The sequence below is a fragment of the Acomys minous genome (genome assembly GCF_964271855.1).
Source record: "Acomys minous genome assembly, chromosome: 11".
In the NCBI taxonomy this organism is placed as follows: domain Eukaryota; kingdom Metazoa; phylum Chordata; class Mammalia; order Rodentia; family Muridae; genus Acomys; species Acomys minous.
The window spans coordinates 43,316,590-43,388,678 of NC_140492.1; positions in this window are offsets into that span (position 1 = coordinate 43,316,590).

Sequence of the window (72,089 nt, forward strand, 5' to 3'; positions counted from 1 at the left end):
TTTTTTTTTATAGTGTACTCTTCAAAATAAGACAAACAAACAAATGAAAACAAAAATCTCCAAACAGCTGGGAGTGGTTAAAGTAGACAGTCCCTGTTAAGATGTTTCCCTGGTGGCTTCTGATTGGCTAAAAGTTTCGCTTTATCATTTACATCACACCAGTCTTCGGGTTACTTATGTTGCCACCCACGGTGTAGAGACAATTTCAACCAAATGGCTTTTTTTGTTTGTTTGTTATAGATATATTTTTTTTCATTAATAGGACAAAAATTAGTGGGTTATAGATATGAAGGTTGTGTTCATGACAGAACCTAGGGTCACCAGGGAGACGGACATCTGAGCATATCAGTTGGCTTATTTTGATTGTGTCAATGGAGGTGGGCAGACCCCCCCCCCCCACACACACACATGGTGGGCAGCTCCATTCTCGCCTGACTCAGTCTGTGTAAATGGAGAAAGAGAGCTAAGCAGAAAACACGCATTCGTGCCCCTCTGCTTCTGGTAATAAAGGCTATGTGAGAAGCTGCTTCCGACGCCTACTGTCTACACGTCTGTGCCATGATGGAACTCCCCATCATGAACCGTGAGCTAAAACAAACCCTCTCGCCCTAAAGATACTTTGTTCAGAGCATTTTATCATGGCAACAGGAAAATAAACTAAGACAACAGACTCATGTATTTTTCAGCTTTCACAGAAGTCACCAATTTCCCAGAAAGCTTGCATTGATTTTAGCTTCTAGCATCTATGTTTTGAGAGTCCAACAAATGTGTTTTGAGTAAATTAATAAATAAAGGAATTCTTCCCCAAGCTTGACTAGTGAGAGGAACAGTTTCCCTTGCTACCACGAAAAGAAAGGGCTGCTACTTCTTTCTTCTTTTTAATTTTCTTTTTGTATCTGTTAATGATAACTTAAACTAGGGCTAAGTGGGGATTTCCACAAATGTTACCTATGAGAACTTCCCAAGTCATTCAACAAAAGCTATATTGTAGATGTTTCTTTTCCTGTCTCTATATCATAACTGACGATTACCATTTTGGGAACAACTAGCTTTGCTGTAATATCATTTGTGCATAATTCGGAGATCATACTTAATTTTTCAAACATGTGCGTGCGTAGCAGACATCCTCCACTGTGGGATTACTCAGAGTCTCTCCATGATGTAAACACACGGCATTCAAAAGTAACTGTGGATTTAAGCACTAGAGACCAGTTAAAGCAGTTACTGTAGGCTGTGGGCGTTCACCTCTGTGAATGTCCCCCTGTGATAGCCTCCAAGCAGGCACATTCCATTATGTGCCCAGGAGCCCTCAACTCTCAGCAGGTGAAAAGAATGGAAGGATGAGAAAACAGAAACTAAAGACCACTATGTATCCTTAGGAGAGCGAGTTAACTTTTTGTCTTCCAGGACCTTGTGCTGCTCTGTGACTGCTGCATAAACTGGCTTTCCTAGTCTGGATAATTGTGTACTTTTCTTGTGGTGGGAGGCGAGTTTGCATTTTAGCATAGGTTTCAAGAAAAGATGGCCCTAAGCCAGGTTAGTGCTTTTTTTTTTCTCCATGTTCCTGAGCTTTCCTCTGTGCAGGAGACTCAAGTGACCAGCCTCCTGTGCTGGACAAGCTCTGTGGTTTACCAAGCAGTGGCTCCTCCTACTCACAGTTGGGTAATGTTTCCTAAGATCACACCTCTTAGATCCACAGCTTTGCCTAAAAACCTGGCAAAAAAAAAAAAAAAAAAAAAAAAAGGAGCCTATGAAGCTTAGTGGCTTAGTCTCAAAGACTAGTGGAAATTTAGGAACACATGCATAGGTGTAAGTCTTTCAGCTTCCTGCCATCCTTCACTGTCTCGAAAGGTAGGCCCATGAAGGGTTGACAAATGCGAGCTTCTGTCTGGTGACATCAGTGTAATAAAATGTTCCATCTCTGGGCTGCAGTTTCATTCTCTAATACATAGTTCCTGTAAATAGTGGGATGCAGGCTGAATTAAACAGGCCGGGGAGTTTCATTGTCTGTAAATTGGATCTTTGTGGACTAAATGAATTCAATTCAGCGGGTGCAGTAAAGGACACGGTGGAAGAGACAAATACATGATTTCTCTGTCTCTCTTAATCTTTTAATCTCATACTATATCAACATAAAGTAAAGTGTCCTTGATGCTGGGTCTTCACATGTCCTCTTTAGAAGTAGACATTCTCTATTTTTATATTCCAAGACAGGGCAAGACAAGAGGACTGTAGATCCCATAGTTGTGGCCCATGATATTAAGACTTTCAGATGCAAGGGCCATCATCAACGACAGGGATATGGGTTAATTTAAGGGCTGTTTCATTTAGGACACAAAGGCATCAGTGAAGTGTCAGTGAGGAAAAAATTTCTCTCCCCTCTTAGATATAGAAACTGAAGACCTGAAAATGAAGCTAATAAAAGAGAATAAGAATGGGGCGGGGAAGACATTCACAGTTTATTTATTTATCCATTTATTGTACTTGTAGTTGTTGATTGGTTGTTTTGTGTACACGCATGCAAATGTATGCATGTGTTCATGAGACATGTGGGTCCAGGAATGGAGTTTAAGGCAGCAAGTGCCTTAACTGGATGGGCCATCTTTAAGGCCCAAAGCACAAATTGTGGGGGGTTTTCTTATTGAATGCATTTATGTATTTGTACATACTTACATATTCCTAAGTGCCACCTGTGGAGTTCATATGTTACTTGTATGTACATTTTTAGGGAGGATAATTTGACCCTGGAAAACCAATTAGTGTGCCCAACTAATTGGGCACTTTTGCCTCTTTCAGATTTGTGTTGTCTGTAATTCAGTGTATAGGGTTGAGGCTTCATGCTCCCCCCCCCCTTCACTTTGGCATGCATGTTGGTGTCATGCTTGTTAGTCTCAGTCACATTGGTAAGACTTTGCAGCTGTAGCTTCTGATGTCACCAAGAGACACACTCCCACAGTGAAGTTCCTGATCCTCTGGCTCTTACAATCTTTCTGTCATCTCTTCTGCCATGCTTTCTGAGCCTTAGGTGCACTGGTGTTTTGTAGGCATATCCATTGGTACTGGAATCCACAATCTGCATATTTGCTGATTGTGTTTTTCTGTAGTGGTCTCTGTCCTTTGTGAAGAGACGTTTCCTTGATGAGTGATGGGATGGTAAGCACACTTACTTGTGAGCATAAAGATAAATGCTTAGAGAGGGTTCTTAGGGATGATGCTGGCTTAGTAAGTTATTGTTTGTAGACTCTACAACAACCATAATTTCACTAGCTCTGGGTAGTTGGATAGGTTTCCAGTACAAGGCAGGCTATTCTTCTTCTTGCGCATGTCCTAAGTCTAATTAGGGAGCCATTAGTCACTGTCAAGATATGTGTGCCACTACCACACCTGCAAGGTTATCATGCCATGTTGATTATTGGTAAAAAGCACACACTTTTGACTAATGTTTTGTATTCATAACAGCTCACAAAAGAAAAATTCAAAGCTTTTAGACCCTAGGAGTCCATATTCCCTTCCTGACCAGAGAAATAAGGTTTGCCTTTAAGACATAATAAACCATGGGAATATAACTGGGAAGCAGAAGAAAGGACTAGCAGATTATGGATCTGTTTTAATAAAATCCACATCTGCAAATTCATCTGGGTGTGAACATCCTGTGTTCCATCGTGAGAGTGACCTTTTACCTTTCTCAGGGGAGCATTTATTTCCTACATTTAGGTCAGGGAGGGAAAATGGGGCTACTGTTGTGTTGATGGAATAGCACAGCTCTCGACTCCAAAGGGATAAGAGATGCCTATTCTGAAGCCAAATACGAGCTATTACCACCTAGGAATGCAGATTTAGGTTATGCCTCCCCAGGCCCATGTTTTGATGTGGTAACAGCCTCGTGAGGTTTTTATACAACAGAGCAAAGAACAGTTATAAATACAGGCACTTTTCAAATACATGGGTGGAGGCGTCAGGTGGGCAGGTTACAGTAAAGTGGAGAGATCTCAGCTATAGGTTTCAAATGCTGAGGGCATTCCTAGCCTTTTGGATGGGAGGAATGAGGGTATGTTTATACATTCCAAAGGATTTGCCTAATTGTCACAATGATGTTAAGTCACATATAGAGGGGGACAATAAATTATTTTATTAAAGGAGGGTAATGATTGGTCCAATGGCAATTTGTCTTTGGACTTGTAAGAATCCAAACTCTCCACTAATGCTGAAGTTATAATCTGCTAATTGTTCTTATAGAAGGTTTGATGGAAGGCGTGCTTCTTGCCAAGAACTCTCAGTCACAGTCCATTTCCCTATCTTCCACTCAAAGTAACGCTTTTGTCACAGTGGTGACATGTTTGGAATTATGGGGCAGCTTCCTGATTAATTTGGCTACTACCTACTGGATCTTAAATCTTTTTTGAAAGCAGTCACATGGCAAACTGAGTAAGGGGAAGTGGAGAAATCCTTCGATGTCTACTGGGGGCATAAGGAGAAACGACTTCGGAAACAGAAAGTATGGGTAGAATGGTGGAGGTTTAAGACTGTTACTGAATGAAGCAAAGGCCATCTTAGACTTAGAGCAACAGCCCTGTGGTGGATTGAATAAGAACGGAACCCATTAGCTCAAGTATTTGAATGCTTGGTCTCCACTTGGTCTCTCTCTCTCCTCTCCTCTCCCTCCCTTCCCCCTCCCTACTCCTCTCTCTCTCTCTCTCTTTCTCTCTCTCTCTCTCTCTCTCTCTCTCTCTCTCTCTCTGCCTCTGCCTCTCTCTCTGCCTCTCCCTCCCTCCCTCCCTCCTCCCTCTCTCTGGAACCATGAGCTCCAATAAGCTCATTATTCCCTTTTGTCATGGTGTCTCATCATAGCAATTGAAATTTTACAAAGACAGGCTGCATTCTTAAAAATTAGGTCAGATTATTGGCAGAAAAGGAGGCATACACTGGGCAAACAGTCTAGGGACAGACACTTCAGTTCTGATTGAGAAACTGAGAATATCTGATTTTATCCTAGTAGGAGGCTAAAAATGCCAGAAAATTGGCTCTGGTTCCTGTTTTGGATTTTTGTTTTTGTTTTTCTCTTTTTATACGACATAGGTGAGCACTACTGCCTGGAAAATATACAAGAGGGTGTATGCATTCTCTCAGACTGAGAGACTCCTGGACACCTTGTGGGTAGGCCAACTGGGCTAAGCAAATCATCCCCCCAAGCTGTACCCTAATTTCTATCATAAGTCCTACAAAAAGCCCCTAGTCTAGCATCTCAACGGTACCTTACTTTTGGGACCCCCTTCGACTATATACAGGCCCTGCCTTTTTTCTCTTAACTTCAAGCTATAATACATTTCCTTTCTAAACTGGCCTTCTTGTCTGAAATTTATTCTTCAGCCTCGAAAGCCAAGGGGGTCCCAAAATCACCCCAAGGTCTGGGGGGCCTTTAGTGGCTGTTGCTTTGTCTGACATTTAAGCTCACTGAACTCTGCATACTTGAGGGGGGGAAAGCCTCCATGGGTTTCAAGGACTTTTGCTTTTCTCCCATTTCTTGTTGAGTCACAGATTAGGAAAAGGGGTTTGAGGCAGGTGAATATATGGATCAGCATTCTGGTTTCTTCCCACTTTAATTTCATCTTCTTGTTGTCCATCTTTCTGTGCACATGCAGGCAGGAGGCATGAACTGTGCTATTTCTTATTTCTCCTTTTCATCTTCTTTTTAAAATTTTTATTTATTTATTATGTATGCAGTACTCCATCTGCATTTATACCTGTGTACCATTTGACAGCACCAGATCTCATTACAGATGGTTGTGAGCTACCATGTGGTTGCTGGGAATTGAACTCAGGACCTCTAGAAGAGCGGCCAGTGCTCTTAACTTCTCTCCAGTCCTCTCATTTTCTCCTTTAAATGCTTGTTTCACTTAGAACTAGGTGGATTTCTGTGGGAGGTTCTGATGCTTATTAGAGGACCCAAGAGTTGAAAGAGTGTACATAGACCCCACCCCTAAATTTATGCCTGTACTATGTCTCCCTAAATTTAGTCCAGAATTGGGGTACCATCAAGCTTGAGTTTAGGGGACTTTTATTAGAATTTATGGCAGAAATTGGACAGAGGTATTATGGTGATATTCCATGACGCAGTTTAATACTTCCCTCCATTGATGTTGGATCTGAAAGTGATGCTCCCTGAAGCCAGAGCAGGGAAGGACCATAATCATACTGTATATGTGACCACACTGCAAGCAACTTCTGATTTAAATTCCTCCTGGTTTTAGACTGAAGATGGTCAAATGTGTGACTGAGTCTCCAGTGGCAAAATATGAAGAAAGAGAATGGTTGTCGTTATTACTGGCCATTATTATGTGCTTCCTTCATTCCTCTAAGACCTAAAGGAATTATCAAACTGATGAAAGCATTTGCATAAAAAAAAAGACTGTGCACCAGGAGTTTGAATTATCAGGCTGGGCTAAAGAATGCTCTGCCTGTGTCATTTAGATCTTAGACAATTTGTTTAATTCTTTTGACTTTTACAGAACATATTATGTGTCTCATACACCCATTGGAAAACATAGTTGATGTGTTCTGCATGCACATTGAAAATGTATACAAATAAAAGTAAGATATTATATGAGCATTTTGAAGCAAAAATGATTGCTACTTCACACCCTGAAGATGGCTATAATCAAAAAGACAAATAAGTGCTAATGAGGATGTATGGAAATGGAAGACATAGACACTGCTTGTGGGAGTGTAATAGGCACCTTGAGAAACAGTCTGGCAGTTCCTGAAAAGGTTAAATATAGATTTACCACATGACCTAGCAGTTCTCCTAGGTAGATGCCTAAGAGAAATAAACACATGCATTCACACAGAATCCTGTACATGAACACTTGAAACAGCATGATGATAATAGCTCAGTGGTAGAAGCAACCCAAATGTTCGTGATCTGAGAAAAAGATAAACAAAATAGGAGGCATCCACACAACAGAATTTTGCTTCAGAGTAAAAAGGAATAAAGTACAAATACATGCTATGCCATGATTAAACTGAAAACATTATGTTAAGTAAAAGAAGCCATTCACAAAAGACTACATATTGCACATGGTCTTCGCCATAAGGCCAGAAAGCACTCGTGGCCACATATTGCAGGATTCCATTTGTATGAAATGTCTGTCATAGGAGAATATATAGAGATAAGAAGTAGGTTAGTGGTTGCCCAGGGCTGGGAATGGGCTGGGGAGAAATGAAAAGTGACTGCTAATGGGTATTGGTTTATTTTGGGTACAATAAAATGCAAGAAAATTGATTGTGGTGATTGTGGCTGCAAAACTCTGTGACTATACTATAAACCATCAGATTGTACACTTAAAGAAACAGTGATTTCCACTTCCATGAGCCGAACCAATGCAACACTAATTTATTAACAAAAAAAAATAATAAGAAAATTAGAAAATGGTGTATTTAAATAAGGGCATTTAAGCATGATTTAGAGTTTATTTTTACAGTATTGGGTCAGTGGTAACTGAGCTGCATTTTCAGCCTTTATGTTTTTCTTCATATTGATAATTTTTAATTTTCTGCATTATATACATTTACAATCTTGTTGGCTAAGACTTCAGTAGCAAATGCCTTAATTTCTATGCATCTTACTTCTTTCTTGTGCAGTTGACGGGGATCCAGAGATAGAAACCTGAAAGATAACTCGAGTCAGGGACCACAAAGGCAGTGATTCCAGAATGTTCTGGTTCTCTGGTCAAAAAAGAGCTCTGGTGAGGACTAGAATGTCACCTTTTGACCCTTTTTGTGAACATCTTTGCAACTGGATTTTCACATTTGCCTCCATTTCGGCTCAACTTATAAGTGATTTTAGGTTTCCCACTTCAGAGCGGGGATGCTGTAATTCAGAATGGAGTCTACCTACCGGGCATTGCTTCCTCTCTAAGAATGAATTCAACTGGGCATTCCTGACTAAAGAACTAGTCTGTAAGAAGGCAGGGCTACCCCTGGGAAGGTAGACTCATCTTAAGCCATGTTAGTGTGGTAGGTAGAATAATTATGCCTTTAATGATCTGAATAATTCTGAATTATTCAGAAAATTGTAACTTTTCTTTTCTTCTCTGTCTTTTTAAGCATGCTTTCGCTAACTTGTTGGACTTAGCCTTTTCTAAAGCCCTACTCTGAGCCATGTGGCTGCTTTGGGTCAGGTGTCCAGTCTCTTTGCCAGTTTCACTAGGTGGCACGGGCTCCTTCCTTCCCTCCTACACTCCCCTCCCGGAAGCTGCTGAGACACAGCTCACCTTCCCTGGGCCTTTTTCTTTTAAACGTAATTAAAATTGTCCTTGAACATCCATTTCCCTCCATCCTTAAACTGTTTATCAACAAGACTAAGAACTCCAAGAGGGAACCGAACCTTCCAGTCTGGACATCACAAAACGACACCCCAAAATCTTCAGGAAGATGATGAGGCAGGGAGCTACTTGCATATAGAAATCTATAGCATACATAGGAAGGTGGAAAGGAGATTCAGCTCCACAGAGTTCCCCCTGACCTCCACATGTATAGCACCCTTCCCATCATGCCCACACACATATATAATAATGAAAAGTTAAGAAAAAAATTAACTCCCTAACAGACAGGGATGTTTACAATGTACTCTTTTCTTTGAGTCACCAAGGTTTTGGGAAAACCTTTCTTTATATTGGCTAGAGTTGAAAAATCTCAGAGATATGTACCCATTTCAGAGAGGTTTATCTAACTTCATATCACATTAATATTCTCATCTGTTCATTCCAAATCTTTATACTTTTTGCTTCCCTTCCCACAAGGCTATGGAGAGGAGCTGTAGGATAGGCCAGCTGTTTGGTATTGATGTCTCCCCAGAGAGGCATTTTACTCAAGTGATGAAAACAGCAGAAAGAAATGAGGTAGCTCGCTAGGGGCAGGGTCTTCAGGACAGTTCTGCCGCTCTGAAATTAGGCATGTCGTTGGTGTTTCTTGGCTGGAGGCCAGAAATACTTAAGGGCACAAGTTGGTGTTCTGGTTTCTTGATTTCATCTTTCTTCCCAGTTTATTTAGCCACTTAATGAGAACAGCTGCCCAGAAGTGGTGTGACCAGACAGTTCCTTGACCCTTGAAGGTGTGTGCTAAAACTCTAGTCCATCCACAGGGGGAGAGAGGGACATGATCACCTCCTGGGGATCTGTGCTTGGACCAGCAAGGCTGTATAGCTCACCCCCCTTATCGCCACCTAGTAAGACTCTATAGACCCCTATACAAGGACCGGCAGTGATGGCTCACTTGGACCTCCCTCCTGTGGGAGCTTTTCTTGCTTTCTTTCCATGGTGAAATTCTCCTTGAAGATAATAAAACTCCTTTCTAGACCTCATCTTCCCAGTGCCCATGAAACTCACTGATGAAAGGACACAGAGACCACTGGCTTGGTGTGGTTGGGTAGCCACTGATGGTCCAGCACCCTAAACTCCTGAGTTATACTCATCTGAGAAGAGAAAGTATGAGTGCACCAAGCATCCATCTCCCCCCACCCCACCATTTCCCTCCCCCTTAGATAGTGATGGCACACCTCTAAGAGGGCCTTTTGTGTTAGGCTGTGTTTTCTCAAACTGATTGCATTGATATTTCCTGGCCCAAGCATTGCGTCAATTCTCTGTCACACTCTTGTCAAGGTGCGGATCATTGTCCCCTTTCCTCTTGAACCTGGGAGGACTGCATGTCTGTCTTGGCAAGTAGAGTATGGTAGAAATGGTGCTATAGGGTATCAGATGCCAGGTTAGAAACAGAGGGTAGATTTTTCTCCTTGCTTCCTCTCACTTTGGACCCCTGAGCTGTCTTTAAGGTGTCCTACTATGCTGTTGTTTCAGTAGTGGAGAGACCAACTAAAGCGACCACACAGGGACAATGAAATGAACTTTGTGGCACCTAGAGTTTTGAGGTCCCAGATATTAGACTCCTTCCAGGCTGTGTGCTAGACACGTGGAGAACAGTCCTCAGAATGCACCACCCACCTGTTCTCTGACTGCAACTATGGAAACACCTGAAATGAAAACTATTTACTGAGCCCAGCCAACTCCCCAAAATCCTGCGAGCTGACGACAGCATGATTGTCTCACTCCATTACATTTTGGTATGGTTTGCCATGGCATAGATAACCAAAATGCTCTTGGCTGGCAAGCCAGCAAAAGGAGTCTTATGCAAGGATGAGGTTAACCGTGCACACAGAGGGTGCAACTGTAAGGGTGTGATGGGGACTCTCGAACCAAATGCAATAAAAGGCGAAAATCTCAGAGATGAAGGAACAGACGTGAGTGCAATCAAGAAAGCTAATTGTGCTAATGGTAGGGTGCCAGATGTGGGGACCAGAATCATGGAGACAGTTGCCAACAGGATTTATCAGTGCTCATCTCTCGGTGTTCATTTTATATTGGTGCATCTGGTGAGTTATGGAAAGAGGAATGATTTGTGAGACTTTTCCTATGGGACCAACTTTTCTCTGCTCTGAGCCACTGAGCAAACTTTTCCCTTTAATTATGTCAATAGAGAGAAAGACCATGATGACCCAACTAATGCTCAACTGTGCCTATCCAAGTGCTCTGTATAATTCTGTTGAGAGAGAAACATCCATAATTGGGGTTCAAGCAGTGGTGCTTGTGATATTAGCAATGTAAACCCAAGTACCCCACAGGGCATCAGTGAAAATCAAGCTCCTGGGTGTGCAATTCTGAGAAGTAGACATAGATCTTGATTACTCCTGGAATGATTTGTAGCCGTGGTCTCCTCCAGCCTTGGCTTTACATAGCCCAGTAAATATCGGACTCTCATCTAAGCAACAGGATTGCTATTTGTGATAGTCAATGCTGCTTAATAACATTTCACCTAAAGCTGATACTTGATTAAGTGTTGGGCTATCAGACAAACTCTTAGCTTAGGTTGAATGATGAGTGGATCTGTATATAATCTGGGAAACAAGGATGGCCATGGGATTGTCTGTCATTAGATGGCTCTAGCAACTGGTTTCATCCTTTTACCACGTGGGCCTCGAGGCTTGAACTCAAGTCATCAGGCTTGGGGACAGAGGCTCTCTTAACCTTCTCAGGCATCTCACTGTTTCTAGTGAGGCTTTTTAAAGTTGATATTTAGTAGCATCAGCACGGGTTTCAGTCAATGGTCGAGATGTAATTTACAGATGATTAGCCCCCTTAAAAAAATCACCTTCATAAATGTTGATGCTCTGACTTTTGATATGTATCCAACTACTTAAGCACCATTCAGTTAAAATATAGGACAGTTTCAGAAGTCCCTTGTGCCCCTTGGGATCAGATTCCAGCCCCGCCCCTAGACTAGCCACAGATCTAGTGATGCTTTGTACAGTTCTGCCCTTGCCAGAGCTCTATGTACACACAACCACGTGATGCAGCACACTTCAACTGTGGTTTCTTTGTGCTGTTTTCCATTATGTTTACTTGCATCTTTACGTTGGTTGTTTATTCCTGTTTAATGCTGAGAATTTTCTCATAATGTAGCACATTTTACTTAGTTCTTCAGCAGTTGATTGAGTTTGAAGAAAGGGGTTGAAAATTGTGTATGGGTTTTGGTGGCAAAAATGTTTTCCTCTTTTTGGGGGGAGGGGTGGGGAGTAAATATGTAGAACTGCCCCTGGCAACTTATCAGATAAAGGAGTGTAAGTGTGTGCTTAACAGCTGGGCGTGGCGGTGTGCTGCCTGTAATCCACGAAATGTGTGCTTAACAGCTGGGCGTGGCGGCGTGCTGCCTGTAATCTCAGCACGCGGGTGGCTGAGGCAGAAGAATCACCAGAATGGGATGTACAATGAAGTTCTGTCTGGACACATACATGGGGGAGGGGGATGGGGGTGGGAGTGGGTAGAAAGAGAGGGAGGGAAGGAAGGAGGGAGGAGAGGGAGGGAGGGAGGGAGGGAGAGAATGCACATTATGCACATTTATGTCTCAACATACATATTAAGTGCCCATATGTACAAACACGTATTCCTCACAAGCACTCATGAGTGGAAATTATTTCTGTTAGTTCCTTTTAGAGATGGAAGCTAAGACATAGAGACATTATGTAATTGTCTGAAATTACAAAGCCGATGGGTACAAACCCAGGTGATTTGCCTGCAGAGCCTGAAGTCTTCTATTTCTTCCTCTCTACCTACATTCGCAGCTGATGTCTGTATTGGAAACAGAAGTAAAGGGCGTGACCCCATCACCTCTGTGAACACGTTTGATAAAGACTTAGTTTCAGATGGAGAAACTGACAGATTAAAGCATAACATGAAAGCCTTCATGGAATCAATTGAGGAGAACATGAGCTCACAAAAATAGGCGATGTGAGTTAATTCAAAATTCAGTTCAGGATGAGTCCTGACCTTTACATTTTTATCCAGTTCAAATACTGTAGGATTGTGCCAAGCTCTGCACGTAAGCAGCCCTGATGGATGTCTCTTCATAAGGCCTGTTTGCTGTTAATGCATACTAAATACTGTGTTTGCACCGGAGCAGGCATAACCAGTCTATCCATTCAAATACACCCATACATTTGTGATTTTTCTAACATTCCTCTGTCACAATAACAATAGTAATAACTTTAGTATATGAATAATTAACATCTTTAACAGTTGCATTTTCTATTCACATATATACTGCCTTGAATTCCAAAATGATAATCGTAATATGAACAAAAGAGAAATTGTAGCAAAGATTAACCTCTAAAAAATGTACTGTGAAGGTTTGGGAGCTCTTCCATAGAATTGGAAATAATGGAAAATTGACAGTGAAATATAAAAGTAGATCATGAATAGTTAATACCTAATTTTTCTTTGATGAAGGAATTAAAATACAAACTAAGTAATCATGCCAGTGACAATCTGAGGCAAATTTGTCATCGTGGTGCCTAGCACCAGGCCTTGCATTTATTATATGCAGAATAAACATTTGCTGGGTTGAATTTAATCTTTTCAAGATAAATGTTTGTAGGAATAGTGAGATAATAGTGGCAGCCACTCTGTATGAAGTCTATGGGCTTAGCATTAATAAAGGCAATGCTTTTTTTTTTCTTACTAGCAGAACCACAAAGGAATGTGAATGTTATTATTAACATGGTAGCCAGCTTTCTCAAAGACATCCAAGATGAGAGGGATATTGGCAGTTGTGACTGATGCTTGGCCCCTGAGTACTAGTGTATTCTGTACTCATAGGATTCAGGTATTAAGAGCTTGAGATACTGGACAGCATTAGCATTATGCAAGGTTCCAGGTTCAGTCTCTAGCACAGTGGTTCTCAACTGTCCTAATGCTGAGACCCCTTACTACAGTGTCTCATGTTGTGATGACCCCCAACTATAAAATTACCTTTGTTGCTTCTTCATAATTGTAATCTTGCTATTGTTGCCAATCACAATGTAAATATCAGATATGAAGAATCTCTGATATGTGACCTTGGTGAAAGGTCCCCTTGGTTCGATCTCCAAAGGCTCATGACTCATAGCCTGAAAAATGCTGCTCTAGCAACTATAAAACATGAGGAAAACACTCATGAAGTTCTTCTGTGAGCTATACACAGAAGACTCTAGGAGAATAAGACCAGATGTAAAGGAATCTAGCAGACGGAATCTTCTACCTTTGAGTAGAGCCCATGGCCCAGCTGAATGCACAGACAGAAAAGTCTCCTGTCCTCTTGAAGCCAGCGCATCAGTTCAGAACACAGATTCCTCATGTTCCATTTGGAAGTTGGCATCTTGAAGAAAAAAAAAGAGCTCTACAGAATCTATTTCATAATTCTGGGGAAGAGGCAACATAGCTTCCAGGTTCTGGAAATTTCAGGGACAAAATCCCAATGATAGCTTCTGGCCTCTGCTGCTCACACTGTTAGCATGTCATGCGCCACTCTCAGTGCACAATGCAGGTAGCAGAGATGCCTCCTGGGGGTTCATTTTTGAGTGTGATGTTGAACGCTGTTTCTCAAATCTTACCAGTTTTATCTTTAACTATGGGCCTTAACTGATGTGAACATTTAATAAGATGGCTGAAAGAGCCAAAATGCATACAATACTCTTGAAGAATAAAGTAAATCAAGGCAGACTGCTTACTCCAGAAGGCAACAGAATAACATTTGATAGGTGTGACGGCTAAGGAACAGTCAATGGAAATAGGAGGCATGCCTTAATGGCTCAGCAACCGTGGTTAATTATAAATTAAGAATCCTGCATCAGCGGTCCTCTTGAAAGCCAGAGGTGTATTTTGCACAACCAGCCTCTACTGTGTTCTCAAAGTAGAGAACTGTATAGACCACTGGGCCTCTCTGTAGGAGGCAATTTCAAATTTTTGCTTTCTTGGTAATATGAGGGTATTCATCTACTTAGGAGAAATGGCACGAGGTTCACCTGGAAATGCAGTGGTCACCTTCCAGCAGTCATCCTTTGTCCCACGTTTGCTTTGAAGATTGGCTGGAGGTGGCCTCACAGCCATTCTGGTGACAACCATGTGGCATGGTGCCCAGGGTGGCATTCTGATCTGTCCACAGAGAGAAGCTGGGCCTCCTGTAAAGGAAATTATCCCCTCTCCTAGGAGGCTGGTTGCTCCTTCTCTCATTAGTAGCAAGTGAGGGATCAGCAGTGCTGGTTGGTCTTGTGACCATGCTGTCATCTTGAAGAGTGACGGCTTTTGGGGTTTCCCGGTGCTGAGAAGGCCGAATGGAGACACAGAATAAAAGCGGACTCTGGGCCATTGGGATCTCTGTTCACCAAACTTTGCCTAATTATTCACGTGGCACATTGGCTGAGCCGACAGCAGGATGGGGTTACCAGAGTCCAAGCTTCACTGAGGTGGCACCTGTGAAGGAGAAAGCAAAGGAAGCACATGAGAGTGGAAACCTGAGACTCTGTTGAAGTCTTGACCTTGTGATGACACAGGGGTCAGGGAGATGTGTATTGGACACAGGCTATGATGTAGATTCTAGACCCACGAGTACTACAGAGTAGATCTCTGGTTGGAAGAATGTCACTTTGGCCACAAGTGCTGCCCTGCTCAGTTCTTAGGAAGGTAAGCACTGCCTCTTAGCTCTGCACACTAGACCCTGAATCACCAACAGCTGAGGTCTATCTGTTATTTCAAATGGCTTTCCTTTTCTATCTCTGAAGCTCTTGGATTACCCAAACCACTAACCCCACATATTATTTTGTTGCTGTTTCTGGCTACTGTGATTGCCAAGGTAGCTTGACTCCAGGTTTCTTTTGCTATTGCTAAAAGAGCTCAACTAGTGTGTGGAAGTTTCAGGTCTTGAAAGGGCTATCAGTTCTGTTCATTTCAATACACATTTACAAAGCAAGCTGTTTTAGTTATTCTTTTTCTTAAAAAACAAACAAATGACCAAACACGTCACAAAGATGGCATGTAGCTGGCACATATTTAGTGGCAGCTAACAAGACCCAGCACCATTACAGCTGTGCCACTCTGTAATGCTTAGTAATGGCAATTGAGCTGTTCATTTCCACACAGTGTTAAGTAGGTTTTTCTTTTTCTTTTTTTTTTTTTTTACAGAAAATTATAATTATAGTCCTTTTTATTACTGTTTATATTCAACTGATGAAAGATATACATTTTATAATGTAATTTTGTAAGTCTTTACTTGTCACTTGGAAGTCTTATTAATATATTTGCAAATCTTAATGCTTTGGTCTGAACAATTTTAAACACTTTATTTGTTATTTAATTAATGTTCAATTAGCTTTATAATTTGATGGATTAATTCCTTTAAACATTAACACTATTTAGAGACTTCCTTGATATTTCAAACTGTAATTACTCATTTAATAAATGTATTCTCCAAATATCTGAGGCACCTAATATTTCAAACTTATAAATCTAACATGCAAGATATTTGCAATCTTTATGAAACCCTTATAAATTTAATAATTCAGGCTTATAAATTTAATAAGGTTTATTCTCTTATCTCTTTCCAACATCTTAAAATGGATAAAGTGTTCATGAAGAAACGTGGCAACTAATAAACAACTTCCAAATAAAGATTAGATCTTTTTTCAAATTTATATCTTGTACGCTTCGTTGCCCAACGAAAGGAGCAGGCACCATAAGATCCAGCTGTATTTACTTGATTATAACTTGGTATAATCAGAAGGTTATTCATTTGAGTTAGGCTGGCAAGGAACATGGCCTGGGAATGCAGTACTAAAGGCAGCTAATAAAAAAAAGATGTAGTCCTGGTTATCGATGGTCTGTAAGGTGTCACTAGTGTGTGAGTTCTAGCTAAGTGTTTCAAGTTCCAACTGACTTCCCTTGCTCTGCCCTTGGCAGGATTCTACTGTAGTTTTCTGCTAAGATCAAACTCAGTTTCCCAACTCAACACATGACATGTCTTATGTGTACCTTTCAAGCTTTGTTCCTAACTCAATTTTCAGTTCTGTAATATTCCACTGTCAGAATCCGCTGCCTAAATTTCAACTTACGTCTTTGCTGTTTGATCTGACATAATGAATTTAGCACTTCGTCTTTTACTGTTCCATTTCTCTCCACTTTGTTTCAAAAATAATTTATTAAGAAGAAAACATTTCTGCTTCTAGGGAGTTATTTTTCTACTAGAGATAGCAGAGGCATGTTTATAAATCATCTATCATAAAAGGCAAAATGGAGACTACTGTGAAAGTACGTGAGCATAATTCTGCAAGATCTGTGGATGAGAAAGTGTAAGGCCTACCTCCCACTCCTAGTTCTGTGTGTTGCTCGTGAGATTTTGTCACTGTTACACACCAGAAGATGATTACAGGTGTGACTAGGAATTCATGTATTGGTGAGTTATTCAGATGGACCAAATTTAATCACAAAGTCTAGTTTTTACAGATTCTTACTCCTAGCTGCTAACAAAAGAGGAAGTTGTAGAGATTAAGGTCTGAAGGAGAATAGACAGTGTGTGGTTTAATTGGGGGGAAAAAAACCTTACAGGTGTGTCCAGTAGATTGGGTTTTAGTTCATTCCAAATGTAGTCAAGTTGACAAATAAAAGTATCTGTCTCAGATATGAAGGAGGATCTCTGTTGTTAAGATGAAGGAGGCCTCCTGGCAAGGACCAGGAAGTGACCTCTAAGGTCCTACCGGGTTCCTAAGTGACAGCAATATGGGATATGGAGATCTCAATTTCAACAACAAAGAATTTAATTTTGCAGCAATCTGAGTTCTGAGCAGTTCTTTTCCCAGAGGATCTAAATAAGAGCTTAATTCCACTGACAGCTTGATTTTGGCTTTGAAGATGCCTAATGGAGAACTGGGTTGGGCCGCCTGGACTTTGAACCTATAAAACTGTGGGCTAATAAAGAGACACTGTTTTAAATAGCTTTTTATAGGTTTGGTTTTTTGTTTTGTTTTGTTTTGTTTTTTGTTTTTGTGTGTGTGTGATACAGCAATAAAAGATCAATGCAATCACAAGTCAGCTTTCCATTCTGGTCTACAGACTCAACTTCACAGCTTTAAAGGACATGTGTACATCTGATCCATTTTGAAAGGGGAGCTATGTCAGATTCTACAGTCTAGTGTCTACCTTAGTTAGGGTTTCTATTGCCGAGAAGCCACCATGACCACAGCAACTCTGATTAAGGAAAACATTTCAATGGGCCTGGCTTACAGTTCAGAGGTCCCATCCATTATTGTCATGGTGGGAAGCATGGCCGTGTGCAGGCAGACATGGTGCTGGACAGGTAGCTGAGAGTTCACAACTCTTGATCCACAGGCAACAGAGAGAGACTTGATTTGAGCTTCAAGGAGTTCAAAGCCCACCCCCCAGCCCCCACCAAAGGCCATACCTTCTAATAGTGCCACTCCCTATGGCCAAGCACTCAACACATGAGTGTATGGGGGCGGGCATCCTTATTCAGAGCAACACAGCAGTTTTAGCTGGTGAGTTTGCAAGGTCAAGGTATAGTTGATTGAACAGGGGTTTCATCACCTCATCAAGGATGCTTAACTGAAGAAATATCCAAACACCTACATTCTTCCTCTTTTGGTAGAAACTGCACAGAGAGGTGGCAGTCTCTCTGTGGAACAAGGTATTAAAATAATGAAACCTCTTCCAGGGTAAATGGTACATTTTTGCTATTATCAGTGAGAAACACTCAACCTGTGCTAAGAGAATAGGATTTAGTCAACGCTGGGAGGGAAAGTCAAGAGAAGAGAAGGTAAAGGCATAAAGACTGAAAGAGATGCAGGTGGGGTCCACTATGAAAAACTTGCCATTGGGCAGGGTGTGGGAAAAATAGCCCAGGAAAGTACATGAACTGAAAGTATGAAGGAGAAGGACAGAGATGCGTGGCCACACTGTCACAGTGTGCAGTTCCTGCCTTTGCTGAGAGATGTGTGACGACAGATGCCATCTGCTTTTAATTGTCCTTCATGAAAGCCCACGGGAAGAAAGTTCTGAAGCAACCACCTTTGTGTTGTGTGAATGTCCCTCTCGCATCCTTTCTGGGAAACAGCAGTGACCTACAATGTCTTTAGCTGACAGAGCTCATTCACTCCCTCAAAGCACAGACTCTACAGTGACCTTTCATTTCCTGACTGGTCACGAAGATGAAGTTGATAGTCATTTTATTGCTACCAGTGTGACATTTTTATATACTTTCCCCACACAGCATAGAATGTGTTACCTCCTATAATTGCTTTTATATACTACTTGAGTTAAGGATTGTTTCAAACTGTTTTGCTCCTAAATCACTTTTATTTTCAGGGCTAGACATTTTTAAGAAGTATTAGCTTCTAAGTTAAGGATATTGTTTCCCCTTCTTTTTTTATGCTGTCTGAACTAAAATGCTATCACTTTTTTGTTTGTTTTCATCTTTAAGGAATGGAGTTAAAGAGATTTTTGCCACTGCACTCACTATATGAGCTTAGCTGTTACTTTCTTTATAAGTGGTGTGTGTGTGTGTGTGTGTGTGTGTGTGTGTGTGTGTGTGTGTGGTCTATTAGTTCCTATTTTTTTTAAAAAAGCTAAGCTTGAGATTGGGCAATATGTCTCATGTTCTCACCAGTGGTATTTTTATGAGCGATAATAACAAATTGCATCTGTGAGAGCTCTTTAATGTGCCAAGCATTTATAGAATCTGCACCACAGCAAGTCTTATAGTCTTATTAAAAAACATATTATCCTATACTTCATATATTATATGTTTATATAATACATATTTTAGTTACATTATAACATATGTTATATATATTTGAAAGAAGATATCACTACATAACCCAGGATGGCTTTGAACTTACTAGGCAGTCAGGCTGCCCTTGAACTTGTGATAGTTTTTTTAGCCTCCTTAGCAAGGAGATTATAGGCAACCATGACTCTATTTAACTATGTTACCATTTTTTAAAGGTTTGAAAATAATGTAAAAAGTGTTGTTATTGCTAATTGTTGTCTTCGTCATTCACTAAACTTTTGTTTTATATTTAAAAATTTTAAGGACATTATTCATCTTTATTTTGATGTATTTCTTTGTTGTAAAGACCCCAAGAGTAATAGCTGTAAGTATTCTTTTCTTAACAGAAATTTAAGTCTCTCTCATCACGTATCAGAGAAATAGGGTGTGGGTACCTTGGTATAGGGAAATAATTCATCAGGTCCACAATTTCTGTCCTCAGGGGCTCAATCTCAGAAGATGATCAGTAAATGAAAATAACCTCCAGGTAGCATATTCATTATATTGCCAGTGATTATGAACATCCTTATGTGAAATATAAAATAACGTCTATACTGAACGATAATGTAGAGTCTTTTGACTAAGGCAGCAAGAACGTGGAATAGGGACCATTTGGGTGGGGAGGAGAGAGTAGAGTCATTGTCCTAAGACAAACCTCAGGCCTTTTACCTCCCACCATCATAAAACAACTTTGGATGTAATGTCATAGTAACATTCCTATGCCTTGAGTTTCATCAATAGTCATAACTCGTATTATTACTACAAAAGCAATAATTATACAATTATTGTTATTTATAGGAAAGTTGAATTAAGCTTTCTGATAGATACAAATTGATTGGCAAAAATAATTTCCTTTCTCATTTGTCTACAATGTCTTTAAAATGAAAATCAATGCTAAACTTCCTACCATTTAGGACTGATATTTTCTAAAAATTAAGAAAAGCCAAGATACAACTTTTGATCTATTATTTCTATCAAAATCTTTAATAACTTGTGTTGCAAGTAATAGACACTCATCATAATGCACTGAGAAGTCTGATTATTTTATACATCGATGAGTTTGAAGCAGATTACCCGACATTTACTCAGTGACATGTGAGAGGCCACTCTTTTCCTTCCTTCATCATTCTGAACACCATCACTCTTTGCCCTCAAGTTGTTAGGTGTAGGTCAAAGAGATGCCTGACAGTGGGGACATCGTATCCAAATACCAGCATTTTAAGGATAAAACACGTTACCCTATACTTCTACACACACACACACACACACACACACACACACACACACACACACACGTTACCCTATACTTCTTTAGACACACATACACACACACACACACACACACACACACGTTACCCTATACTTCTTTAGACACACACACACACACACACACACACACACACGTATATACACATATCATTACATAGCCAAGGATGGTCTTGAACTTTGATAGCAGAGGCAAAAATGAAAGAAAAGACAAGAAAGAGACTTTTGTATGCTTTGTGTTTGTCTTAGCTACTGTTCCATTGCTGTGAAGAGAACCATGATGGGGCAACGCGTAAGAGAACCATTTAACTGTTTCACTGAGGCTTGCTTACAGTGTCAGAGGGTCCACACTTGCAAACAGAGAGAGAGAGAGAGAGGTGCGGGGGCAGAGAGACAGAGAGACAGAGGGACAGAGAGACAGAGAGACAGAGAGACAGAGGGACAGAGAGACAGAGGGACAGAGAGACAGAGAGACAGAGAGACAGAGAGACAGAGGGACAGAGAGACAGAGAGACAGAGGAGGGACAGAGAGACAGAGGAGGGACAGAGAGACAGAGGGACAGAGAGACAGAGGAGGGACAGAGAGACAGAGACTGGACCTCCTGTGTGCTTTGGAAACCACACCACCCATCCTCAGTGACACACTTCCTCCAACAAAGCCAAACCTCCTAAATTTTACTCATTCAAACTATGGTGTTGCTGGAAAAATTTTTTTCTACAAGAGCTTGTTTGGGTTCCGGGGTATATCCACCTCACATGACTATGTCTACCTGAAAGAGAGTTGAGAAGGAAAATCCTGTCTCTCTTGTATCCCTTACACTGTAATAGCAGTGGGGGACAGGGTGGGAGGCTCTGAATAAGATGATGGCATGAAGCAAGTTCTTTCAGAAACTACTGCAATGTGCTCCTCCAGCACAGACACGGAAGCTAAAGTAGGTTTATTTCTAAGGTTTGGGGCACTATAGAGCCAGCACTCAGAGGAACCAGAGCTGCTGAAGGCGACAAGCCAAGAGTTTGAATACTGTTTTGTCCTTCAGGTCTCTTTCAAAAAACAGCAAGGTGATAAGATTTCGAAATGGATGAAATTTTTTTGTAGAATTGGGCTTAAATATCTTCTTAGCCCCTTCTTCGTCAGTCTGGCTGTGTCTCTCACCTCCATGAACTTACACAATTACTCAACAAACAACTTTGTTTATTTATAATAATTATCCCCACAAGAAATGTTGGAACCTTCTCTTAGTGAAAAATAATGCAATGAAAAGCCAATGATAATTATCTAATAAATTTTATGGCTTCTCAAAAGATCTCAGAACCAATTTATCTATGCATATGTTCCATTTATTTTTAGTCCTATATTGACTACTGTTAAAACTATGATTGTAAGAAAACACTTCCACAAAACATCAAGAAAAACATAATCACCTTTAGAGCTATAATTGAGTAGTCATGATTAAAGAAATCACAGACTGGCTTCCCAGAGTTAACAACAGCTGTGCAACAGAGCTAGCATGCCTAGATAAAGAAATATTTGATTTGGGGAGATTTTGTGCCCTGCCAGTTTTACTTCCTAGTATCTAAGGGTACACGGGAAATTAATTAGGTCTTTGCGCTGGTACATCAGAAGCCTGGAGCTATCTTTGTCTTAACAGCTGAGTAAGCCTCGAATGAAAGACTACTGAACTGTACGCCTCAGGTCCTCTTTCTCTTGAATTGTGAAAGGAGCTTATGTTTTCTAAACAAAATATTGGAGTGACAGCAAGAAATGACGTCATCATACCATGGCCCTCCATTACGGTTGTCCAGAATCTCCTGTTATTCTGTGGTATCTGGAAGGTGTTGCTGTACAATCACCTCCTACTGTGCGGCCATGATGTATTTGTAGAGCTTGAATAGTTACTATTGTCAACACTCAACCAGCACTTCCTGTTCACCTCTCTTCTCTAGGAAAGGGTTAATCCAATGTGAAACGTGATAAGATATACTCAGTTTTAATGCCTTCTTATTAAAGTTTAAGATTCAAGCTGGGCATGGTGGCACACACCTTTAAACCCAGCACTTGGGAGGCTGAGGCAGGAGGATTGCTGCAAGTCGAGGAGCAGTATGGCAACATTAAAGGACACTATATAAAAACTAGCAAACAAACATACAAACAAACAAACAAACACTCCAAAAAACCAAAAGCAAAAAGAGAAAATTTAAGATTACTGAATATAGGTTGCACAAACACCATGGCTGCAGTTACCCTAATGTGAGCCTAGTATTTAGGAGTAAGCCCTTTCTTCAATTTTAGTTCCTGAAAAAGGCAAGGTGGAAAGAGAAGTCAAATATTTTTATCTGAAAATGTAGAAGCATAATTACTACGTAACTGTTAAAGCACTCAGCAATGTCTGTTGTTATTCATATTGTCTTCAAGATGGCCAACGGTGCTATCAAGCACAGCTCATATCTCTAAGGCCACCAGTTTCAATTTTTACCACACACCGGGATCACTCAGGGACTTATTAAAATGTTGATGGCCTGGACCAAACCCAGAGTTTCTGATTCAGATCTGAAAATTTTATTTGGCTCCTGGCTTTTTAAAGTGACAACTAAAAGGTAGATCCTTATTATATACAAGATACCGTTTTGAAATATGTATAACAAAGTTTAAAAAAATTATTTCTTACAACAAGTTTCCAGTCAACATTGGCACTGTTGGTCTAGGGAAGTGATGTGCAATTCTGGTTCCAGACAGAAGCAGACTATTGGTCAAGGTGCAGAGACTAAGAAACTGCAGAGTGATCAGCTTTATATGGGACATCTGTATTAAATCCCCAGGGCTCAGGGATCATTGAGGAAGTGGGGATGGAAAGAGTGTAAAAGCCAGAGGCAGTGGATGGCTACAGGGAAACAGAGTTCCTGGGCACAGCAGGGCAAGTGAACTCACAGTGGTTGCGACAGCATGCCCAAAGACCCCCTGCAAGCTCAAGCCAAACAAAGCTCCTACAGGAAGGGGAGGTGGATATGAAGTTCCCACTTTTAGCAGAGGAGCTACTGCAATTGATAGCTCATGGGACAGTCAGTTTTCTTTAAGCCTGTAGCTCCTGGATGACCACCCACACTCAGCAGAAAGCCACACATCCAAGAGTATATGGGGAACACAAATCAGAATTTATGATTTTTTTTTAAAGGGAGACACAAAGTTAGGTTGGCAAGGACACGGGGAGGTGGGAGCCATCGTGGAGGAGGGTGGGACGGAGTGAATAAGATCAAAACATACTTCACAGAAATTTCAAAGAACTAATAAAAATGAGAAAAAGAAATAAATGTGTAAGTCAAACAAACAAACAAACAAACAAACAAACAAAAATTCCTGATCAAACTCTGGTTCCACACATACCCTTTTCTTTCGGCTAGGTACAATCTCCTAATGATCTGGACTAGATGGGAGTGGCCTAATTATTTCAGGCACTACATTGTGAGGTGGCACAGGACTAGAGGACCAGCGATCTCACTAGCTAGGCTAAAGCTTCAGGGTTGCACACAAATCCTTTAGGAGACGCAGCTAACCCAAGACTTAACGGTATGGTTCCAGGCATGCGCACCACGCTTCTCTCCATAGTCAAGGGATGACAGGAGCGCCATACGATTCCCGTCTTTGGTTCCATAGAGGAAAAGACATTTATTTCCTTTGCTCAGTCACAGGGCTTTTCTGCACATCTTTGTTTGGGGTGTGTAGAAATGGCAGGCTCCCGGGGATGTGTTGCTGTCTGCAGGCTCCCAGAGGTGTGGCAAATTATATCTTTCCACAGGTTATATTGACTTAACTTGAGGGGGAACTGCATTTACACAAGCCAGGCTGTGACTTCCTGGGGCAGAGAAACCATTGTGTAGACCCTACCATTCCCTTTTTCTTAATGAGGAGATTGATTTCTCCAGGAGGGCATGTGTGCATGAGTATGTGCGTGTGAGTGAGGAAAAACTCCCAACACCTTAATTGTGGGTTCCCTACTAGAGCTGTCAGAAAACACTTACAGCTCACAAGCATTTGTCTAACCTGGGTTCTTAGCATATCTCCTACACAGCTTTTATGATCTTTGAAGTTTCCAGCCCCCTCTTGTTTTTTTTTTCCACTTAACTTGGATGGAATTCATTTTCCATCTGTGCTACATGCTTCCCGTTAAAGTGTCTAAAAATTTCTGGGTGGGAAAAGCGTGGCTGGGTGTTCAGCCACCCTGGTGTGTGATTTGCATCCTCGTGTTTATGTCTGGAACACTGTATGGAGAGGGCACACGTACCAAAAGAGCTTCACATGAGCCTGGAAAGTTAAAGTGATGGGTTTCTCAGGGGTCAGTGAGCAATCGACTCAAAAACCTTACATTCTGAGGCATAATTAGTTGTCTCTTCATCTTTACTTCATAGCCCCAGTTCCTCTCCTGCAGGGGAGAGGGCACTATGGTGTGGTTTGAAGGAGGACACTACATCTATCACTGCATCCTCAGAGGTACCAGATGCTTCCTCCAAACATGAGCCATTTTCTTTCATGGCCAAGTATCATGTCATCCTGAGGATCAATGGTTGACACCAAATAGGTGTTTTAGAGAGATTCATGAATGAGCAAATAAATGATTATCATCAATAAATGTAGCTGAGCCTGTCTAAAACCTAGAAATATGCTCAATCCATCATACTTAGTGGCTTAATGAGGTCCATAAATTTACTTTCTGCTTTAATAAATATTACTTCCTTTCTTTGGCCTTAAGGTTATCTTTTCTATAGAATTGCTGAGGGGAAGAGAGTCAATTTCTAATATTCTGGAATTGTCTCAAATCACGGTCAAGGCATGTATTCGTTATTTTGTTGTTGTGTTGCGTGTGTGTTCATATATGTGTATGTGTTCATGTGTACACACACACACACACACACACACACACACACACACACACACACACCACAGTGTGTGGAGGACATAGGACAACCCTGAGTATCACTTTTCAGGTGCTGTCCACTTTTATTTTGAAACATGGACTGACTGTCCATAGCCTTGGAACTTAGCTTAGAATGGCTGAAGAGTGGGCCGAGTACCAGCATTACAAGCATACACTACCATGCCTGGTGCTTTAAAGAACAAGAGTTTGAGGATTGGACCCAGGTCCATCCTTATGCTTGCAAAGCAATAACTTTAGCTGCGGAATTATCCCCCTGCCCCTAGACCATGCATTAGTTATTTGTGGCTGCAATCAAATGACCTCAAAGGTCAACAGCTTAAAACAGCATTTACTGTCCTCCAAGCCAAGCACTCCTTCGTCCGGCTCTAGGCCTTTCATCCTCTTATAGAGAGGATATCCCAGGTGTCACAGCCATTTGTCATTTGAGGACCTGAATAGGACTGCAGGACGTGTTTCCAAGGCAGCTTGTTCACCTGCTCTTAGCAAGGCTCCTTATCGTATATACACACCTCTGTGGAGGGAACTGAAATGTCCTCTCAGACACAGCAAAGGATGCACAAGAGAGCAAGAAAGTGGAGAAGAAGCCACCAGCTTGCTGTCTTCTAACCCTCTAGACAGGGAGCGCTTGTACCGACACATGTACTTTATCTAGTCCCTTGAAGCTAGCTAGTCTTCAGGTCCAACCCACGTTCAAAGGGAGAGCGGTCAGGCTCCACCTCTTGAGGGGAGGCTACCAACAGCATTTGCTTGGTCTGTGAGTGGAGTCATGTAAAAGCATCCACCAACCAGCGAGACTTGTTCTTCCCTTCTGTACCTTGTGCAGAAGGGCGGGGAGGGGAAAGGAACGCGATAACTCTCTCTCCATGGAAGTTGCAGAGAGAAAAAGAGTGAGCCAACAATGAGAAGAAACGTGTCGGAATAATCCTCGAAAGATAAGAAAGAGTGTATTAGGGAGGGGAGGAAAAAGGAGATCCTGAGAGCTGCTGCACGCAGAGCCATTAACAGCAGTAGGAGCATCCGCTGTAGAAACACTGGGGCTGCGTTCTTGTTGACCAAGCTTGGCCTGAGAGAACACCGGGCTGGGGAGGAATTTTACAGCCAGTGACAAAAGGCCTTGTGCACTGTGGCTGTAGAGTTTGCGCTTCATTACTCCACAGTCTCTGAGTCATCGACTGGGCCAAGGGTAGAAAATGTGTGAACAACGGACTAGCATTTCTCAATATATAATGTAAGATAGAAACATCATTTTGATGATACGTACTACACTAAGGGTCAGTTTAGTAGAGGCATACTCCTGCATACTAGAAAATACAGTATGACTGTTTCTAAGGGTAAGACTGATGGAATGGGATGCCTGAACAGGTATAGAAATGATTCTGAGCCTTCAGTCTTGTTGAGTGATAAGCCGATAAACCACTTGCTAGGAGCGGATGCTAATCTGCATACAGGGCAGAAGGGGCGTGGCTTCTCTGAGCGCTCCTGTTCACACGGGAGTGGGCTTGGACCAGCATTGAGAAAACCATGTCAGGCTCTCCAGGCTCAGCATGAGTCTTTGGGACAGAAACTGAGGAGCAGTGAGGTGGGGTGCAAGGAGAACCTTGGGCTTGAGTTAAGACATGTTTTACATTGATCAGAGTCAGTCACCTGGAAGACCTGGATCTGCGGAGGCACGGAGGGAAGAAAGGATGCTTTTTTGGAATAATGATAGACGAGGTGGCCGTTCAAGTTACTGGCATGGTGAAGATCATTGGTGGGCACACAGTGTAAGAGGCTCAGATGTCTTCCCTAGCAGTTACACATCAAGAGAGGAGCCAGTGGAGCGGCAGGAAGTATTCCAGAGCGGAAAAGAAACCCAGGAGACAGACAATCCAGGATCTATGAAAGGGGGGAATTTCTAGAAAGGACTGGCTTGCTGTCAAGGATCAAGTAAATGAGAGGAAATCATTCTCTACGGCCTTTGGCTTAGGAAGTTATTACTTTTCATCAAAGGAGTTGTTATATTTCAGGGAACACTGGATATGGATATTTGACCAAAGGACAAAAGGATGGAATGAAGGTAAGAAAGTAAAACGGATATTTACACTGTATGTATATAGTGTGATATACATATATGAATATATAATTAGCTTATTTGCAAGAAGGGACACAGAGAGGTCAAGGCCACACAGACTGTCTCAGTAGCTTTTGGCTTCTCACTGGGCTAGTGTTGGGTATCTCTTGCCCATGGGTGAGCAGTGTGGATCCTCTAGTGTGAGTCAGGCCCTCGGTCCTCCCTAGACATTTCCTTCCCTGAGCTGTCTCCCAGTGGCTCTTCGTGGCCAGCTCTGAAGCGTCTTCCAGTTGTGCGCCCAACATGATTTAGTGCAAAGTCTGAAGAACACTTTCCGGTTGTCCCCAGTCCTCACTCAGCTGACAGCAGAAGCATATTCCCCCTCTGACTTCAGCAGCACACTCATTGTACATCGGGGGGATTTTTTTTTTTATGATGCAAAGTTGTCCCATTTAGAATTTGCATATGTGTACTTTGCACAAAGAAAAAGACTCTGAATATTTATTATTTGGATAAATCCTGTCAAAAGCAACAATTTTGGAGGCAATTTTTGTTCTTATTTTTCTTCCTTAAATACATTTTTTTCTCTGTGTTCTCGTTCTGAAACTCAAATATCTGCCTCAATTGTTTCTCTCAGCAATCCCATTATAGCATCACAATCTCCGTAGTCCTGAAGACATTCCTTCGTTTGTGTTCTCTCTTCCCAGCCTTCAGGACAGAGATTGAATAGCACCTTTTCCTGGTGACCGTGGTCCTTACGATTCCTTATGCAGGAAAACACTTACTTGGCTCCAAGTTTGATTATCTGTCAATCCTGATCTATTTTCCAATCGTGTATGTATGTGTGTGTTTGCATGTGTGGATGTATGTAGATGTATGTGTATCACGTACAAGTGTGTGTGCACTCATGTGGAGGCCAGAGGTCAACATAAGGTGTGCCAAGCATTCTTACCTTATGCGTGGAGACAGGATGTCTTACTTCAACCAAGAGCCTGGTCTTTTGGCATGTCTAGCTGGCTGTGTGCTGTAGAGATTCCTGAATAGGCTTACAGATGGGTTGTCATATCTGCCTGGCATTCATGTGGGTGCCAGGGCGATTTCTTAAATTTACTTTTTATTTTTGAGATTCTAATACAATTGCAACATTTTCCCTTTCCTTTCTCCCCTCCTAATCCTTCCATATAAATCTCCCCACTTTCCATTAAAATTGTGGTCTCTTATTTCACTGTTATCTCATGCATATATGTGCATCCCTTACATATTGCATGCATAAATGTAATTTTAAGATACAATTCCAAATTACATGCATATATATGTACATATATATGATCCTTAAATATAGGACCATATATATGTTCAGTTGACCATTTGGCACTGAACAACCAATTGGTGTCCTCTTCCCTGGGGAAAACTCTATCTATCTATTTATCTATCTATCTATCTATCTATCTATCTATCTATCTATCTATCTCTATCTCTATCTTTCTTTCTTTTTCTCTCCAGTTACCTATAGTTTTTTAGGGCTGAGGCCTCATGGGCTTTCCCCCGTCCACTTGACATATCCACTGGTGTCCACCTTGTTCAGCTCATGTTTGAGTAGCCATGGCAGGAGACTTCATGGATGCAGCTTCTGTCACAACAAACTCCATGGTCCTCTGCCTCTCACAGTCTTTCCACCCTCTCTTTTGCAATGCTCCCCCAGCCTTAGTGAGTGAGTGTTTTGTAGATGTATCCACTGAGACTGGGCTTTACAACTCTGCATTTTGATTGGTTGTGGATTTTTGTGTTTGTTTGTTTGTTGGTTGGTTTGTTTTTGTAGTGGTCTCTATCTGTTACAAAAAGAAGTTGCCTTGATGAGGGAGGAGTGAAAACTACACCCACCTGTGGGTTTAAAGACAGATGTTTGCAGATTGTTGCCTGGAAGTTACACTATGCTAGGAATTTTAACTGTTTAGCAAGGGTTTTATCCACTGAGCTATTTCCTGATACCCTTTAATACTTACTGTTCGCCAGCATTTACCCTGATGAGTTCCCATCTCAGGTTGACAATGTTGAAATTACCCTGGAAACAAAATGTTGTTGAAGGGGTTTTAAAGAAATGAAGATGAACTGAGTTTCCTGAAATCTCATATTTTGGTGCCTACTACCTCCAAGGAGTCTGGTGGCTCTATCAGGAATAATTTCCTCTTATAGAAATCGTGATACCTGATTTCTGATATGTACTGAGATGTTTAGCGATTCTATGGTTGATGGTATTATAATTTTGTTCAGTATTCTGAGGCCTGCCTGCCAGGGACCCCATTGACTGTGGCAGGATGCCTGTTTTGATCAATATATACACAATTCCAACTCTAAATTCCCTGAAAATGCTTGGGTGAATGCCCATGATTTATTTATTTCTGCTTGCCAATTAGGTCTAGAGAGCCGTAATAATAGACTCACTAGAAAAAAGAAAGAAATTGTCAAGAGAAAGAGCTGAAGCAAACAAGAAAAACTTCTCTCTTCACATTTACAGTAAAACCCATCACCATTTTTTTTGCTTTATGTCAACTAACTTTATCCCTCAGAACTCAGCTAGCCTCTAAAAAAATCTTACAGCTTAGAGAATTTCTCTACCAGTCCGGACTTTGAAAATTCTTGTGAAATATATAGTCCATGTGATCAGGGAATATGGGTGTATTGGTAGCTCATTATTACAATGGTGCTCGTGGGCGTTGGGCACGATAATGTCTGTATTTAATGGTATTTGTGGCTCGCCCCTGGCTTGCAATTACCTGCCAAGTGTAGTGGCTGGATTGAAAGCATGATTGCTGCAGCCCATTTTAAGAGATCTCCTACTGGCTCCTTGATGATGATTTGACCTAAAGCATAGTGTGTATGTGTGTGTGTGTGTGTGTGTGTGTGTGTGTGTGTGTGTGTGTGTTGTGTGTATTGAGCAAGTTTACACCATTTCCTCATTCCCCTTGAGCAGTAATAGGAAACTTGCCGGGGAACTGAACAATCCAAATAATATATTTTTTCAATATTAGCCTTGCTCAACCAGCTGAATATTCCTGATAAAACGACAAATGGCACACCTGACCTCATACCCCAGGCAAGAGACACCTGGTCTGTGGAGAATACAGTGAGTTTGCATGTGGTGGAGACAGCTGTGATGGAGGTGCCCGTCTCAGGAGGATTTGATTGTCCGCTGGGCTGAGAGGCTGACAGGGAGCTTCTGTTGATTCAGCCATTTTGCATCCATCTGTCTGTGGTGAGAGGGCAAGCAGGGGTCCCTTCTTAGGCTCTTTGTAAAAGGTACAACACAGCTTGGGCAGCAGTGCAGGATCACCCCTCCAACCCTGACAGCTGGATACTGATGTCACATTTACAGAGCTGGCTGCTAGCAGAGCAACATGGAAAGCAGGATTTCAGATTCACACTGCTGGGCCAAAAAAAAAAAAAAGTAAAACATGCATAGAAATGCAGACACCTCGGTCCTAAAATCCTTCCTGTTTCTGAATGGCCCAGCTGGAAATGTACAGGCGTTGTTCTCCGGTGTGTTCCTTTAACTGTCTTAATTATTTTATTTCCACATAGAATAGAAATTAATTAAATCGTCTGCCAATTACTAACAATTCATGTTACAAAGATGTATCTTTTGGCTTGGCACATTTGTAAGAGCAATGTTTAATCACCATAGAAAAATCACGATGCAAGAGTAAGCAAAAGGAAAGACTAGAAAAATCTAACATTTGTATTACTATGCTGTCAACCCTGGGCACTGTAATAACTGATCTTATAAACTCACATCTTTTTTCCTTTTTCAGACAGAGTCTCACTGTGTATCCTTGGTGAGCCTGGAACCTGCTATGTAGGCCAGACTGGCACTGACCTCATACAGAGCCACTTGGTCCTGCCTTCTGAGTGTTTGTATTTGCTCATTTAATTATCCAAGCAAACTTATAAGGTAGGGTTTTTTTTTTAACCTACCCACATTTTACAGATGAGAAAACTGAGAAACAAAGAAAAAAAAAATCAGTGTGGATTTGAAGCCTTGTCTTTCCTGCATTGTGCTCAACTCCAGAACTTTACGTTATGTCACTATAAAAAGATAATTCAATTTGCACAACACAGCAGTCAGGTCTCTTTCTGTTAACATCACACCGAATTACACCTCAGTTGCATATAACATGTGCATATTTTGTTTTTGCTCCGTGTCCGTGTCTTAGTTAAGGTTTCTATTGCTGTGAAGGGACACCATAACCATGGTAACTCTTTTTTTTTCTTCTTTATTAATTTATTCTTGTTACATCTCAATGGTTATCCCATCCCTTGTATCCTCCCATTCTTCCCTCCCTCCCACTTTCCCCTTATTCCCCTCCCCTATGACTGTTCCTGAGGGGGATTACCTCCCCCTGTATATGTTCATAGGGTATCAAGTCTCTTCTTGGTAACTTGCTGTCCTTCCTCTGAGTGCCACCAGGTCTCCCCCTCCAGGGGACATGGTCAAAGGTGAGGCACCAGAGTATGTGAGAAAGTAATATCCCACTCTCCACTCTACTGTGGAGAGTGTTCTGTCCATTGGCTAGATCTGGGTAGGGGTTTAAGGTTTACCGCCTGTATTGTCCTTGGCTGGTGCCTTAGTTTGAGCGAAGAACTCAAGAAATTAAACACCACCAAACCAAATAACCCAATTGAGAAATGGGGCTTGGAACTAAACAGAGAATTCTCAACAGAGGAATATCAAATGGCTGAGAAACATTTAAAGAAATGCTCAACCTCCTTAATCATCAGGAAAATGCAAATCAAAACAACTCTGAGATTCCATCTTACACCCGTCAGAATGGCTAAGATCAAAAATTCAAGCGACATCACATGCTGGCGAGGATGTGGGGAGAGAGGAACACTCCTTCATTGCTGGTGGGAATGCAAACTAGTACAACCACTTTGGAAATCTATCTGGTGCTATCTCAGAAAAATGGGAATAGGGCTTCCTCAAGACCCAGCTATTCCACTCCTTGGAATATACCCAGAAGATGCTCCAGCACACAACAAGAAAATTTGCTCAACCATGTTCATAGCAGCCTTATTCATAATAGCCAGAACATGGTAACAGCCTAAGTGTCCCTCAATAGAAGAATGGATAAAGAAACTGTGGTGTATTCCATATACACTATGGAATACTATTCAGCTATTAAAAACAAGGAATTCCCGAAATTTGTGGATAAATGGATTGAGCTAGCCATGGTAACTTTTACAAAGGAAAACACTTAATGGAGACTGGCTTACAGTTCAGAGGTTTAGCCTGTTCTCCTCATGGCAGGGAGCAGGGCAGCATGCAGGTGCAGGTGAGACTTGGTGCTGGAGAGGTGACTAAGCCGTCTTGATCAGCAGGCAGCAGGAAGAGCAAGTGGGTCACTGGGCCTGACTTGAGCTTCTGAAACCTCAAAGCCCACCCCAAGTGACACAAGGCCGCACCTATTCCAACAAGGCCACACCTTCTAATAGTGCCACTCCCTGTGAGCCTATGGGGGCGGCATTTTCATTCAAACCGCAACACCATGACTCTCAAAATGCCCCGCCTCCTGCCGCCCCTCTTTTTTTTTTTAATGGGTGGGTAAACAAACTTAGAAGAACTGAGTGAGTTTCCCCAAATATTCTGGCTTTGGTGGAACAGGAGAAACCCGAGCAGCATTTCCACTTTTCTCTCATCTGAGTCATCCTGGCTGAAGAGGACCAGTGAGTAGACGTTCCTGCTCCACCCAGCTGGGCCTTACCAGCTCTTCCTCCACATCCACCCCTGTGCTTGCCCTACTACCCTCACCTAACTGCCCCTGGGAGAACTGTCCTTGCTCGCGTCATCACATCTCAGTGTCTACACCTAGCAAAACAGGCTTGAGACAGATAGGAAACCGTAGTCTTGGCAACACGGCAGGGCTCTGCGGATGAGAATCAGTACCTGCGCCTGGATGGGAGATGCATTTTGGTACCTCGCTGTAGTTTCCGTTTACCATTTACTTTGAACGGGTAAAGATGTTTTCCTTAAAAATGTCTGGTAGCTATTTTTTTTAATATTAAATATTTTGTTAAGATGACTTATAGGAGCTGAAGAAAGCCCTAAAAGCCATTTCAAACGTTTAATTCAGGGTCATGTCTCAAGTTTCCATATTTCTAAGCTTTAATGCTTTTCTATTTCAAATCAATTGCTTTTTATTTATTCTTTAAGCACACCTATTTTGGACTCATAGCAGAAGAATAGCTATGACTCAGTCCCCTGCCTCCCCTTTAATCTCACAGCACCCCAGTCTGCTTTCCGTGTCCCTTCCTGAAATTTCTTTGTTCCATCACCGTAATTTCACGGTTAGCTTTCCCCTACCAACTTCTGGCACATCGTGTTATTAAAGTGTTCTCTGGCGCAGCCACCTCACTGCTACTCTCTCCTGGAAGAACACTTTATGCCCATCCTAACATGTATTCATTGAAGTCCCGTGTAGTGCAAAACCCAAACATTTTAATTGCTTTTTAAATGAAAGCCACCGTCATTGTTGATAGCTGGCTTCCTTTGACTTACTGCTAGAAATATCAGCTAGAAGAAGTCCTGGGAATATCTGGGAATATCAGAAGTGGAGTATCAGCATGCAATCAAGTGGCCTTTGACTGCTTCCTCATTTCTCTTTTCATCCCATGCCTGGATGACTCCCTCATTCACGACCCCATTTGCATATTTCCATAAGAGCCTCACCTGTGCCTGACAGCCTACCTCACATACAGATCAATTCACCCTCCATAGGGCTGTTAAAATAAGCCTTTCTTACCCTCCTTCTCACCATGACACTGGCACATTACTGGCCAGCCCTTACCACTTATAAGCCTAGAACAAAGCACAAATAAAGTCCTTGGCTCTTTCCTTTCTCACCTTCAATTTCATCCCACAACAATGGACCAAGGAGTCCTGGATATGAATGTCCAGCTAGCATCCAACTTTGTCCTTAATGCTCTGGACTCAGCTTTCAATGCCCTCTTGACCACTTCTGTACTCAGGGATATATGCTGACGCATGGCCCAAAAGAACACTCCTGGCCCCAGAAGTAGTGTAAAGCTACGAAGGTGTGAAATTCTGTGTTTCTGAGTATAAGTCTGATCTAGAAGATGAAGAAAGTATTAGGGAAAGTATGGGGAAGCATGTAGCTCCTTGATGGGTGTGTCTGAAGCAGGAGCAGAGCAGGACTTTATCAAACATACGGTCTAGTGTAAGCTCACTTCCCAGGGTTTGGGTACGTTGTCAACCCCATTTCACACTATTTCCAAATGTGATTGCTCCACTCACTGATTGGTTTGCTGTCTTTGAGGAAGGATGTTCCTCATCCACCCCAGTGTGACTTTTCTCATGTTTGACACAAGGTCCCCACTTCACAGGGACATAGGAAAATAGTGAGGTACAATGGCACATTGGAGAAAGCAAGCCTCTTCTAAATGCTAGGGAGATTTTCAACTCTACTTAACTGGTAGCATGAAAGGTTGTATTGCCATGTTTTCCTCTTATTAGGATAAATCAAAAATACAGATTTTCATAGGAAATCTTTGATTTTGAAATATTGACAACTAGCTATGATAAAAAGCCAAGTTGCTATCATTCAAGCCGTGTTCTGTGCTGTTTCCATGGGTGGCCTGTTTACTTTCTTTGTGTTGGCCTATGCCTCTCCCTGAGCTCTGAGAGTTTCCTGTCTCCCAACAAGGACTCAGACTCTATCAAGACTTTCTGGACCACCCCAAACCTTCTCTGAAGCATTATACCACTTATGATCTATCCTTCCTTTATAGCTCAGTTGAATTATTTAAGGAGACCAGAGGAGCTGAAATTACACGGTAGTGACTCACTAATAGATATTTGTTGAATCAAATAAAAATAAAACCAACATTTACCAAACTTTTAAAAAAGGGGGTATATGTACTTTACACAAAGGAATTTAAGTTTTAGCAGTTTCTTTCAGGGAAGGAAAGTCTATGTGTACAAAGATATGTGTATGCAATAAAATATGTATCATAGCATTACTGGCTAAAATGAAAAGTTAAAATCAGTTTAAGTATTCATCAAAACATTCTGAATAAATTAAAACCCTAAGGCACAATTGGATTCTTTGAATGGGTCTCACAACCTTTCCATGTGTAATTCCTTCCGCCATATCTCTTATTTGTTATTTCTTTGCAAGGAAGCTGGAGTGGTTACCTGGTTTCACTGATGTAATTGACTGATTCCTCTGTTATTTGTATTTCCTATAATGGTAGCTATGGCGACTTGCTTAGGGGAAAGCAAGAGTGCTTTAACTCGGAATTCTTCAGATCTGAGTGTCGCAGCACTACCAACACTATTCTTTTGCTTAGGAGACTGGCAGTTCAGCCCGGCTCTGCTCCAGGCTCCAAAATGTGTGTGCATGCGTGTGTGCTTCCCTGTGTCTTCCCATTGTGGTTTACACAAAGCAGAAGCAGCTGCTAGCTGGCACCATGGTTTTCAAAATCATGGACAGGGAGCCATACCACACTACTGTTAAAGCTTCTCATTGGAAGTAGCATATGCCAGGCTTGCTCATATTCCACTATTCACATGTTCACGATCAAGGTCAAAGGAGTGCGCCAACAAAGTGTCGCAAGTCCAGAGAGGAACTCAGCAAATGATAGTAGTCTTTTTCTTCATTCTTATTTATTCTTTGATAAGGTTACTGTCATTTAAAAATATCACCATATCTTACCAATCCATATTGCCCCACTCAACATTTTTCTGCTTCCTAAAACTAGGATACTAAATAAAAATAATTTTCCTTTTACTAGCCATTTGTTTACTTCAAGCTATAATTTTAAACTGGGCCAAGTATGCACACCTGTAATGCCAGCACTCAAGGAGGCAGAAGCAGGTGGATCTCTGTGAGTTCAAGGACAGCCTGGCCTACAAAGTGAGCCCAGAACATTCAAACTCTGTCTTCAAAAACCCAAACCAAAACAAAACAAAAGAGTAGTTAACACTTTCTCTTTAACTGGTTGTTATTAAAATAATAGTTCTTTGAAGTGATCCATGCAGTGTGTGGCAGGGACGTCTGTGAGCTCATGAGTTTGCACATATTTGGTAGACTTTGATGCAACTGAGTCATCCTTTTTGGTATTAAAGTGGCCACAGGGGGATCCCTCAAGGTCTTGAATCCTTTGGAGGTGGCTCTGGCCTTTGTTTTGCTTTTAGCTTAAGATGTTCCAGGTCTATTTTGTTCCTTTCTTGTCCATGATCTAGAACTTGCATCCCTCAAAAAAAGTCTTATTTCCTTAAGTGAGAAATGACAACTGAATCTAGAGTTGTGTCGTGAGAGCTATTCATTGTTAGTTAGGCTAGACCTTTGTGTCTAGGCTTTTTGAATATGCGTGCCTTAATATAGTTTTCATTTTTGTTCTGAATAAAATACATCATGAGTTCATTCAGTGTAAGTCTAGGGTTTTTGTTTGTTTGTTTGTTTTGAGGTTTTTTGTTTGTTTGTTTGTTTTATTTTGCCTAATCTCTTACATACCAAAAGTCTGATAGTAGTTCAAATACTTAAAAACTGTTGATAATTATAAAGAAGTAAATAGTGAGTAGATGTTTGATGATATTAAAGTATTAATATTTCTCAGAGATGAAAATATTACTGCAACAATATTCCTGAGATAACCATGCTGTGCATATATTTGTATATAAATTTCTTTGGTATCTGGGATTTACTTCAAGTTAACATGAGGAGTTTAGTGGGAAAAATTAACAATGAATAGATGACAGTTGGTCATGGTTTAATCATTGTTGAATCTGCATGATGGGCCTATGAAGCTCTTTATTCTAGATTATTTATTATTGTTATGATTGAAAAATGTAATGATGATAAATTTCTCATCATGAAATTAAATGAAACAGTACATGGCTGGTTTTATAAAATAAGTCCAAATTCTATAAAGAAAACAAGTCTTTATGTAAGACTCTAATGGCAACACATGATCCCATGTGCTGCACATTACTTTCATCTTAGACTTCTGTTTTCATATGCATTTTAAATTTCTGATTCAGACAAAAGTGTCAATACTGCTTGGTGAGAAACTCTAGAGTTATGAGTGAGCCTCCACTCCTTGGTTCATAGGCTTTTGTACTGATAGCATCTCTTGGTTTCATGCCATCGGTAAATACTGCTCTGTTGTAGCTGTTTGACAGTCCCTGTGCTATCCACTACAAATGTCATTTCTCCTATTGTATCCCCCATGGCCATGGTCTTTCAGTGTTGGTGCCCAGCCATGGAAGTCAGGGCCTTAATTAAAAGTGAGAAAGAGTCCAGTTTTGCTCTATGTCTGCTCTCTATTTCCTGATCAGCATTGTGACCTGTCTCCACTTTTCTTCCTCACAGCTTACATCTTTGCTTACTCAGATCTGTAGGAACACAAGACATCTACAGAGCTCTTGCCAACTCAGGTATCTTGCTCAGGATTTGATGCATATGAACATGTTTCCTTCCAGCAGCTTTAGGACTTAAGGACCGGGTCTATCCCTTACAGGAATGCTTCAGCTTTGGAATTTCTGTTCACCCCAAACGAGGGTACAGCTCAGGATTTGCCTGCCCAGTCTGTTCAGCCATACTTAGAGCATAAGATAGAGGTGGTTCAAATTCATGTCCAAGGACAAAATTTCCTACCTTCCCACCATGCTTTGTGATCTTTTAAAAAGAAAAGAAAAAGAGATCTTCCTATTATACCTAATCAGAGCTAAAAACAAACAAAAACTAAAAATAAAAACTATATGACTTCACTGCTGCATTTAATTATTTCATCTTACATGTATTTCACATTGGCCCTCTAAACTAGCTTTTTTGCTCTTGGTTTCATTATCATGGAAATAGACTCTAGAATGCATGTGAGGGCTTGAGGATGTAGTTCTGCTTATGAAGTGCTTGTCTACCATGTACAAAGCTTGCTTAAGTTTTAGGATCACATAGACCTGGAGTGGGCAGTGCAAATGCCACAATCCCAGCATTCTAAAGGCAGTAGCAGGAGATGGCAGATTCAAGGTTGACTACAAAATGAGTTTGAGGCTAGCCTGAGATACAAGAAGCCTTTTCTCAACAACAGCAACAAAGCATGGTGATAAAATTGAGGGTTAAACGGAGTCTTAATAGCAAGGATACAGAGAGCAAAGCATGGAAAGGGGCTCTGTGCAGAAAGGACAAGAGCTACAGAGCCAGGGAATAGAGGAAAGAGAACAGAAAAAGATGAGAAGAGAATTAGCTACTATCAAGAAAGGACACCCTGCCTCTCAAGCCCTGAGGCCAGACCTGCTTCAGGGATTCTAAAGCAAGCAATGGAACTTGCTAGATCCTTTTCAAGGCATTGCTTATAAGTCAACTTTAACATCCCCAATAACGTCATCTTTGGCACAAACTCTTTGTGAAAAACATGTTCTTCCAAGTTGTAAAAAAATATATAGAAAGTCCTTAAAACATAAACCCTGTCTTTTAGAAGTTAAAACCAAAACTGAACAGTGCATCTCATAGACGGCCCTTTGCCAACAAGCTGATTTTCTCTAGGATACTTCTTTCTTCACTGTTTGGGAAAACACAACACTGCCATGTTGTCCCCAGCTCTGAGGTAAAGCCCAGAGTCAGCGGGACTTCAGCTTGCTTCTGGGGGATACACAGGGCAGCTGGATAGAACTATTTTTCTTCTTAGTGTATCATATGTGTATTCACAGACCCTCTTGAAGCCCTTGGGCCTTACTGTCAATCTATCAAGAGAGAATTCATAAACTCTGAAGATGTTGCCAAGGAACTAACATTCATAGCAAAAATACTTGCAAGTGTACAGGGATTTTGGAAGAAAATAACTTATTCATATAAACCCAAGGCTTTGGGAGAAGGTGGAACAGGTGATGCTTTGGTATGCGTGTGTCAACTGACACTGTGCACGAAGCACCGACAAGCACTGTGCCACTCCCTTCTGTGGCCCTGTCTTAGTTAGGGTTCCGTTGCTCTGAAGAGACCATGACCAGGGAATCTTTTATAAGGGACAAGATTTAATAAGGGCTGGCTTACAGTTTCGGAGGTTTGGTCCATTATCATCATGGCCTGAAGCATGGCAGCATCCAGGCAGACGTGGTGCTTGAGAAGGAGCTGAGAGTTCTACATCTTGATTTGTGGGCAGCAGAAGGTGACTGTGTATTACACTTGGTGGAGTTTGAGTATAGGATGCTTCAAAGCCCACCCCAACAATGACACACTTCCTGCAGCAAGGCCACACCTCCTAGTAGTGCCACTCCCTATGGGCCAAGACTATAGAGCCATAGTCTACTTGAACCTCCACAGGCCCTTTCTTCAGTGGATCCTCAGTGTTCACATACTGGGAGCCTCAGTGTTAACCTTCTCCAGGCAATGCCACATCTATTCTACCTTTCCATTGCTCTTTCGGGAACAGCATCACTTTGCTCACTTCATGACTGTGTGTTTCTCTTCTACTGATCAGCCACCAGCCTTGTGGGAGGCTAGCTCATTAAGCAAGATTTAAACAAACCAGAAGATAGATATGTGGAAGGCCAAGGTCTTCCTCACATGATCTTGAGAAATACACCAAGGGACAATTCTATTTCTTTTATAACTTGGTAAATTGTACAATTCATTTCCTCATACTGGGTCAGTGGCTTTTCTACTTTACCCTATTCTTTGACTTCCAAGCCGCAGAGTACCCTCGGTTGTCATAAAGGAGAAGTGTCTGGGCTGAGTAGATGGCCTTTTCTACTCTCCTCTCTTTCACCAACTCTAGATATAAAAACAATCTGCAGAGAATTGGGTGGGAATGGCACACAGAAGTGGAGTGACAGAGTGGTTGCTTAGAGTGTGCAAAACCTGGTTTTGATCTACAGCATGGCTAACATAATAAACAAACAAACAAACAAACAAACAAGCAACCAGATCATGCAGAGACATCAGCAGCATCTGCCTCCCAACACTTGAGCCTCCTGTTTTCAATTCCTTTTCCATATATGATCTCTCAAAAGATTGTTTGAGAAGTCAGCATATGGTGAAAATGGCTGGACACATTGCAAAAACTGGGTCTTCAGTGAAGGCTGTAATCCTTAGAATAGCTCTACTTTTTGTTGAAAGCAGATTGTTAGCTCAGGGGTAGAGTGCTTGCCTTGTCTCTGCACATGCAAGGTCCTGGTTTCATCTCTGAAGCCATACCCCAGACAGATCCTGAGCTCACTGACTCTCAGAGCATTGTGACTCAGATGCCATAGAGCTGGCAGCCACAGGAAATCTCTATCTGAGATCTAAGTACAAAGCACAGAAGAGGGAAGGGCTACGGGGGTGGGCGGAAGGTAGGGGGTGGGAGAGTAGGAGAGCTAATGAGAGGGATGGGTCACAACCTCTTAGCATTCACCATCTCTCCTTCTCTCATTACTTGGTATAGTTTAAGTTACGGCCCCAAAAATTATACATTAAAATCTTGACTCCTGAAACCCAGTGAATGCGATTTTATTCAGAAATAGTCTTTGCAGACATGATGAAATCAAAGTGGGGTCATAGTGGAGTTGAGTGACAACATGACAGGTGTCCTGACACAAGACAGATGATATGAAGAGATGTGGGAGACTGCGTGGGCCCTCAGAGGAAGGGGATGAGTGGTGTGTGAGCACAGCTGAACCAGAGCAGGCCAGGAGAGTTCTGCCCTGCAGGCTTCACGTGATTATGATGCCACAGGTACTTTTGGTTCTTGGGCCTTGAGAGCTGGGAAATGTTACACTCCTGTTATCTTTAGCTGCCTGGTTTCTGAGACTTTGTTAGGGCTGTGCTAGCAAACTAAGTTACTCTCCCCAATCCTGTTCTCACTTCTTTCCAAGTCACAGAGGGCAGAGAGTCACCTCCCACCCCCTGCTAGACAGCAGCGCTTCTGTGAGTCAGTACATCACATTACTCTCCTCTTTACCTTTGCTGAGCTCTGCTGGTCTCTTGGGAAGCATGTCACCCGTGGCCTAGGGTTCCTTCTTGCTCTTTCAGAGAGAGTTGAAGCAGACGTTTCCCATCTTGAGGCCCTGCTCTCAAAGATTAAACCAAAGCCCGTTCAGCTTATGGGAAATCAGAGGAGAAACCAAAAAAGGCCTGACTTCAGTTTTAAATCCTTTGCTCTTGTGAAGCTTTGGAAAATGGACTTTTTGAGTCAGAACATGGCCCAGCCAGAGTGCCTCAAGCTTGCAGATGCCCAGTGGCTTAGGTCTTCCCTGCTTCTTGGTCAGAATTCCTCCAAGGGGATCTACAGTTTATCACTAGGGGGCTGTTCCGCTATGCAAATGAAGAAAAGAAAACACAATGGAATGTAGGTAGTGATATGATTCTACTCTACCATGGGGGTGTGGTGAAGAAGTGGTAGCCACAATGACTGTCCCAGAGTGCCCTGATACTCTTGTCTGGCATCTCACTCCACTCTGATCATCTTACTCATTAAGTATATTGCTATATGGTGCCCTGGAAATGTAAGTTATGAACATTATGATTTATCAACTGCTGTATACTGTTGGCCCCCACTGTCTATCCTTCCAGTAGCCCTGCAGGGGCACCCAGTCTTCATTTTATAGATTAGGCTCAGAGAGAGGGCAGAATGTGCCCAAGCTTATGAAGGCATGGGTGGCTGAACCAGCAAGTTCTCTACTAATCCACATTGCCCTTGAGTTAGGACAGCCACCTCGAGGCTAGGACCGTTCTTTACAGCTCTCATGGTCATTTGCCATTGCCTCTGCATTTCTGTTAAGAAATGTGGCCATGGAGGAAGATAAAAGAATTGAAGCTATCCTAGGTCAAGCAGAAAGAACAAATTGTTCTGATTGTTCCATGGCTTTCTGAAGGCTCCACTTCATTGAAGCCCAATTTGCATTTTATTGATGGCTTTTGCTATACCTGCAGTGCCCTTGCGATGCAGTGTGCTGAGGCTTTTCTGAAGATCAACAGTATACAAAATTTATGGGGTTAGGAAAGTAAAAATGACCAAACCTCACAAGGAGTCTAGAAGTCTAAGGGCTTCTTGTTCCGAGAAAACTTGGAATGCCCCAGAAGTTCTGAATACCATGTGATCAACAGTTTAGACTTTTGCATATGCATTACTGAGCTGTGAGCCTGTTTAGCAACTAAGCATATGTGGGAATTATAAATTTTAATCCCAGATAAGGGAGAGATTAAATCAAGGGGATTAGGGAAAAATGTTAACTTTTTTTTCAGTACTGCAAATTGAATTCATGACCTCACACTAGGCTTTGTGTTCTACTACTGAGCTATACCTCCAGCTAGATTATCAAACTTTACTGTAGCTATCCATTTGTTTATTCCTTTGTTCACTCACTCACTCACTCACTCACTCTCATACAGCTCAGTCTATCCTTAAACTCCCTTATGTAGCTGAGGATGACCTTGAACTTGTGATTCTTCTGTCTCCACCTCCTGAGTGCTGGGATTAGAGCTGTGCACTGCCACATATCTGGTTTACATGGTGCTAGGAATGAACGCTGTATGTGTTATACAAGCACACTAAAACTGAGCGGCCTCCTCAGCTGGGTCAGTTGCTTTTAAGAGTGCATGGGTAAAAGTTCCCATATGAAGTTGCTCATAGAGATGACATTGGTCAATGAGTTTCTAACTCCTCTGAGGCCATAAGTGAAGATAATTGTATATAATTTCAGATAGACATAATATAGAGCAACCTGTTTATTACAAAGGATAAGAGCATATATATTTCTGTCTTTGCAGATCCTCAGTGCTGCCATTGTGGCATGGAGTGGGCACAGACAATGTATAAATCAAAGAGATGTGCTCCAGTGAACCTGACAGGTCTGGCAAGATGGCTTGGCCTATGAGGCCACCTGCCTCCAAGCCTGAGAATGTGAGTTTAATTCCTTTGGTTTTGTGACAGAAGGAGGGGACTGACTATTGCAAGTTGTCCTCTGTCATACACACACACACACACACACACACACACACACACACACACACACACACCACCCCAGTGCAAAACCAAAACAACAACAAAGCCAACTGACATCCTACTACAGTGGATTCAAGTCACTCTGTCACTATAGTGAGTAAGACATAGTGTTAGTCAGTTTTCCACTGCTGAAACAAAGCACCAGAGACTAAACAATGTATAAAAAAAGAAGATTGTTTAATTTGGAGATTCAATGGTGTGACAATGGCCTTGACTTAATTCTGATGAAGATGGCTTCATAGTGACAGGAGCACATGGAAGTGTGAGCAGTCACTGTGGAGGTTTGGAGACAGACTGATGACAGTCTCCCTCTACATAATAATCTTCTGTTAAGAGCTCACTGAGGTCTCACAAAACTACTCAATTCCTTGAGGACAGTGTCCTTAATGACATCCTGCATAGCTTTATCTTTTAAAGGGCCCACCACCGGTACACTCACTGATGGTCAAGACTGCAGAGACTCATTCAAATCACAACAAATAATTTGTTGATATTCTCCATCATTAAGGTTTTTGAAAACCAGAATGGGCAGTTACTTTCCTAGGTTGCCTTATGTACATTAATTCCTTCATTTTGACTCTTGGTTCACCTTTGCACTAGAAAGCTCTGAACTCTATAAATATTCATAGTCCTTATAATAGGTGCACTAGTGTCTTCGGCACACTGGATCTTATCACTAATGTAAACAGAGCCAGTAATAACCAACACCTCTTTTCTTCACAACAGATTCAAGCCCCAGGGATAGATTTCTCTGTGGGTCTTGTCCTACATGAAGAATATATCTGAGCACCACAAGGAACCAGGGGTTCAGAGAGTGAGAGGATCTGAGTCTTTCAATATTGATAGGAGAAAATGAAAATTAATTGACCATTCATTTTCCCCCCAGATAGCAAATGCAATAGATTTTTGCAACAAAGAATCCTTCCCAGTAGGGCTGGGTTTCTGCTCTCTGTCTCCCATCTAATTTTCCATCCAGAAGGGCTCATGAATAACATGGCAGTCACAGTACTTGCACATGGCAGCTAAGAAGCACTTTGCAATGTTGAATAGTTCTAGTGGTACTTAAATGTGTACATATGTTAAATTGTACATATGTAGAGCTAGACACAACTTGTGAAAGTTACAATACTGGTTTTTTACATTGGCAGCCAGATACCTATAAGGTCTTAAGTCATGGATATTTGGGGCTAGAGAGAAGCACTTGCCTTGCAAGGAAAAGGACCCAAGTTTAAGTGCCAGTAGTCACATAGCAATATAGCCTATAGTTTCTGCTCTGGGGAAGTGGAGGCAGGAACCTCCTACTAGAAGATGTCCTCTGGCCTGCACATCCATGCACACACCATGTAAGTGCACATGTATCCAGCTGTCCATGCACCCACCAGCAAACATGCATACACACAAGCATAAAAGTTAAAAAGAAAAGGGTGATAGAACTTATTATAAGAGTATTTAATAAAGGGAGTTACATTTTTCTGAAATTAGATTTTCATTTTATAGACATGTTTACTTAAACTGTGCTGTTTATCAGATAATTCATAGCCTCTTAATTTAAATAGATATTTTCCAACATGTTTCAGAAAGAAAAATACATTTTTTGAAAATGTGAAAATATTCATTATTACTTTTTATTAATGCTTTTATAAACATATATTAATATGTTTAACTCATTAGCCATTACCACAAGTATGTGTAAACATGATTATAACAACATAATTTATGTTTTGTATATTAAAGTTTATAACTTGTGAATTACATGTTTTCATTTTATTATTCATTCATTAAGGATAACAAGTCATATGTAAGATAATCAAATGTATGCAGATTTTGAAAATGCTTACTAGAAAGATTTGCATGAAAAGTACACACAAAACTATCTGCTTCTGAATGGCAGCCGATCTCCATTTTGTCCCATTATGGAAGGACTTGCCTCAAATCATCATCTTTCATGTCAGCAGGACGTTTTAATTCATGTATAGATGATTCAAAACTGCTTTAAGTTTAAATCCTCTTGTTAAAATTATTTTAAGCATAACTCCACTCAAAAAGCCCCTTTCCTGCAATTTCTAACTCCCTTAATCCCTCGGGGGGAATAAGTTCCATTAAAAAATTATTTTGTGCCAAACTCTTTTGGTGGCAAAAATGAACTGGTTTGACACAGGTTATTTAAAGCCCTTCCGCACATCATTTGTACTCACGTGTTCACTCGTGGGTACTGATGAGCGTGACTGAGGATCTGCCCAAGATGCTGAGACCAGAGTTACGTAAGGGAGGTCTCACGCACTATATTGTCTTTGTAAAACCTGAAACAGTACTGATTTGAAACACGTCTGGTCTAACATTGCTTGCCTTAGTCAAAGAGATGTGTGTGCTGGGGGGTGGGGGTGGAGACATGTTCAGCAAGTTACCTTAGAAGAGAAGGCACAGCATACATAGAAGTTCACATTGTTTGTACTGCACGGGAGTTTTTTTTTTTTTTTATAGCAAAAGCATACTGACAATCATGATGATTTTTATAAAATAAAAAAAAGAAATTCTAAATCAACGTGTTTTTAATCTTATTTGTCATTTTTCTTCCATACAGCTGAGTTTGCAAAATAATTATAGTGAAGAGATACTTTTAATTAGCTGATTCTAGTTCACGCTGATTTTCATTCAATTTACTCCCTAGAATTAGGTCACAGCCTGCTTCATGCTGTATCCTTAGCCAGTAGTCAGGGTCGTGGGAGCTGAAGAAGAGACAAGGCTGTCTTCTCATGCTGTTCCTTTGGGAATATTGGGTAATGGAACCTTTTCAGATACCTACTCTGCTATCCAGGATTTTGGATCCAGGGCAGGACAGGAGTTCGCCCTGCACTAGCTGGAGTCTTCAGAAAGCCATTTCTACAACCAGTCGAGGGCCAACTGAGGCTTGTCATATCCACAGGGAAAGCCACAAAGGTAGATTCATCATCACAACGCTGACTGCAGAGTGCCATCTCCTCAGAAGCTTTAAATAAATACAAGTGAGGACTATTATAATAAAATGCCTTAGACTGTGTGATATATAAGTTTATGCTCTGGAGGCGCTGAAGCCCAAGGCCAAGTTGCTAAAGAGCTGGTAACTGGTGAGGGTCTGCTCTGTGCCTCCAAGTTTTCTTCTCCTCTTCTTCTTCCTCCTCCTCCTCCTCCTCCTGCTCCTCCTCCGCCTCCTCCTTCTTCTATACTGGGCATCAGATTCCAGTATAAATGGTTATGAGTCACCATGTGGTTGCTGAGAATTGAACTCATGACTTTTGGAAGAGCACATAGTTCTCTTAACCACTGAGCCATCTCTCCAGCCCCCGAGTTGTTGCTTCCTAGCCTTGACCTTTCTATGGCAGGAAGGTAGTCGAATCCCTCAGATCGATCTATAAATCCACTAATCACATGAAGACAGAGCCTTATGATCTAATCTCCCCCAAAGCCCACAACTCTTGCCGTCATTGCATTGGGATTAAGATTGAGGGTAGGAATTTTGGAGTGACTCAAATTTCAGACCATAACAAGATTCTGATATGCAAATCAGAATGGAAACTCCTTGCTCTCAGCTGTTGGTTCTCAAAATGTGGTCTCTGAAACAGTATGGCAAACACCTGGGAACTTGGAGGTACTTTAGTCTTCTGGGAATAATATGGCTGGTGAAATTATGGCAATGACCTTGGAAGAATTGAGGTCTCAGGATTTTCCTGAACTTCAGTCCTACATACACTGTTCTTATTTAAAACTAACACAAAATGCCCTGAAGCCCCCCAGAAAACTGGAGCGGAGGCTTTCATTTTGGTGCAGTATCTCCCGACTCCATTTAAAAACATTTTTTTCTGCAGCACATACTTTCTTTTACTTCCACTCCAGCATGGGCATTCCAATATCCCAAGCTGAAACCGGGATGATCCACTGGATTACAGAAAGAAAAATATTAGAACTGCTATTTATATGCTTCCTTACTTCACCCTGTTACGCTTCTGCTCTCTCAGAGATGGTGCGTGTGGAGTTTAAAGCTTCCTTGAACACATAGCATTAAGAATATGTGTACTGCACTGTCGTCATGAGAAGATTCACTAATACAGAAGCATAATTAAAAATCTCAGGCTCATTGTACCAAACCATAAGCTTGTAGAGCAAAGAGATTACATTTTCACCTTTTTTTTTCTTCCCATAATTCTTTGTCTGCACGTAGTAGACATCAGTTGGTGTGGAAATCAGTATTTTGGCTTACTGCTCTATTTTGGGAAAATGTAACTAAAATTTCAGCCATCAGAAGAACTTAAAAGCGCCAAGGCTTTAATATCAACATTCACCCTGCTCCAGGCTGTGGGTGGCTACATACCTATCTCCAAATATGAGTTCTTTTCTGCTTTTAGCCTAAAAGCAGCAGCCATACTTGACATTGAGCTTTTCTCAATGTCACAGAAAATAATCACAGCCTTTTCTTTTAGCATTTTATTGCCGTCACTATGTGCAGACACCCTCGGTGGGCTCATCTCCCAGCCAGTGTTTCCCCAAGCATCTCTCCGAGCCATTCTTCCCACACTGTTGCTCATCTGTGGAGAAAGAGCAAATGCTGGGAGCTACTGTTCTCCTCCAAGAGTGGTGGGGATAGGGGCAAAGCTTCCCACCAAAATAACAGTGTGAGCCTTGGCAAGTCAAAGAATGTAGTGGTTATTAGAAGTCATCTGCATCCAATTTCGTAATTAGCTCCACCCAAGCGGGAGGAGCAGTTCTCCACACTTAGAGAATGTGTATTTCATAGGAGAAACAAAATCAAACACTTCTTTTGAATCAGCTATGAAAAGACACATGGCTTATTTTAAAGGTAGGTAACAGGATGCTCAAGGACAGCAAGGACACGCAAGCCTACATTTTGATTTCTTCTAACATCATCTCATGAAAGGAGGTAGGACTGGGACTCTCCATAGAAACACCTTGTTTAAGAGGTGCAGTGAAGAATATTCTACTTGAGCCTGGCTCATCTTGTAGTTCTAGAAAGTAAAGAAGTGCTAAACACACACACATGCACACACACACACACACACACACACAGATAGAGAGAGAGAGAGAGAGAGAGAGAGAGAGAGAGAGAGAGAGAGAGAGAGAGAGAGAGAGACTTGAGGATGTGTCAGATGAACCCAAAAGCTAACTAGAAAGAACTCACAATAGTGAGAGATGGAATAAATTAAGAAACAAAATATATAATGAAGTAGTGTTTTACAATTCAAACTACAAAATAATCAGTATTTACTGTTCAAAGTGATATCAGGAAATTATTAAATAAATAAATGGGATAAACAGGCAAATCTACCATGTGAAAGTATTTGAAGTAATTTATTTGGCTAATGTCCTCAGGACTAAGGCACATCGTCCTTTAGGTGTGCCTGTGATAGTGACTTCCTTCCAAAGAGTGTGGGATGGAAAATGGGAAAACAAGAGTGATTTGGGAGAAGTGAGACCATGAAATCAAGGTCAACAGCCACAGTGATAGCTGGTGGTGGCAGCATGTACCCTTAGTGGGTGACAGGAATAGCCTTTTACTATTAAGCTCTTCTTCCACAAAGCCACCAGTTCCAGGCTAGTCACATGAAAGACATCAGCTGACCTTCTGGGAGCTAGGTAGTCTATAAAATGCCTGATGAGTGTTGCTCAAGTCTGAAGCCATCAAAAGCAGGGAGCCTGTAAGAAACTCAACACACCCTAAAGGACTTGAAGGATATACAATAACTACATTTATTATTATAGTGTAGATGGGGCCCTGGGGTATGTAGAATGGCGTTATGTAAAAAAGAAAAGAGTCAGAATGTAGCACAAACTTTACTTAATAAAGCATCAATATAAGCTTATTGGCTGTGATAAATTGGAAACTGGGTGTATAGTATATAGGAACTCTTTGCAATCTTTACTAGTTTATTAATCAAAATTATGTCTAGAAAACCTAATAAGCATATGAGAAGAAGACTGACATCATTAATCCTCAGGGAAACGCAAGTTAAAGCTATTATAGAATACTCTAGACTCCTGAGAAACACTAACATTATAGACAGACTGTGAGGACCTAGAGCTGGGCTTTTTATACGCTTCCTGTGAAGGCCAAACCAGTGGAATTTCACTGTGAGAAATAGTTCAGTCATTTCATAAAATCCTATTTATAATATCATGGGACCCAGTTATTATACCCCTACATATTTATTCAAGAGACAGTAGAACATACTTTCACATAAAGAAATGTACATGAATGCTCATGGAGGTTTTCTTTTTAATAACCAGCCCTCCTAAGAGAAAAAGATAACTCAAGTGTCCATCGGTATACACACAGGCAAGCACCGTGGGCCTGAGGCATGCTCATACTATATAGAGTGCTATTACCAACAAGAGGAAACAAACGGCAACACAGGACATGCTTAGCCAGACAGAAGACAGCACACACTTCATTGCAGCACTTAAATGAAATGCTATTAAACACACTGTATTTTATGGGACAGAAAGCCGAGCACTGATGTCCACTCAGGGGGAGCAGCTATGGACATTTGAGAAGCCACAGGGGACATTTTGTACCAATGACATATTCTCTATCTGGAGTGCGATGATTATGTCACTAAATGAATTTATTAATACCATCAAATGATATATTTATAATGGTGTATTTTATATTATGTAAATGTATTTTAATGAAATTGATTCTTTAACATTTTTCTTATTAAATGTATTTATCACTTTACATCCTGATCACAGCCCCCTCCTTTCTCTCTTCTCAGTCTCACCTTCCCACATTCTTGCCCCTTTCCCCACACCCTTTCTCATCAGAAAAGGGGAGGCCCCTCCCCCATACCAACCTAACCTTGTCACATCAAGTTTCCTCAGGACTAAGTATATCCTCTTCTACTGAAGTCAGACAATGAAGCCCAGCAAGGGAAAATGATCGAAAAGCAGACAACAGAGTCCGTATCAGAGACAGCCCCTGCTCCCCTTGCTAAGGGACCCACATGAAGACTAAGCTGCCCTCCAGGTACATGTGTGTAGGGGGCCTAGGTCCAGTCCATGCATGCTCCTTGGTTGTGCTTCATTCTCTGCAAGCCCCTTTGGGCCTAGGTTAGTTGACTCTGTTAGTCTTATGGAGTTCTTGTCCCCTCCGGGACCTTCTATTCTTTCCCCCACTCTTCCATAAGACTCTCCGTACTCTGCCTAATGTTTGGCTGTGGGTCTCAGCATCTGTGTCACTCTGCTTCAGGGTGGAGCCTCTTAGAGGACAGTTAAGCTAGGATCCTGTCTGCAAGTACATCAGAGTATCATTAATAGTGTCAGGGGTTAGCTCTCTCCTCTAGGTTTTATGGGTGGGTTGGTGTTCTCCTCCCTCCAGTGGAAGTCCTGCCTGGCTAAGAGATGGCCACTTCAGTCTATGTCCCCTGCTGCTAGGAGTCTCAGCTAGAGTCGTCCTCATATCCTCCAAGGAGCCTACTCTCTTGCAGGTCTCCAGATTGTCTCAGATGCCCTTCCCAGTTAGTTTCCCTTCTCTCTCCTAGCCCTCTACATCCCGCCCCCCCCAGGCCCTCACATCTGATCCCTCCCCTCCCCAAACCATCTCCTACCCAGTTCTCTCTCTTCATCCACTTCCGATGTCTATTCTATCTCCTCTTCTGAGTGGGGTTCAAGCCTCCTCTTTGGGCTCTCCTTTTTCCTTAGCTTCTTTGTGTCCACAGGGATTGTAGTAGGGTTTTCCTGCACTATATGGCTAATACCCACTTATAATTGACTACATACTATGTGTGTTTTTCTAGGGTAAGAATTTCAAGTCTTTGAAGAAAGAAGTTGAAGAATATCAGAAGATAGAAAGATCTCCAATGCTCATGGGTTAACATAGTAAAATGACCTCTTATGAAAAGCGTTTGACAGATTCAATGCAATTCTCATCAAAATATCAACACAATTCTTTACAGACCTTGAAAGGACAATCTCAACTTCATATGGAAAAACAAAAAACACAGAGTTTCTAAAACAATTCTGTTCAATAAAAGAACCTCTAGTGGTATCACCATCACTGATTTCAAGCTGTACTACAGAGCATAGTAATAAAAACCATATGGTATTAGCATAGAAACAGATAAGTTGATCAGTGGAATCAAATCAATGACCCAGAAATAAGCCTACAAACACCTGTCAAAACTATACAATGGAAAAAGAAAGCATCTTCAAAAAATAATGCTGATCTAACTGGATATCTGCATGTAGAAGATTGCAAATAGATCCACATTTATCACCCTCATAAAACTCATGTCCAATGGATCAAAGACCCCAACATAAAACAAGATACACCAAATCTAATAGAAGAAAAAGTGGGGAAGAGCCTTGAACACATTGGCACAGACTTCCTGAACAGAACACCAACAGCTCAGACACTAAGATCAACAATTAATAAATGGGACCTCATGAAACTGAAAAGGCAAAAGACACTGTCAATAGAACAAAAATGGAAGCCTGCAGAATGGGAAAAGATCTTCACTAACCCTACATCCAACAGAGGGCTAATACCCAAAATATATAAAGAACTCAATAAATTAAACACAAACAAACTAAATAATTCAGTTTAAAAATGGGTACAGAGCTAAACTGAGAATTCTCAATAGAGGAATCTCTAATGGCCAAGAAGCACTTAAAGAAATGTTCCACATCCTTAGTCATCAGGGAAATACAAACCAAAATGACTCTGAGATTCTATCTTACAACTATCAGAATGGCTAGGATAAAAAACTAAAGTGACAGCACATGCTGAAGAGGATGTGGAGCAAGGGGAACACTCCTCCATTGCTGGTGGGAGTGCAAACTTGTACAACCACTTTGGAAATCAGTCTGGTGCTTTCTTAGAAAATTAGGAATAGTTCTATCTCAAGAACCAGCTATATCACTCCTGGGAATATACCCAAAAGATGCTCCACCATACAAGGACACTTGCTCAACTCTGTTCATAGAAGATTTATTCTTAATAACCAGAAACTGGAAACATCCTAGATATCCCTCAACTGATGAATGGATAAAGAAAATGTGGTACATTTACATAACGGAATACTACTCAGCTATTAAAAATAAGCAAAGCATGAAATTTGTAGGCAAGTGGATGGAACTAGAAAATATCATCCTGAGTGAAATGACTCTTCTTAAAGGAAGGAGTCCTTGAGGGTTCTAATGATGGCTCTCTAAGATGTTTCCAGAATGAGCAACTTGCTTTCCTCTCTTCCAAGCCTTTTCACTATGCCATCTCAGGCCATTCTATCCCGTTTCCTCCCGTGCCTTCTGGCTGTTTGACAAGGGTCTCTGTCCTGTCTTGTACATGGCTGAACATTAGGTTATTTCAGAAGGCAACAGATTTTGTGTAATAATTATCCCAACAGTGTTTAAAGTGATCTGACAGCCTGCCTGGGAAGGAGAAGAGGAGACATACTTGCCCCAGTTTTCTATGACTCACAGGGCACAGGAGAGGATCTCTGTGCATCCAAGGAGGGGGGTGAGCATCAAGATGCACAGCTGCTCCTCTACAGGAAATAAGGGAAGAAGTACTCAGTTGGGGGTGTGTCTTGTGGAGCTAAATACAGGTTCTGGCAAAACACACACACACACAGACACACAGACACACACACAGACACACAGACACACACACAGACAGACACAGACTAGAAACAGAAGCCATAAGAAGAAAGTGGCATGGAAGAAGAGAAGGCCTGATCCCCACTACTTTTTTTTTTCCTGAGAAGGAGGGTTTGCCACTCCTCCTTGCTATGGCAAGAATGAGCAAAGGTGCAGACACTGTTGGTGTGGGAAAGCTTGAGACTACGAACTGTGACGAATGTAATAACATTGTATTTTGACAGAACACTCAGCAGAGAGATAGAAACTTTAATAGCCAACATTGAATTACCAAAAAGAATCACTGGACCAGGCCATGGCTCAGAAATATGGTTGATTTAAGATGCATGCTCTGAGTCGATTAGGTTCAAAGGAGTTTTGAGAATACAGTCAGTTTCGTTTAAAATTTTTGCATTGATGGGAGCTGGAGACATGGCTCAGCAGTTAAGAGCACTAGCTGTTATTCCTTACATCTGCCTTCCTGCAACCACCAGCGGCTTCACCTGTAGGGTATCTGATGCTCACTGCTGGCCTTTGTGAGCATGTTCACATGTGTGACGTAATACACACACACACACACACACAAACACACACACACTAAAAATTTTGCACTGACGCATCACAACCCTGAATTCATGCGCTTACAGTATTTTGTAGTGGATTTTTACTGGGCTGTGTACTGTATACATCTTTCTGTCAAGATAAATTTTCATAGCACAATATTGAATGCCTATGCAATATACCATCACAGGAATGTATATAGTTCATGCAACTAGTATCTTATGTGTCTTTTCACACCATCCTGAGTGTTCCCTTAAGATAAATTCACAGCTCAGAAATCACTGGGGCAGAGGACATTTGTGTTTTAGGGTTTTTCACACAATTTACAAGGTGTATACCAATTTACACGTCAGCTAGAAACCAACAATCATTAAAGGAGAATTTTCTCTTTATTTATGCCTCTATACTGGCTCAGTCCTATTCTGAAAGAATAATCATTACAATTAAGATGAATTTAGTGCTAGAATTATCACTACTAACAGTGCTAAGTGGTAGCAATGACCGTGCCCACACAGTGACAGTAGTAACAGGGCACTCAGCCTACCCAGCAGGCAATATTCACAGTGCTTTGGGGATATTACTAACCCTATGAAGTATTACCCACCTCCATTTTAAAGCAGAGGAAACTGAGTTACAAAGTGTAGTTTTATTAATGGTATCATCACATCCTGGATTATTTTAGTATTTCTTAATCTCCTTCTTTTTCATACACATATGTGTATTGCATGTGTGCATGAGTATGTGTATTTTCATATCTGAGGGCTCACATGTGTGCAAGGTACAGATGTCGATGCGTGTGAGTGCCCGTGCAAGTGAGTTTGATGTTGGGAGTCACCCTTGATTGCTCTTTCACTTTATTCATTGAGGCAGGGGGACTCAATCAAACCCAGAACTCATCAATCTGACTGGTGAGAGTGTGGCTAGTCTTGTTAGCCAATTTGCTCTAGAGATACATTATTTCTGCCTTCCGAGGCTGGACTTACAGGTGGGATGCTGTGCTCACCAGCATTTATGGGGGCTCTGTGGACCCAAACTGTAGTCTTCTCGCTTGGCCAGCAAGTGACTTAACTGCCAAACATCTTCTCAGCCTGTTATTAGTATTTCTGCGAATTGTATTTGGTTTATATCACCTTAAGGCTTGAGTTAATTTGTTCTTACACATATTAACTGCCAACTCACAGAGGAACCTGTGCTTTGAATATGAAACTGTACCTTTGACCAGTGGGGTGGCCAGTGTGGGGGACTCTGTTATCTACTGGCTTGATCTTGAAAACGAGAAAGAAGAACAGTTGTAAAGTGTTATGACATACCATCTTAATTAGTTGTGGGGTTTGTCAAAAACCCCACAATATGTTGCCAAGAGTGGTGGTGCATGTCTTTAACCCCAGTTCTTGGGAGGCAGAGACAGGAAGATCTCTGTGAGTTTGAGGCCAGCCTTGCCTACATAGTGAATTCCAGGCCAGCCAGGACTATACAGTAAGAGCCTATCTCAAAAAATGAATGTCATAAGTGATAAACTCATGAAGTTTATGAATGGCGCTTTTCATGTCTTTTAGAGTGGATATAGGTTTGTTCTGGTGCTAAGGCTGCATCTTTTCCACTTGTTCCAATGTGTACTCAGAGTAGCACAGCAGATGGGGTAAGGGCTGGGGCTGTCTGATTTTTTTTTTTTTGACAGCACAATATAGCATTGTCATGCACACAGCTTGTACACAAGAGCCACAAAATCAGGTTAACATATACACATAGACACACACAAACACACACATATACACACACACACACAAACCCTCATAATGTTTCAGGTACCCTTACGTGTTTGTGGTGCACTGCATTAGACCAAAGCTTGCAGCAACCTGCAGCCCCTCTTGGTCTACAGCAGGAAAGTGGGAGGCTGGCACATGTGCCGGTGTCTGCAGGAAAAGCAAAGGGAAAACACAACTCCAAAGTGAAGGGAGAGACTGGAAAGAAACCATATTAATCCGAACAGTAGGAAAAGGTCTGTTTGCTTCAACACAGATGTTTCATTCGTCTTCTTTCCCTAATTAGTACCGAGGAGCTAAATTCAGACTCTACCCGCAACAGCAGCAATAAAAGATGAGCTGTTTGTGCCCACCCAGAGATGGAAAGTACCCAGCATGTCGAAGGCTACTGAGATAGCCGTGGAAAAAAAAACGGACTGTCCTAAAATCTTCATCATTAAAGAAATGTTTTTCCATTGATGAACAGCTTGCTAAAGGCAGATAAGCAGGCTGAAAAGCATAAAAATGGGAGCATTCTTAATAATTCATTTGCTTCCAGTGTCCAGCAAGCAGCTGCCATCCTTTGCCTTGGTGAGTCGGCGACGATCTGCTAATGCCTGCCGGAGTCTGGTGTTTCTTTCCTTTGTTAATATTGACATTCTAGGATGTGAATGTTCTTGCTGTTGATGTCACTAATTAAATCAATGAATCTCCGTGGAAGCTTCAGTCATTGGCCTGTCCTTATGACAAACCATATGCTTGTCCCAGCCCAGAGAGGCTACCTCCAAATTAATATGGGTATCCAGGGCCAGCACCAACCTTGGGAAGAATTCAGCCAAGCACCATTTTAGTGTGTATTTCAGTGTTATGGATGATGAGAAGTCCCAACATCCCCTAGATTTTCAGCTGTCATAGCCACAAGCCTGGCAGCCTGTCCTTCCAAAGAAAGCCTCTGGCTCTAAAAGAGATGGCTTAGCCCTTAAGAGGAAGGAAGGCACAGAGGCCCGGTTCTTCCCTCTCTTTGTTTATAACTCACTGTGTGACTCCAGGTAAGGTACTCTGAGTGTGTTTGGTAATATGTGTAATGTGATCCTTTCCAACTCTATTACTGTGACTCCCCTTGAATGGAGGACCACCGACTTCAGTGCTGCTAAGTGGCCCTGTGAGGTCTATACAGAGACAGAGAGGTATAGCTGGAAGAGCTTCAGGTTCCTCTAGAGCCCACAGTGCCTTGAACCCACTGGTTTCCACAACAAAAGCAAGGGTGCTCTTTACTTTTCTGTCGATCTAAAAAGACACAATGACAAGTCAACTTATGGAAGAGTTTCTTTGGCCTTATGGTTGCAGAGGGAAAGGACTTTGTCTTATAAGGAAAGCAACTAGTTTGATGCTCAGGGTAGGAAGCTGAGAGCTCATGTCCTTTACACACAAAGAGAAACAAACTTCCTGTGTAAGCTGCTCAAGGATTTAAACTCCCAAAGCTGCCCCCAGTGATGTACTTCCTTCAGCAAGGCTACAACTCCTCAACCTTTCCAAACAGGTTCAAACCATCAACCAGGATCCAAGTGTTCAAGTGCCCATGACTACTGGGGGCATTTCTCACTCAAACTACTCTAACAAGAAAAATATACCACTGTTGATGTTTTCTTATCCTACATTGTTTACCACAGTATTAATATTTGCCATCTTGGTCATGGAGACATTATTAGTAACTACAACAAAATGGCAGTTGTTTCTCATGTGTGTAGGGCTTCGAATGAGACAGGGTGTCACATAGGCAAGGCTGTCCTCAAACTCACCGTGAAACAGAGGCTGACTTTGAACTCCTACTCTCACCCACCAAGGGCTAGGATTATAATTATTTGCTATCATGTCTGGCTCCAAAAACTCATTTTAATAAAGAAGTGTCAAACCATTCAACATTTAATTTCAATTGTCTGGGTGGTCAGCAGCCTTCTGTCTTCATATGAAAGGCATTCTCTCTCTCTCTCTCTTTCTCTCTCTCTCTCTCTCTCTCTCTCTCTCTCTCTCTCTCTCTCTCTCTCTCTCCTGCTCTCTTGCTCTTTCTCCTCTTCTTCTCCAGCTTCTTCTTGTGCCTTCTAGATTAAAATTCCAAATCTCACTAAATCCAGAAACATCAATCACACTGATTTCACCAGACAGTCCACCACTTTTCTCCATTTCCAGCATTGTGCTTTGTCCAGCCCCTGGGATCTCCCTTTGGAGAGTGATTGTATTAACTTCCTGAATGTCTCTCCATGCCCCACTCCCCAAATATTCTCCTGCCTTCAGAAAAAGCATCCTTCCTAAAGCATGGACCACTTAGTTTGTTCTGTCTACATTCTAAGAGATTTCTAACCGCCCTGGTTTACAAAACCCCTATGAGTGGTCCAGCCGCCTCTCTCACTCAGTCACCATTCTCCAAACACTATTTCCTTCATAAGCCTCAATGAGGGGCTGAACAGAGAAGTGAGGGAAGTTCTTCTCTTTCAATGATGTCATTTCTACGCTATCCAGGCATCTTTGTGGCTGCTGCTGTAAAGGACAATGCAGTCCTTTTCTTTGAAGAGTCCTCCTATGAAGAGTTGGGTTTGGCCTGGGAGAGTCTTGTTAGAAGGTCTCCATCTTTTCTTCACACACACAGCCTTCTGCTTAGGCAAGCAGAATTTTCAAGCATAGGAACGTCTCTTAAGATATTTGACACCACCATCTAGATCTCACTGTCGCCTTCTCTTGTGATGTCCATGGAAAGAGGTCAAAGGAGACCCACAGTTTTGGGTAGAAGATAGGCACTTTCAAAAGCCAAGAGTGCACAACAGCCAAAGAGACAATTGCACACACTTTAGATAGGCTAAGTTCCACAACCCCTTCAACACACAGCTTTCCCAAGTGACAGGCAGGTTCCTTTGGATCAGCTCTTAGAGGACTGAGCATTAGTTTGTCCTAGTTCCTGTTCATTTAAACAGGGTCTCACACATCCTGTGACCCAGCACCATGCTGGGACTCACTATGTAGCTGAGGATGACCTTAGCCCTCTGGTCTTCTTGCTGCCTCCTCTTGAGAGCTGGATCGTAGCTGTGTGCCACCATGCCTGGGTTACGTGGTGTTGTGTGGTGCCTTGCTCTTTATTAGACAGTCACCTTATCCAGTCACCTTATCCAGTTTAGGGTTCCTGAAACCAGGTTTTCATAATTTTCCATTAATGGTTTCTGAGGATTTCAGGGTGTCACACCAGGGCCGGGGACATGACCTGGCAGCTCCAGTTCTCTGCGTTTTCACGGTGCTGACTATGAGAAAGGAGCCCCGCCAGAGTGTCCTCTAATCCCGCTAGTGTCTAACTGGCTACCTAGCAACATGATGGCTGTCCTAGTTCCATTTCTGTTGCTGTGATAAAATAGCCTGATAGAAAAACAACTTATGGGAAAACGGGTTTATTTTAGCCTTGTAATTCCAGGTTATGTAGTTCATTATTTTGGAGGAAGTCACAGCGGCAAGGGCTTGAAGTAGCCTGTCAGCACATTCACAGTCTAGAGCAGAGAAATAAACCCACGTGTGCTTGCTTACTTTACTCTGATATGGCCCTAACCCAAACTCATACAGTGGGCTGGGTCTTTCCACACCAATTAACCTAGTTAAGAAAAAAAAATCCCCCCAGGCATGCCCATAGGTTACCCTGAGCTAGGCAATCCCGCACAGAATCAACAAGGATTCGGTTCCTTTCTAGGTACGTGACTCTGGGCATAGACTGCAGCCTGTTTCTTAAACTCTAAAATGAGTTAATAATAGAATCTGATTGGTTTTCTTGAGGATTTAATGAGGTAATGAATGTAATTATAATGGCTAGTACAATGCCCGACCTGCAACAGATGCTTGGCAACTACCAGCTCTTTCTAATAATGTCTTACTCAATCAGGAAAGACAAATCCAGATGCCGAGGAGGTGCAGGGGGAGGGGGGTATATATTCTGGAGAGATATATATTCTGTTTTCTACCCACTTGCCTCATACACTATATCTAATACTCCACTCAGAAAGTAATAAACAAAAAGTGGTGAGCTTTAATTCCCAACTGTAATACCTAAGCTATATAAACCAATAGTATGGAATTGCTGGTACTCATTAAACTTTGACAATATAAATTATGCTTAGAAATAATGAATAATGAATATATATGTGCATACACACACACACACACACACACACACACACACACACATATTCTTGCTTTTGCTGTTTTGAGACAGGGTCTTAGTTTCTAACCAAGGCTGGTCTGAAATTAAGTCACTTGCCTGGAGGCCATCTGCGTACTGGCGTTTGGTGACAGCTCAGTAAAGGCAGAGCGTAGGTGATATAAACCTTTTACACAGTGGTTGCTGCACACGGAGTGCCAGGACAAGAACCTCCCATTCTCCTCCCTCGACCCTCTCCACGTTAGCGTGGGTTTGATGAGAAAGCGTGGCCCAGTGCTCTTGTGTAGGTGATGGAATGGGAGAAGGTGAACTGCCAGTGTCATTTCCCTCCTGCTGCCTGTCATATAATTCATCGCTTTTCTCTGACTTTCATGAGTGGTGAGGTCATCCCATCGCGAAAAAAATCAAACTCCTATTTTTCAGATTCAGTGAAGGCCAGCATTGTTTAGTCTGTGTAAACAGAGGCTAGACCTATAAAGTCAGGAAGGCAAACAGCCCGCCCTCTAGCGGTCTCACTGGGCAGTGCCCGTCACTCCCGGGAGCACAGTCAGGAAGGCGGGAGCGTGAGGGCTAAAATATAAGTTAAAATTAGATCAATAGTCAGCTTGGCTGCCTCAATCAATGCTTCGCAGGGAGAGCATACAACCATCTATTTATAAGCTAAACCCGGCATTATCTTTCTCTTTTAGGACGCAGAGATCCATTACTGCGCGCGGCGGGGGAGAGGATGCTGCGCCGAGCTGGATCCTGCCACTTTACGGCTCACTGGCTCTTGCGACCTCACCAGACTGGCATGGGACGCTGCTGAGCAGGGGGAGGGGAGGATCAGCCTAGCCTGTGGCTCTTCTCTCTGCGCAGGAATGTGTCCCTGCCGCGTCTCCTAACCAAACACTCGCTCTTACCATTCCTGCACCGCGACTGACTGCATCCTAGTCTTTAAATCAACAAGGTCAAATAGGGGACCGGGCGCAGGGGTGGGATTGGGGAGGGGAAATGGGGCAAATACATTAAAAATAACAGAACTCAAGGGCCCTCCTACATAGATAGGGAGCACATCAGCTAGATTCTAAGCAGGGGCTTGACTGCCCTTTGAAAAGGTTTTCCAGCTAGCTTCCCCACAGTCCTGCTCAGGCAAATGTTGCTGTCAATAGCTGTGGTTCCCTCCTCCTCCTCCTCCTCCTTCTCCTCCTCTTCCTTCTCCTCCTCCTCCTCCTCCTCCTCCTCCTCCTCCTCCTCCTCCTCCTCCTCCTCCTCCTCCTGCATCAAAACACAAATAGGAATCGGTTTGTGTAGCAGGCCAGGTCTGGAAGAGGTGGTTCTGTACTCAGTCAGCTTTGGTTTGGCCCTGGGAAGGCACCTCTGATACACGAAACAGATCTACAGGCAGCTACTGCGTTAATGTGGTTAAATGACAGTTTTTCAAATATGCTACAGAAAAAGAGATAAAGTTTTATCTGGCACCCCCACAATGCAAGATCAACTCATATCTTTAAGAAAAAAAAATTCTTGTCCTAGGGATAGGTAGAGCATAGTGTACAGATTTACTTTTTTTACTTTTTGTTTTTCTGTGTCTGAAAATTTTCTTTCAAAAGCATGTACTATTTTTATGGCAGAACAATTTTAAGGGCCTAAAGAATTTTAATATTAGCATAAATGTACATTAGACGTATTTTTAGAATGGATCTATTAGCTGCTATAGCATTTGACATAAAAGGCTTTTGAACTAAAGATAGGAACTGTTGCATCCTTTATTTAGAAATAGTCTCTTTCCTCCTCTTCCAATTCTTGTTGGCTTACCTCCAAAACGTTTCGCATCTGTCCCTTTCTCACCATCCATGCTGCTCCGCTCAGAGACAAGTCACCATTCATTAACATTCACCTGTATACCCAAAATATCTTGTCTGCAGCCACCTCTCCCCCTAATGAGGGTCCACACTTGCCTCTGTAGCAAGCAGATTGCTCTTTTAAAATGCAAATGAGATACTCCCTTCTCTCTTTTTAAAGCCTGCCTTAGCTTCTCACAGGGGCCTGGGTTAGACCAAGTTGGGTTTGTTTTTGTTGTTTGTCCCCCCCCCCCCACACACACACCATAGCCAGAATGTAGCCTGCTGTGGTTTATCATCACTGTCAGCTTGGCTGGGTTTGGAGTGACCTGGGAGGGGTATGGCCCCTAGATGGGTCTGCTTACAGAAAGGTTTAACTGAGGAGCTGAGATGGGTCATGAATAAAAGTGGTATCACCCCATAGGGTAGGGGTGGGGTGTCTTTGACTGAATAAAAAATGGGGGGGGGGCACCAAGGAGACTGGAGTAATGGCTCAATAGTTAAGAGGGTTTCCTGTTCTTGTAGAGAAACAGGACATTTGCCGGAACCCACGTTGGGTGACTTACAACCTCCTGTGACTGTAACTCCAGCCACAGGATCATCAGATGCCCCCGGCACTTGAGTTTAACGTGCACAAACCTACACACAGATAACACTACACACATAATTTAAGTAATGAAAGATTTTAAAACTGATAAGTGGTAGACGTAAATAAAAGCCTACGTGGTGGGGCAGCGGGAAAAGGCATTGAGCACCCCCATTCTCTGTTTCCTGAATGAGGGCACAGTTCCCCACATCAGGCTTTCCCTGCCACGGTGGACTGTGTCCTTCAGATGGTGACAAGCCGGGACGAACACTTCCTTAAGTTGCCTTTGTATCTGGTCCTAGACACAAGAAAAGTAGCGAATACATGTGTCACCTGGCTCCTGCCGACCCTGCTGCCTCTCAAGCAATTGTTACTGTCGTGCTCCGTCATGGCACATTTTCATTATTTCTTTGTAGGGCTCAACCCCACCAGCTCCTTCCACCTCCAGTTTCCAGCTCTGGCTCTTCACTCTCTGTAAATGATCCTGGGTTTCAGATCATCTTAAATGTGTCTCATGTCACTCTGGTGTGTGTGTGTGTGTGTATGTGTGTGTGTGTGTGTGTGTGTGTGTGTGTGTGTGTTCGTGCGTGAGCATGCACACCCGTGCGTGCCATAGTACATAGCTGTAGGTCCAAGGAAATTTTCAGGGAGTTTGTTTTCTCCTACTGTGTGGATCCTAGGGATGACAGTCAGGTCTCCAGGTTTGGGCACAAGCACCTGTACAGGATGAGCCGTCTCCTCAGCCTGGCTTTATTTTATTTCAGCACAGCAGTGATCTATAGCTGTGGTTCTAGCTTGTTCTCACACATTAGAGTACAAGCCCCACGTCATCCATGTTCGCTACCCTCTCTGGGATCCGGGATAACGCCGGGCTCACTGTTGCTATTCAACAAGTGTTTGTTAAATGAATTATTGAATATGATTTCCCAGCTACTGGCTTATAAGTGTAATATTCTGAGTATTCTGCTTTGAATTTTAAATGCATTTTTATGCCCATATGCTCAAGTGTGAACTCCGTGAGGTGGGATCATATTTAGTTCATTTCATTTTCTACAGCCGTATGGAGTCTGGCACATTACAGGTGTTTAATATATTTGTTGGATAAAAATTGCAGTAAGTGAATGGAAAATAAGTTGACTCAATGTGACCTTGTTCGGGGGTCTAACCTTTCACCAGGAAGATGAAATGAATATTGATGTCCAAAAGGATAGATTGCTACTTTGATCTCTCTCCTTCTCATCCCCGTCCCCGCCGCCGCCCGGTCTCTCTCTCACACACACTCGCACACTTGTTCCCTGTGTTTTCAAAGGATACTCTCATGTTCATTATTTTATTTGATCTTCAGGGCAGCTGGTCTCTAGAACAGAAGCTCGGGGTATTAACTGACCTGCTCAAGCTTATGCAGCTAAAATGAAGCAGACGGGGCTATAGCCTGCTAATTTCAGATACTTGCACACCAGCGTTTGCCAAATATCTTCCCTCCTCAACCACATTTCTGGTTCAAATGGAATCATAAATTTGAAATATCTTCAGTGGGGTCTAACACATTCCAGGCTCCCAACAAATGGCCCTTCCTTCCTTTCAGTTGTACGACAGTCGCTGCCGTATCTCCATGCCATCCCCTCAAAGGCTGTTCCTTTCCTCACTTCATTCCTTGGCTTGCTAGACTGATCCTTCAAGCCCTCCTTACGGCGCGATTTTAGTTTATGGTATTAATGAGATAGGTTCGCAGATCTGAGCCATATTAAGTGGATTTTTGTTCACCCGACAACTGATTGCTCTTTTAATCTTTACTCTGAATCTGTACCACTAGGTATGTTCAACATACATTGGTGAAGACACAGTAATTCTTAGCTCAGAATGTCATCCAGTGCAGTGTCAGTGAGGAGATGAGACACATCGTGCCAGGTCTTTTCGTCTTCTCAGTTTTAACAAAGTAGTACACATAGCACAGCCAGAGAGGACAAATGATGTACAAAATTAGCTTTGCTATAGACAAAACAAATTAGAAGCCTATTTGAATCATTTATTCATTTGAGCACTTACTTGTTGAATGTATTTTACATTTCAGGCATTGCACTAAGTTTAGGAATATGGAGACAAGCAAAAAAATAGAGTGACTATCTACCAATTTGGCTCTAGTCAAAAGCATGGACTTGAAACAGAGGGTCACCCAACAGGCTTCCATGTGGTGAGAGTGTGAAATAAGAGATTGACATAGTTCAGAAACTTCAGAGGTGAGTTTTTTGAGTTATTGGTGACTAAGCTATGATACATATTGAGTTCCAACCTGGGCCAAATACTCTAACAATTAGTAAAAATAGAGAAGGGGAAGGGAATGATGGAATTACTAAATAGCCATGGTGGCCAACTTTCAAATAGAGTTTTGAATATTTAATATGTGTTTGAGTAGTTGTCTAGGTAAATGAGCATAGTAACAGTGGTAAAAAACAAAAAACAAAAAAAACCCTCATGACTTTATGAGCTTCTATTGTGGTGAGAGAAGGTATACTGTCAGCTTATACAAAATTAAAACAGCAAAGAATGCTAAATTGTTGTTTTTATTATAGAGAAAAGTAAGCCAAGCAAGTGAGACAAGAAACAAGTTTGAGAGGGGTAATGCGATACCAGAGAAGACTTGAATGTCTTCAGGAATAACACAGCAGGGCCCAAGAGGGAAAGGGGCAAGGAGTGGAGTGGGCGACTGCAGAGAAAAGAGCTCCCTGGAAGGTGACTTCTACAAGGGCAGAGACTCTGTGACTGCCATGGCCCCAACTGGCAGTGGACTCAAGAAAGTGTGCAGTCTGTGCGCCTGGAGTAAGAGTGTGCGCCAGACAATAATAACCAGGTTGAGATCAAGGAGCTAATGGACCTGGAGCATCCTACACATGATTCTAAAGTACTTGGATTTTGCTTTAAGAAGAATGGGAAGTCATAGGAGGCTTTTGAGAATAGCTAGCTGGCATCACCTCACTTACGTTTTAATAGTCTCATTGTACTCCAGGCATTAACCGAAGCCTCCACAGTTCAGAGGCATGCCCGTTTTACAGAGGGGCGAAGTAGGGCATAGGCAACTTAAAGGTCTTACTCAAAGTTGCAGATTCGTAGCTGACAGAGTTGGTGTTAAAAGCCAATGCCACTCTACACCCAAGATGCTGCCGCAATGGGAGAGTGGCTCCTGAGAGCAGCTGCGCGGTGGGTGAGTGATGCTAACAACTAGGAATAGTAACCACCATTTATTGGGGCTTCTCCAGTCAATGCCTTCTATATTTCTTTGAGTCTTGGAGTCGATTTTATTCTCACACCATGTTCTATAGTTAATAACTAAGGCAGTAAGATATAAGGCAATAAGAGATACCAGGCAGCAGATGTTATGTTATATGGGGTTTATTAAGTGAGCATAGGGGGAGGGTGAAAGAGGGAGGGGTATCCCAGAGAGAGAGAGAGAGAGAGAGAGAGAGAGAGAGAGAGACAGACAGACAGACAGACAGACAGACAGACAGACAGACAGACAGACAGAGACAGAGACAGAGACAGAGACAGAGACAGAGAGAGTAGAGAGAGACCACATATGGCCCTGGGCAGGGCCAAACTCCCACGGCAGGTAAGCAACGACATCGCAGGTAGGCAGACTGAAGAAGAATCTTAACACCATCTCTATCAGAGAAGTGCATTTCTACTAGAGACAAAGAAACTAAGACACAGGGGATTATGCCAAGATCCTCAATTCCAACAATTAATGCTTAGAGATTAAACATTCACATCCAAGGTACTTCTTCACTACAGCTCATGCCCTATTGCCTTCTAGAAGATGATACCAAATCTCAAAATAGATGCTTCATAAATAATCTAGAAATGATTAAAAATGAATTGTGTCAAATTTATTCTATCTCCCCTCCCTCCCCCAATCTGTCTCTCAATAACATCTTGTGTAGCCCAGGCTGACCTCAACCTCAGTATGTATCCCAGGATATCTCTGAACTCTTGACCCTCTTGCCTCTACCTCCCAAGTGCTGGTGCAGAGAGATAATGAATTAGAGATCAGTTTCAGATACATAGTAAAATCCTGCCTCAGAACAAAATGAAAGCTGATCTTGTTTTTTCTCTGAGTTAAGTATGCCACATTTCACAAGCCGTTAAGCTCGTTTGATGAGTTCCTGTTGTTAGAATTTGTGTTTCTCAAGCCTATTTTTATTTTTATCCACTTCCATTCTTATTTGAAATTCTCAATATTTTAACCTGTATTTAGCCCCCTTCCTTCTTTCCTTCTTTTCTTTTTCTTTTCTTTCTTTCTTTCTTTTTTTTTTTTTTTTTTTTTTTTTTTTTTTTTGAGACAGGGTTTCTCTATTCTGTCCTCACTTTGTTGGCCAGGCTGACCTTAAACTCACAGAGATCCACCTGCCACTGCCTCCTTGAATGCTGCTGGAATTACAGGCATATGCCACCGCTCCTGGCTTCCTTTTTTTTTTTTTTTTAATATGATAGTCTTAATTATTTTAAAGTTTTTTTCTAGTAATTCATTTATTTGGGGTATAAGTGAATTTACTGTTTTGTTTTTTTGAGACAGGGTTTCACTGTGTAGCCTTGATTGTCTTGGACTCCTTTTGTAGACCAGGCTGGCCTCGAACTCACAGCGATCCATCTGCCTGTGCCTCCCGAGTGCTGGGATTAAAGGCGTGCGCCACCACACCCGGCTTGGGGTATCCGATCCCCTGGATGGATCGGATGATGTGAGCCTATATGTGGGTGCTGGAAATTGACCTGGGATCCCCCTGGAAGACCAGCAAGTGCTCTAGTGTGTGCGCACATGCATGAGTGTGTGCGTGTATGTGGTTTATTGTGTATACACACCTGTGTGTGCACACATCTGCTTTTTATGGATCCCATCTTTAATTCTCATCTCATGCCAGTGTTACAAGTAGCGGGTATGAAAACCAAACCAAACGGATCAGCCAACCAAACCTCCAGAATGCTCAGATGAAATCCCATTAGCAAGGCCTTTTCCTTTTCTCTGAACAGCCGATGGGCAGATGTTATGTTAGGTCTGGGGTTAGTTTGAAGTCCAGAGCAAGTCTGAATGTATGTCTGGGCTAACTCAGGTTTTGTCAAGGTCACTTTGGGGCCTCCGATGGGAAAACTAGCAGGACCCTCGGCTCTCAAGGTACCATTCTTGGGGAATTTCCAGCTTCTTTACTCCACAACACCTCACAGTCTGATACATGGTTCAAGGAGAATTGTTTTGCACTTGTATTTCGAACCCATGCTTCTGGGTGGGACTTCATTTTTAAGCACTATATATATTATAGGAGATTTTATTCTGTCTTTCTGGCTCAGCCTAGTTAAGCCTTTTTTCCCACTACAAACACAGGGGAGAGGGCAGTGGATTTTTCACTCTTTCATTTTCTAGTTCATCATTGCCACTCCTGTGCCTTGAGTAAATCTTTTTCTGGTTTCTCATCCGTTCAGTTGAGTCCTTCTGCTTGGCCTGAATCTAATCTTTGGTCTCAACCCCAAATCAGCAGTTGCTCTCTGGAAGGCAGCTAGTTGATGCTTCTGACCTTTTTGAGTTCAGGTCTTCAGTGTCTCTCATGATGTTTGCTATTCACCCCTTTTTCCTTCTCTTTTGCTGTCAAGTATATGCTAGCAGGCTATGTCTGTAAATGTTGCTTTTATTTCCTCAGATGAGGGGATGAGATGAGAGCCATACCCAAGCTTTACGAATACATGGCTTGTGCTGGGCCCATGTATTTCTATCTAGCTACCTCTACATCTATGTCTGGAAGTTTCTAACCTCCATACAATCTAATCTTCTGCAATTTTGAACCTCGAAGGCTTTAGCTTCCAGCACTTACCTGTTTACCTAGGCCTAGAATGTTTTCAGCCTTCGAGATTTACAGCTGAATAAACTCACCCTTTCTAGTTCTTTCTGAACTCTGCTGGCTGGTTCAACTCAGCTGTTCTGGTTCAAACTCCTCTCCAAGCTGACTGATTCAAACTGGCTTCTCTCTGCTTCTTACTGAATTGTTCTCCTTGGAAAAACTGCCTCTGAACTCCACAAACTGAACTACACTCAACTGGACAGTTCCGAAATGCACTGAACTGCACTATACTAAATTCTACAGCACTGTCTCTATGAACTCTCTTGTTTTCTCTCTCTCTCTCTCTCTCTCTCTCTCTCTGAGCTGCTATTAAGTAGTTTCTCTTTCCTGTCTGTTCTCCTGAGAGTTGGGAATATCCAATCTCTGATTCATTCTGTCAAATCTTTCTCTGATTTGTTACTTTGTCTGCTCCTCAATTAGAGGTCATTGCTTGGTATTAAAGGTGTGTGATAAATTCCAGCCAGAGGGATTAAAGGTGTGTACTAAGGGCATGTCTGTCTTTCTGTTGGATCACACAGACCTAGGTCTTTGGATAAGATCCCTTGTCGCAGCGGCCATGTTGCTGGCAGCATGTCCACATACACTCTAACCAGAATTGAAAGTCCCCTTCAGCTGTGTTATACGGATCAGACATGCGTACAGTTCAAGCTGATTTTGGCATTTCTATAGCAATTATTCTGCCTTGGGAAAACAGACAAATATAACTTTGAAACAGTGAAATCTTCAAGGCTCAGAGCTAACAAGCCCAGAAACTGAGATCAACCAGAGAGTAGGTCTAACCCAAGCCTCACTTTTCAAGAGGACAAAAAGAGCAGTGAGGGACAGAAAGAGAGAGAATGCAATATGAGAAGAACTTGTCCTCTGCGGGAGGCAGGGAGACATTCTGGAGCCCCTGCTGTAGCAGTCCAAGTGGCCTGCCTTCCAAGCATCCTGTAGAAAAAGAAGTCTGAGTTCCAAGCCAGCCATTAAATCAAACACCCTGCCTGCCTCCACCTTGTTTGAAAATACGATTTAAAATGCATTTCCAACGATAAGACCTAATGTGGAGACAGTTATAGATGAGGGTGTGTAGGGTGGAAATGCGGAATGCAGGAAGGCTATCACACATGGAAGACTATGACCCTGGGCCGAGGAATATTTATAGCTGATGGCGCTTCAGGACCAGAAGAATTGCAGCCTTATGAATTACAGAGTAACTGAGACAAGAGCTGGGCCCTTGTTCTCTGAAAACATAAAAGTGGATGTTTTTATTCCTTTCTATATGGAGTTTATCACTGTCAAGCCTTCCTGCCCATGATTATTAAACTAGTCCAGAGGGCAAAAGGGAGGGAGGAGAAAATACAAGGTTACTGACAAGCAGAGAGGAAAGACCTACTCCTTCCCATCAGCACACCCTGTTACTGTGGACAGCCCTCACCTCTCAGGAGAGGTAAGAAAAAAGTATTGAATTTGTATAAAAGGAAAATCATGCATAGATACACACAAAAAAGTATTTTTTATGTTTAATCTTTTATGCAATGAATTTCTTTAAGATTTGTGGTATTCTACACTTTTCTGTTCTTGATTGAAACTTTATGTCTCTGCTCAAGCCTAGAGGAGAGGTTGCTAAGCAATTTCACAACATAAACAAGTAAGAACAGTGTTCGGAACCAATGGGAAGCAGTCTGTTCTTATATTCTTAGGAGAACAAACTGTATTTAAGGATATTACTGCATTATTGTCTACATGCAAATGCACTGCTATTCGTAAATGAATCACATCTCTCTCTCTCTCTCTCTCTCTCTCTCTCTCTCTCTCTCTCTTTTTTTTTTTTTTTTTTTTTGAGAGAAGCTGTCTCCTGGCCATCCTTACAGCAATCCCAGTGATCAGAAGTCTCCACTTCCTTAAAATCATCAACTATTGATGATAGCTCACATGGTACTACAGGCCAGCCAGACTCCTAAGCAAGGGACACTTCACATCAGCCATTGCATTCAGCCTTCATGATAGGACTGAGAGGTATTTGCCCTTTTAGCAAATGAGGAAATGGATGCTTACCAAGTTTGGGTAACTTGTCAAGGACCATCCAAGGGGTAGAGTCCCGTTTGATCTGGTCAATGTGTCAATTAATTCAAGCACTCTAGAATGGTCTTCCAGTGTCTTCAAAGCATTATAAATGTTTCTAGTTCAGCGATGGTTAACCCAGTTGCCTGTTTTGTGACCAAGACTTCCCTTTCTTTTTTCTCAGCTGGACACCTTGGTGACCAGGCTTTTCTTTTGACCAACAGGTGGTTAAACTGCATTTTGTGGAGTATTAAATAGTGATTTGGGAAAGCAAGACTGATGTGCTCTGTTATGGACAGCAGCCTCTTTGTTGGTTTCCAGTACATCACCTTTCTAATTGCCTAGCCAGAGTCAATTAACTTTGGTAATTTTCAACTATAAAATTGGAATAATATTAGCAACTTTGCAATGCTGCCAGGGTAAGGAGATGCTGTGTGTAAAGTACCCTGTTCAATGAAGACACCTCATAGTATTTGTCAACTACGAATTCCCTTCTCCTTACTTTCTTATAATCAGTGCATGGGGTGCTGTTTCTGTCTCCAAAGTTGGCGATGTGACTAAGAAACTTTTGTGTGCTTTGGTTTGACATGCAGATCTCACATAACTTTGGAAGGATTGTGAGATTACGGACTAAGCAGTTTTTCTATTTGATACAATGATATTCTGATGTACATACCTTCTCCCATCCCTAACAAAGAGATCTCATGATAATACATCCAAGAAATAAGAGACTCGAGGGTTCCGGTTCTTTTCCTTCATTTGAATCTCCTGGAGTGGGTCGGGTTTTTTTTTCCTGATGGGATGAATTTGCCTTCTTTGCAAACTCAAGCCACTGGCCTCCAGGTGGAGCTGCATGAGAGAAAGAGAGAAGGGAGAGTGAGGAAAACAAAACAGGTTGGTGCCCCAGAGAAACAGCCAGGGGAAGATACAATGAAACACAAAAATGGTGCATGATCCTCGGGGATTTGCTGGGAAGAAAAGTGACACGTGAATTCATCCAGCCAGTTTAATTCCACAGGAATCTGAGGAGACTACCAACGTGCTCGGCCAGCCTCGGCTGGATTCAAAAAGATGAAACAAAGTCCCTAAGGAGCTGACAGTCTGGGAGTGGCAACCTCCTTACTGACAGGAGGATGAACCGCAGAAGACTGTGTAACCCAGACATGAAACTGAGATGCAGGCTAAGGCAAGGTTTCTGAGGTCAGAGAGAGCCCATTAGCTTTGTGTGTGCTGCTGTATCCCAGGCACTGAAATTAGGTGAGTCAAATAAATGATCTCATTTGGTTTAATCCTGAAAACAAACCTTTGACACGAAGGCCTATTTCGATGGTGAGGAAATTGAAGTACGGAGATTAAACACTGCCAGGGGTCCAGCAAGGGAACGTTAGGCTTCAGATCTGAACGTGACTGAATGCAACTCTACTCTCAAGGCTAGAGTCTCCTGCTAGCTACATGGCTAAGATCTTCTAACTGTTCCCCAGTCTCCCTATGTGACAAGTGGATGCCATAACTTTAATCTTAGAAATATTATGTTGGCTGGGGTTGACAATTTGCTTGTACTTTCCATCAAGCAATCTGCCCCTCATTTTAGTCTCTGATAACCAGGCACTTCTGGTATCTAGTCACATGACTTTATCTCTGACTGGAGGATGCTCAGATGAGGGTGGGCGTGTGACCCAAGGGAGGGAGGAGTGAAAGCAGAGATCCTATTGCGATGTCAGTTTTGTCTCTCCTGGGCATGATCCCAGTGAGCCTATGTTATAACCTTACAGTAACTTCTCACCATGTGGGCTAAATTGGGTTTCTGTTACCTGCGGCGACCAACAAATCCCTAAATAGAACAAATGCATTCCTCATTTTGAGGAATCCACAAGATAAGGTAAATTACAAAGGGCAAAGTGGATGAGACCATGGCTATTTTATCTTGGTGAGTAAAATAGCAATTTGGCTTTTTATAATTGGGTTCCAAGGCTTTTAGTTCATGGAATGTTTCATTACATCCAAAGGGGGACATGCATACATTTCCCTTCTGTGTGTCCGGCCAGGAATAATCAACATAGTTGATAGTTATGTCAAAATCAAGTCTTAGAGCCATCAGTTTCTGGCATTGGGAACAAATCGAGTGGCTCTAGCCTGGTCATCTGGTAACTACTTTAAATTGGGTTTTCACTGGAGCCAGACAGTACCTTTCAAAATCTTCTCTAG